This window comes from Tympanuchus pallidicinctus, unplaced genomic scaffold (genome assembly GCF_026119805.1).
Source record: "Tympanuchus pallidicinctus isolate F22 unplaced genomic scaffold, pur_lepc_1.0 scaffold4, whole genome shotgun sequence".
NCBI lineage: Eukaryota > Metazoa > Chordata > Aves > Galliformes > Phasianidae > Tympanuchus > Tympanuchus pallidicinctus.
In genome coordinates, this window is record NW_026294758.1 from 21357157 (window position 1) to 21428819 (window position 71663).

General features: G+C 42.0%; 2 protein-coding genes across 3 annotated transcripts; one reads left to right on the top strand and one right to left on the bottom strand.

Moving 5' to 3' along the window:
• The first annotated feature begins 2976 nt into the window (after window positions 1-2976).
• LMNB1 (lamin B1) lies at window positions 2977-27953 on the top strand. Its single transcript, XM_052701081.1, has 11 exons — window positions 2977-3516; window positions 11025-11181; window positions 12325-12450; window positions 14293-14463; window positions 15750-15875; window positions 18692-18912; window positions 19903-20128; window positions 21405-21509; window positions 21927-22046; window positions 22708-22812; window positions 25352-27953. Exons 1-11 carry the CDS (start codon window positions 3161-3163, stop codon window positions 25391-25393), a joined length of 1755 nt encoding a protein of 584 aa, XP_052557041.1. The 5' UTR covers window positions 2977-3160; the 3' UTR covers window positions 25394-27953.
• Window positions 27954-33281: 5328 nt separating this feature from the next.
• On the bottom strand, window positions 33282-58009 carry MARCHF3 (membrane associated ring-CH-type finger 3). 2 transcript variants are annotated; one of them, XM_052701092.1, is made up of 4 exons: window positions 57825-58009; window positions 56584-56791; window positions 40088-40297; window positions 33282-33730 (listed from the first exon to the last, which is right to left on the bottom strand). In XM_052701092.1, the coding sequence occupies exons 1-4, from the start codon at window positions 58007-58009 to the stop codon at window positions 33572-33574; spliced, it is 762 nt and encodes a 253-aa protein (XP_052557052.1). In that variant the 3' UTR covers window positions 33282-33571. The 2 variants fall into 2 exon arrangements, with proteins under 2 accessions (XP_052557052.1, XP_052557053.1); XM_052701093.1 differs by lacking the exon at window positions 57825-58009 and adding an exon at window positions 57064-57776.
• Window positions 58010-71663: the final 13654 nt, after the last annotated feature.

The window sequence follows — 71663 nt, forward strand, 5'->3', positions numbered from 1 at the left end:
CCTGAAGGAAAGTTTATTCAGCACTGAAATGTAAAGTTAATTGCACTTGGGATCAGATACTGACAGAATATTCGCAAATGTACAAATTTACTTTGGGGTTATGAAAATACTTGGTCAAGTTCATTTACTTGGCACTCGATGAGGCTGCCTGCAAGAGACCTGCTACATCTAGGAGTGCTGTAACATTTATTTTTTTTTAACTTGTTGTTTTGAAAAAACATTGATACTAAATCTTTGCTCCTTTCTGTTTCTTCAAAGCACAAATTGTGGTATTTACTCTGTTGGTCTCTTCTTTGCTTCTGTGCGGAAACAAATAGACAATGTTTCAGTGAAAAATTCAGGCTAAAGATTCAAATATTTATCAGTTTCCTGAGTCATATTTACATCCCTGAAGTATGATTTACTTCTGTAGCACTGACACACCTGCAGAATATGTTCAACATAATTCTTGCCCAATTCACAAGGAAATAAAGCATAAATACTAATCATTACATTCATATAAAAATAAATGTTTTAGCAATATTATGTCAGCAACAGTAAAAATGTCTTATTTTCTAGGAATCACGGACTCTACACTAATCTCCCACATACTTGCCCAGATTCTAGAATGTTCTTTATTTCAATCAGTGTACAAATAAAAACTTTGCTGTTAAACGCTGCATGTTGGAAAGCTGATACTGATTTAAAAAGAAAGGAGCAAATGCAATATTGTACCAGTAAAATACCTCCCACTAACGGAGGAGAGAAGTCTAAATGTAGTATAGCTTGCTCTGAGTATCAAATATATCCAAGTGTATACTGATGTATACAATTTATGCCAACCGTAAATCTGTCAGACTGTGGCTGTGGTGGTATTTGGAAGCTGTGTTAAAATTCTAGGAGGTAGCTCACAGTTCAGTCTTAAAAGTTGCAAAGCCAGTCAGAGTTTTAATAAGCTGAAATAGTCTTGAGTCAAGTTGTAAGCCATATGAGTAAACAACACATTCCTCCATTTTGCTTTCCCTTTGTTTTGAGGTTGAGAAAACATTCCTGATTCCCCGGGGCAGCAGTCTGGAGCATGGGAGTGTCAACGCTCAGTGCTACACGGCTGTTTGTGCCTGTCTGTGAGCACTGACGCCTCTGGCTGGCTTAATAATGGCACTTATTGGCTCTTCGACACAAAGGAAGCACACCGCTCTTATCAGGCCCGAATTGCCAAAGCAAAGAGGAACAACACTGATATGCAATTTCACAAGTAAAATGTCTGACATTAGCCAGAGCATGGTAATACATGCGCTTCTGTTCTTATTTTGTGTTTCAGCATAACCGGAACAAAATGAATTCAATCACACCTACAGCAGGAAGAGATTTCAGATGAGAAAAAAAACAAAAAACAAACAAATAAAAAAAAAAAAAAGGAGAGAATTTTAGATGTGTTAAAATTTGAGAGACAAAATAAAAAGCTACATCTGTAGCTCCTTCAGAAGAAACAATATGCTTTACTTCAAGTGCAATAGCTGTAAAACAAAGGGAGGGGGTAAGGGTGGACGAGTAGTAACGTGTCTTTAACATGAAATGAAAACTGGATGACTGAAGACCTGAAAGTAGATGTAGTCAGCATTAACACCTGCAGAGAGCTCAGTCTGATAAGTATCCCAAATTCTGTTTGATTCGTACTGCTTGTGAACACAGACCCTTTCACTCTAGTGCCAGCTGCAGTGGAAACCTACCGTGGGCTATAATCCTGGTTCGCTGACAATTTTATGCTACAGCAGGTGCTATAGAGACGGAATACCATTTTCTTTTTTTTCTCCCAGCTGCTGTTACTCTTTGTAGCCTACTCTATCTTCCAGCAGGCTGGAAAAGAGCTGATTGTAATAACAGGCTGAGGAAGAAGGAACACAGTCTGCAACTCTGTATTAACAAAGGCATAGCATGGGCAGGGAGCTCCACTGCCAACAATTTGCCTCTAGTCAAAAGCCCCTGTGGCTGGATTGTATTTGCTTCCTTGAGGAGGTATCTCTTCACAGTTATAATCCACAGGAACTATTTTGCTAAGACAACTGAACTGAGGATGAATGTCTAGAAACAACCATTTGAGTCAGGCCAACCTCACATCCTTGATGGGAAACTGCTGTCTTTCCAGATCCAGCATTAGCTTGTTCTAAGGAACTCCTTTCAACAGCTGTGAGGAACCTCGGTAAGAGAGGTGTATGGAGTTTTCCTGCAGACAGGCTCTTTCTTCTGTGATTTATGTCAGAAGGACACTCGGGGCTGTGAAACAATCAATCATTTTAGCTGTGTTTCTCTTTCCACTTTTTATTCTCCAATGTCTTGCAGGTGGTGCCCAGAGGACAAAGTGTAAAGTGACAGATACAGCCTGCTTAACCCTTTACAAACAGGTGCTGCTGCTTTTTAAGCCACAAATCAGATTTCCAGGTCAAACCCACAGTGAGGAATCTGGCTGTTTGATCTATTATACCGTAATGTGAAGAATGTGGCCTTTTCCTGAGGAGTGTAGGGTCAACTGGTGATTATGGACACAACATCCCCCTCACAACAACCTTCAACAGCCAAATTCCAGATACGGAACATCCACACACTACTGCTAACACCTAGACTGAGCTGAACCCGACTTACACACTTTGAGCATTACAGTGCGAGGAGGCAGATAAAACTAGGCGTCGGCTTGAGTGCTGTTTTTAAATCGCAGCTCACAGCTTCCACGCTATCGGGAATAGCAAACAGGCGGGGAGCAGAGTAGCACGGGGATTCCTTCCCTCAGCACCACAACAAAGGATGGCGCGATGCAGGGCGTTCCGATCCTTAGCGCAGCGGGTGGGGCGGGACCTCACTGGCGCGCGGGCTCATCTATATGTCGGCGGCGGCGGGATTCGAATCGCGCCCCCGCCTACAAAGCCCGAGGCGCGCGGCCGTCCTCAGCATATTATTGGCTGAGAACTCGCCACGTGATGCAGTATTACAGGATGGGGGGGAAGCAGAGAAGTGGAGCCGGCCATATTGCAGGGGGCCCTCGAGGGCGCTGGGTCGGTCGCGGTTGCTGCTGTACGTTAAGAACCTTTCGGCTACCGCACGCGGCCGCCCGTTCCCCGTCTCCTCCCGCTCGGCGCTCTTCTTCCGCTTAGCCCTCTTGCGTCCTCATCCCAACACCCGATACTCCATGGCGGCAGCAGCCGCACCGCTGTCGCCGCAGCCCCGGGGCGCTGCGGGCGGCGCAGCGCTGAGCCCCACGCGCATCTCGAGGCTGCAGGAGAAGGAGGAACTGCGGCAGCTGAACGACCGGCTGGCCGTCTACATAGATAAGGTGCGCAGCCTGGAAACGGAGAACAGCGCGCTGCAGCGGCGCGTCTCCGAGCGGGAGCAGGTATGCGGCCGCGAGATCAGCGGCTTGAAGGAGCTTTTCGAGACGGAGCTGGCCGACGCACGTAAGACGCTGGACGACACGGCGAGGGAGCGGGCCAAGCTGCAGATCGAGCTGGGCAAGTTGCGCGCCGAGCACGAGCAGGTTCTCAGCAGGTGAGCGGATCCTCCTTTCCTGAGGAGGGAAGAGTGCGCGGGCAAAGCGCTGAGCCCCCGCCCCCCCGCTGTTGTGTGCCGGCGACTGCCGGGCACGGAATGAATGAGCGCCGGAGGCTCCGCCTCGCCGCGGCCGCAGCGCCAGCCCGTACGGAGCCCGCGGCCGTGCGCAGAGCCCTGTGCGGGGCCCCCGGGGCAGGGCGGGGGGGTTGCCGTTCCGCCCCCCGCCGTGCGGCCTCGGGGATAGCGCGGTGGTGCTCAGCGTCGGTGTGGGCGTTGCTCTGTCTAAAGCCGCTTTCCGTTGGGTGTTAACGGAAAGGCACGAGTGTGTGATAAGCAGGGCTTGTTTAAAGCCCCCGAATGAACAACTTCTGTACGTTTTTTTTATGGATGTTCAGGTGAAGGCAGGCTCTGTCGCTAGGTAGTAGGAAAAATCGTGGTGAGGTACGGGCTGCCCAGGGAGGTGGTGGAATCACCATCTCTGGAGGTGTTCAGGAAATATGTAGCAATAGCAGTGAGGGACGTGGGCAGTGTTATGGTGGGGATGGGCTGATGGTTGGGTTCTGTGATTTTAGAGGTCTTTTCCAGCCTTAGCAATCTTACAATAATCTCAGAATTGCAAGTTTTATGGCACAGCCCAAAAATCTGCACAAAGAACTGAATTCTTCCACTGAATGTTGGTTCTTGAAAATCAGACTTGATTCAGTTGCTTATCTTGCTCATCTTGATTACACTGATGTAAAAAGCTTGGGAAAAAGAATCTTGTGTAATCTGTCAATTCTGATTTTCTCTGAAATCTGGTCTCAGTTCTGAGTTCCATAATGAAAAAGACACTCATGTAAACCAATACACAGCTGTTTCCGCATGTCTGCAGGCAGCTCAGTGCCTTCTGGGCTCTTTGCTTTTGCATAATGTGGTTCTGATCATTGGGTGGTCCTTCTGGTTACTCTTTGGTGACCACTGGTACATTTCCATTAAATAAATAAATAAATAAATAAATAAAACAAAAAAAACAGATAAAAGGGGAAGTGCACTGTAGCTACAGATGGGCACTAAAGTAGAAGACCGGGCAGGGATTGACATTGTTTTTGTGACTTCATGGGAGGGATGGGCACTTCTCAGAAGCTGATGGCTGTTACATGTTAGCTTGGGGTGAAGACAATCTACAGTTTTTAAAAAAAAAAAAAAAACAAAAACATTGTGGCTTTGCAGAATACTTCTGGATGCTGAAGGGGGATTCACCTCATCCAGAAGGAGCACAGATGGTTGGCTGTTCAGTTGTATTACCCTGAGCAAAGGGAGTCACAGTCCAGCTAGCCATTCTCTGCTATTTGATTTTTCTGTGGAAAACCCAGTTGTTCTCACAGCTCTGCTTTCTTTAGTTGGTAGAATGCTCTTCTGGTGTGCTTCATTCTTTTCTTTTTAAATTCCAAGAATCTTTCTGTTTTTTGACTTTCTGCCCAATCAGTGCACAAAAAACCAAAGCTACAGGTTACTTTCCAATTTCTGTAGTGGTTTACTTACAGTATAAAAATATATGAGCTGCTCTGAAAGTAATGCCTTATGTCATTTTCCATGGAAACTAAAACAGCTATAGAAAGCACAATAACACTATTAAATAGCTAATTTAGGAAACTTCTGGAAGTTTCACTGGTGGCTTTCCAGTACTGAAGTACTCTTACCTGTAAAAGCAGACAATGTGTTAGAGGTAAATTTTCACTTAAAGAAATTATGATTTATCGAAGACACTGATAGAGGATTTAATGGTCATTGATTATCAGCTGTATACAGTCACTTATAAGAAGGTAATTTTGTCAGACAGCTAGCTCTGTGCATTTATTAGTATTAAAGAGCTATATTCTCTAGTTATTCTGCTTTGCTTTCAGTTGGTCTACTTTCTCCATCCTTATTCAGAAATGGATTTCTGAGGTGAGACTCAGCAGTAATAGCCTAAGCAATATTGCTAACAGCTAGGATTACACCTAACTATTACTGCCTTGTAGCTTGAATTGCTCTGCAAGTGTGCAGCTGATACACTGAGCAACTGTTCAGAAGAACCCTGTGGCATTCCTGCCAGCCAAGTTCTAACAGCTGTTCCAGGGTTTCCTGTGGTGCACATGTGCTGTGTCGAAATGAGCTAAGTGTACAATCTTGGGCAGCTAATATAACACTCTTCAAAGTGTGCTTCAGGACAGGAGTGGAATGGTTTTAAACAAAAGGAGGGATGATTTAGATCAGATGTCAAGGGGAAGTTTTTCACTGAAGGGATGGTGTGGCGCTGGCACAGACAGCCCAGCGAAGCTTTGAATGCCCTATCCCTGCAGGTGTTCAAGGCCAGGTTGCATGAGGCCCTGGGCAGCCTGCTTGTTCTTTGTCTTGCAGCTGGCAGTCCTGCCTGTGGCAGGGGCACTGGAACTTGATTCTTGGGGTGCTTTCCAAATCCAAGCCATTCTACGATTCCTGTTATTGTGGGTGATGTTGAGAAGTGAAGTCTGGGGGCTACGGAACAGCTGAGCTTTAATCTGAACCCTATCTCTGTTCACATGTGTACCTTAGAGATGTCATCCCAAGGAAATAAGGAGAGGAGTAATTAACTTGTTGCACTGTAATTTACACAAGTGAAATGTAAGAGTGAATCATCTAAGAGCATGTCTTCCACGTGGAGTAGATGTAACCATATCCTACAAGTATGTGTCTACTTGCAGTGGTAACTTGAAGCAGTAAATTTGGAAATCAAACTGTAGTGACAAATTCCAGCTGTTATGGAGTGGGAGATCTACTGCTGCCAAATATAGTGAAGTTATGAGAATGTTAGTTTATCAGATGCCTGCTGTATGTTCACACCCTGATGTAGACAACTCAACAACAGCTTATTCATCTCTTTTGAAGCTTTGATGCCTGCTTTTGTTTTGTGTTTTTTTTTTACCTTCCATGGGGTTTTATTAAACAAAGTCATTAAGTGTGTTCTGCAGAAATTTTGTGAGTACTACTACAGACACTGAATAAACAGGCTGTTTGTAATGTGGTGTTTTTACTGGAAATTCAATATGTGGTAGCATTTTGGTGCTGTTCTCTCATCATTTTGAAGTTCTGTGAGCTCTTTACTGCTGTTTTAAGATTTGTTTCGTCAAGATTATGATGTGTACAAATACATCTGGCAAAGGAGTCAGTGCAGCTGTGGAATCACCCCTCTCATGGACCGAATCAACTGATCACAGGTGTCTGTATCTTGAGTTATCTAATAATTAGGTATGGAAACACATCAGACTTCACTGAACCATAAATGCTTATACTTGAATCTTTTTTTTGAACCTGTAAAAACAATTAATTTTGAGCAGCAGTTTAATGTATATAGTTCTTGTGCAAAAGGTCTGCTAAAACTGATGGCTACAATTCTTCAATTCAATAATCAGTTGAGCTCTTCAGAATGGGGTGAGTGATGGGGATAGTCATATAGCCATGATTTCAGTTACCATTTTCAACTGTTTAAAGTTGATGAAATAAGAAGTTGGAACCAGGTTGTATGTATTAATTTACATAAATAGTGAGCTTAACCGGTGGTGTTTATTGTCATGTTGATATGTATACAGAGTCATTAATGCTTTCTGACAGATACCCCTTCTGTTTTTGTAAGTTGTATTCTTTCAAAATGCAGCTTTACTGTATTCTGTGCCTTAGGGGAAGAAACATGGGAAAGCAATGCTTGATGTCTTGTTTAATAAGCGTGACTAGATTTGTTTCTGCACATGCACGCACACCTCCCCAACTTGACTGGAGAACAGCACAGTGTGTGCTACCATGTAACCTTAAGTAAATTTAACTGTGAGCTGCTTTATCATTAGTTACACTCACATAGTCGTTTCACAAATTGTCTGAAAAATTAATGTTCCTTGAAATTACTGCTGGCAGCACTTACCTCTAATGTGGCTGCCCAAATACTGTCAGGAATGAACGGGTGTGTGGTGGGAGACAAGGAAAGGGTCTCCCCTAGGTTGCTGGCATTTTGGTCAGCTTCAGTGGAACTTTAATCATGCCCAGGCTCAGCTTGGGCCTGGTATAAACTGGTATAAAATTATGTGTTTCCTAGGTAGCTTTTCAGCTAGCTTAGAAAGAAATTCAATGAAATTGCAGGAAATTCTAGGATGTTTCATGAACTAAAGAGTTTACGAAAGAGGAAGGGTGGTTGCAAGAACATGAAAAGGGAGCCTTCCTCTTTCCCTGAGATTCAGTGGTATGTCTGTTTCTCTGATCTGCACCAGAGCAGTGGTAGCACCAGTGGCATTGTAGGAGCATTCTATTAGTTTGAAATGAGCTGCCACAGGTAACCAGACACAACCATGGTATCTTAGGATTGTGTGCTTGTTCGTTCTGCTTTACAAGTTGTACAGTGGGAATGGTGAGCAAACTGAGCTGTCTAAAATGATGTACAACATGGAAGTGTGAATATAGTGAAGGTGAGGCACTAAATTCTTCCGTGAGGAAAAAATGGCACCCACTGACATTCACTGACTCTTGCTGAATGTTTTTGGAAACCCAACTGGCTGTGAGCACAGTGAGGCGGGTGATGCATTTCAGCAGCAGCAGCTGCAACACTGGGTCACCTCTACTGATGCAGATTGTTGTGTGGCAAAGCAGGCTCTTGTTCATGACTAGCTAATAGTGGTTACTGTGTTGAAGAAGAGTGGTTGCAGTGACAGTCTGTTCTATCATAAAGTGATATTGTGATTTTTGTATGTGTTGTAGTTTCTAAGGAAATAAATAGGAGGCATTACTTTCTGAAGGGCAGTTTGTGCAAGGCCTTATCTAAGGTATTATTGGCTGCAATTTCTGTTAGGGAGAGGTGAGGTAATACCAGTTGAGAGTCTCTGCAGTGTTTTTATGTGTTAAATGATGCGGGTTATATTTCTGAAGCACAAGTTCTCTCTGAAGTACAGAGAAAATAAAGAGCAACTGGCTAGGTTTTGGTCAGATCTTAGTTCTGCATTATTTCAAAATAAATTGTAAGTGAATGAATTGATGCTTGAATAGATGCTTGAATGAATAGATGCACTTCAAAGTCCAAAGAGAAAAGCAAGTTTCTTCTTTGAAGAGGCAGGCTAGCAATTCTTTGCTTCTACTGCTTTCAAGAGTGAAACTACTTGGAGTACAGTTCTAGGTAATTGCTGAACGTGGCAGCAAGAAGGTACTTTGGGCTTGGGCTTTTTTGTTGTCTTGAAATGCAGCTTCAGCTTTTTGTGGTGGAAGAAGCTAGCTGTTGTTGGGACTCTGAAGTTCTTCCTGGCAGAAATTACTAGGTGTGTGGGGTATACATGTGATGCTGAGAGGTTTTTCTGATCTTGTTGCTCTTTTCCATATTCCTTTAGGGCTGGGAAGATGCTGATGAGGTGCTGAGATTTAGTCTGGCTTTCAGCATTAAAATTGTTGAGCTCCCATTTGTTTTCTTCCTGAGAGTATGTTCAGATGAGCTCTTTGATTGAGACAACTTATGGCATATATAACTAATAACACTTCAATTCTGCCTTTTTCCCTTTTGTGACCTCGGTCACAGATGGAATATTCTCATTTTTAGAGTTCAGGATAATTCAGATAGGATTGCACTCTTGTATACATGCCCCACTTTGAGGACCAGACTCGTAGTTTTAGGATCCAACTTGACAAGCTTGATTTCAGTCTGAAGCTTTGTGAGAGCGTGAGTGAGGCCATTTCTGCATGTTTTTTGAGAAGTGTTATCCAGTGATGCTCAGAGCTTGATGGGCCCTCATCAGTCTTAGAAGATGGAGAGGTTTCTGTTGTGTTGATACCATCATGTGATACTTCTCCCTTTTTTTTTTTTTTTTTTTTTCCACCTTCGATGTAATTCAGGTGTTCTTGTAGAGTGGAGTTCTAACAGGCCTGAGAAGGAGAGGAAGGACAGAGCAGTGGGTTTCTGGTGAATAACAAAGGGAGCTTGGAAGTAGGGGACCCGTGTGGCCAAAACCTAAATTACTTTCTGTGATCTGATAGATGAACCTGGCTATTGGGTCTAAGCAGTCATATGTAAAACCCTATTGAGCAAATGTATAGCACTGAGCAGCAGAAATGTTAATAAATTCTTGAAAACAAGATTCTCAATTCTTGAGATCAGTTGTACTGTGTACCACATCAGTGTGCTGTGTCATTCAGAGGAGGTGAGTTTGGCTTAAAGCTAAGTCTGTTACATAAAGCCCGCCATCTGGTGGCTATACGGCCTAAATCGCCTCCAAAATGATTCATCCATGTTGTGGTAAGCCTTCTGCACACCCTTTTCTCTTGGAAATTGTTACTAATTGCATGTACTTGCATGTGATCTTGGAAAAGCCACAAATTTAAGCTTCTCTTCAAAACTGTGTGTTGATCTGATGCTAGTCTCATTTTGCTGAGAAGCTTTGCTGTTGATGCTTGTAAGTGCAGTGCTTTGATTTGAAAAGTACTGGCTGTATTCATGCTCTGGCCATTAGGATCTAGTTCTTAAGAGTCTTTACTGGTTTCTAGATTCCTCTTCTTAGTGTTGTGAATTCTATTTTTTTTCCCCAAGGAAATGTGGAAACTGAAATCTGCTAGCTGTTGTCCTAATCCATTTATTCCTGTAGAATGGCTTATGGCTTGACTGTAAATATTTAGAATTTTTGTGTGCTGCTTCCTTCACCTGAGAAGCATGGATATCCCAGAGAGGAAGTATTTCAGCTTTTAGAAATATCTTTCTTTTCTTGCTTGCCTTGTTTGCATATGCCTTAGAGAATAACCCCATTTGGGCACCTATAAAGACCTGACAACTAGTTTGAACAATAATTTGAAAACAATGTTGGCCTCTTTAAAAATAAAGATACTTCTACCTCATCACTACTGCAGTTTTGTTGATGGCAGACTACTATGTAAAAAATATTTGGGTATCTTTCCTCTGACTTGTGGAATTTAGTCACGATGTATGATTAGAAGGGTGTAGTATAGCAAAGTATAGCAAAGTAACTTGCTATATTACAGCTTCTGTTCATGGGCTGTTATCTTGTACATAGTGAACTTCAATTTTGATTTAGAAGCTGGTTTGTTGGTTGAAAGAGGACTGTTTGCAGGCTGGACTGTTGATCTGTGCAAGTTCCTGCATGGATAAAAAGGGCTGCTGAGATTATTTGTTTCCACTCTATGAAAAGGGCCCGTTAATGGTAGCAACTTATTTCTACCTATTAAAACTCAGGGGATAGGACATTGTTACAGTGGCTTGTGAAGGAGAAAACGAAAATCAACTTTAATTAACCAGTTTTCACTTTCCATGCATACAGCACTTACAAAATCTTTTGTCACGCAATTTCCTCTTTAATAAAGTTTCTACCGTTTGAGTGAAGTACTGAGTAATTTGTAGTATAAGAGAACAAAACTAAGTAATTTACTTTTGTTTAAAAACAAACTAAATGAATAAAGTGTTTAGATTGCACCTTGTTTTGCTTGTCTACTTTGGGGCGTTTCTGTTCTTACTGCTTTCTGTTTTATTCCAGCTATGCAAAAAAGGATTCTGATCTTAATGCAGCTCAAGTCAAACTTCGAGAGTTTGAAGCAGCGCTAAATGCTAAGGAAGCTGCGCTGGCCACAGCACTGGGTGATAAGAGAAGTCAGGAAGAAGAACTTGAGGATTTAAGAGATCAAATTGTGCAGGTGAGGAAAAGAAATAATTAACTAAGGAACTGGTGTCATTGTGGTAAAATGCAACTTTGTTGCCAAAACAAGAATGCAAATCTAGAACTTAAGGTTTGCCGTCAGAATTTAACAAAAGTATCGAATAGGTGTATGTTCAGTATGGTTCAGTTTATTAATAGCATGAATGGTAGAGTGCTTTTAAAATTCCAGGCTTGGCAGAGTATAAAGGATCATATTTCTGTAGACGAACATATCAAGAGTTCAAAACAGACTTAAACTGGAGAAGTATTTTGTGGGGTGACTGAGGTCACTGATATAAATGAGTAACTGGTTGAGTACTGTTCTTCCAGAAAGAATCTGAAAAGTGCAATGGACCTTGGACTTACGTAGAAAGCGGAACTGTAGCCTTCACTTACAGGACTGCTGTAATCAGTTGTTTGTGCCAGTCCAAACCAACCAAAAACTGTTAGCTTTAAATTGCAACTGGGAAGATTCCTTAAGAGAGCTGGGGTAATTATTTAATAAAAAAAAGAGTTGATGAAACAATGAGAGATGGCTGGAGGAGAGAAGTTGTAGCTGTCTTTCATAGCGGGTAATGAGAAATGTACTGAGAACATATTTGATTCTTCTTGAAGATACTTCCTGAAAGCAAGTTGGGTCAGAATGCTGGAACTTTAAAGTTTTTCCTACTTTTCCTACTTTCATGATTATCTTCATTCTTTATAGTTCTGTTTGTAGCACTCTGTCTTCGGGACATCTGATAGCAAGCAAAAAAATCTTACAGTTTTGTTGACCCTTTGAAGTATCTTAACTGTGATTTTAAGCAAAAAGAAAACGAAGACCAACAAAGAAATGCTTTGCATGAGTCTAGGAGACATCTGAAACCAGGAAGCTGTTCTTTGTCAAGTAGAAAAAATGAAGGCTTGTTAGGACATTTTAGGACATTCATCACTAGCATGAATCTTATCAGTGTGCAGAATCTATTATTCACTTGTGCAAGCAATCACAAAGGAGAAAAAAATCATTGCTTTTAAATACTAGACTTGATTGTCAACCTCAACCTTAATATCTATTTAATGTATTCAGTAGGCAGATGAGTTATTTGTGTTATGCAGGTTTTGCTACATAATCATGCTGAGCTTTTGTGTTTTTTTCCTAAAGCTTGAGATTTCTTTAGCTGCGGCCAAGAAAGAACTTGCTGATGAAACTTTACAGAAGGTGGATCTTGAAAATCGTTGTCAGAGCCTCATTGAGGATTTGGAATTCCGTAAGAATATGTATGAGGAGGTAAATTTTCTTAGTATAAAATATTTGTGTTTTTAAAGGACAAAGGATAACTGAAAGGTCATTCTGAAGTAGTAGAATAACTTTTTGAACGCCCATTCTGAGCAGAATTTACTTCTCTTGTATCTAGGTTTTCATCTTTTTATTACAAGCACATAACATGAACTCAGAGCTCTTATAAATGGTGAAATAGCTTTGGGTGTCATGTCACCTCGTTGCAACCTCCTTTTGGGTCATTTTAGAGAGTGATAAGGTCACCCCTAAGCCTCCTCTTCTCCACACTAAACAGTCTTCGTTTCCTCAGCTGATACTCATAAAACTTGTGCTCTAGACTCTTCACCACCAGCTTCATTGTCCTTCTCTGCACACACTCCATGGCCTTTATCTTGTAGTGAGGGGCTTGGCACTGAACACAGTACTTGAGATGTGGCCCCACCGGTGTTAAGAACAGGGGGATGATCACCTCCCTAGTCCTGCTGGCTACACTGCTGGCACAAGCCAGGATGCTGTTGGCCTTCTTGGCCATCTGGGCTTACTGCTGGCTCATGTTTAGCTGAGTATTAACCAACACCCCACAGATCCTTTTCCTCTGCACAGCCTTGCAGCTATTTTGCCCTAGGCCTGAAGAGTTGCCTGGGGTTGTTGTGATGAAAGTTCAGGACCCAGTACTTGGTCTTGTTGAATTTCATCCCTTTGGTCTCAGCTCAGTGATCCAGCCTGACCAGATCCCTGTGTAGGGCCTTTCTACCATCGCATAGATGAACACTTCCCCACTCCTTAGTAGCATCTGCAGCCTTCTGCGAGTGCACTCAATTTCCTCATCCAAATAATCATTAAAGGTATTAAACAGAACAGAACTCCAGTACTGACCTCTGAGGAAGACAGCTCTTCACTGGATGCTAGCTGGTTTTAACTCCAGTCGTCACCATCCTCTGGACCTGACCCTCCAGCCAGTTTATAACCCAGAAAAAGTGTACCTGTCCAAGCCATTGGTTGCCACCTCTCCAGGAGAATACGGTGGGAGATGGTGTCAAAGGCTTTGCTGAAGTTTAGGCAGACTACATCAACAGCCTTTTCCTCATCCACCTCATTCTCTAATATTGACAAGCCTCCAGTCCTCTGAGACCTCTGCAGTTGACCAGGAACCCTGATAGTTTGTGGACCCAGCTTGGCAATCACCTTTGCCAGTTCTCTCAGCACCCTCAAGTGGATCTCAGCTGGCCCCATGGTGATTGCGTGACTTCTGGCTTGTAGAACGCCTTGTCTGTCTCTTCATCTTGGCTAGAATGTCTGTAACAGACCCCCTAAGATGTGAGCCTTCTTGGCCTTTCCCTAGATCCTTACCCATAGGGTCTTGATCTTATCATTCCCAGCTCCAAGCTTTACAGCATCACAACATTCTCAAATACTCACAACCACACAACCATCCCCTCCTTGCTTGCCTGTTCCTTCTGAAGAGCTTATAACCATCTGTTGCAGTACTCTATAGTTATGTGAGCGATCCTACCATATGTCTGTAATGGCAACTAAGTCACAGTTTGCTTGCCACACAATGGCTTCTAGCTCTTCCTGTTTGTTGCCCATGCTGTGTGCTTTGGTGTAGATGCATTTCAGCTCAGCTGTTGGCTTCACTCCCGACCCTGATGTCATTCCCCCCGGGCTCATCACTAGTGAGCTGAATTTTAACCCACACTCCACACCTAGTGTGAAGTTCTCAACTTCTCCAATAAAGAATCACAAGACTAGCTGAAATTTCTACTGCAGTCTGCTTATTGGATAGTCAGATTCTAAAACTTGCTTTTCCTCATTTATTGAATGGTGATCTTGTCTTTTTATTTTTCTTAGGAAATCAAGGAGACGAGAAGAAAACATGAAACTCGCTTAGTTGAAGTTGACTCTGGGCGTCAAATAGAATATGAGTATAAACTGGCCCAAGCACTGAAGGAAATAAGAGAGCAGCATGACGCACAAGTGAAACTGTACAAAGAGGAGCTCGAACAGACTTACAGTAGCAAAGTGAGAATGTTCTTTCATGCAGTTGTCCGATTTACTTTATTTTGCTTTGTTTAGTGGAGGGATATCCTAACAGTTTCTTAGATTTCAGAGGATTTTATTTTGGCATTTGGGTTAAAGTCACCATGTTTTTGAAGGTAAATCTACATTTGTAGTTCTCGTTTTGGAGGCAGAGTTGAAATTTAAACAGCGCAATAAAATAGGTATAGAAAGCACTGTGTAAATGAAGTATGTGGAAGAAGACTTGTACTGAGATTACTTTGAATTCAAGGAAAGTTGTGGTTATTATAAATGTAACAGAACAATCTCAATAATAAGCATAGTGTTCTGTATTTTGTGTAAAGCTTAATCCGTAGCATGGTTTGCTGAGAAGACAGCACTCCATATCAAACCCTATATCAAAATTCTTGTGTGGAGACCTTGACCACACCCAGTCATTTCTGCATTTATAGAAGGGTGAAACCCTACTCAAACTGAAATCAGTTATACTTCATCATTTCCTTCCTCTACTATGATTCAGCATTTTTGTAATTTTTATAAGGAAGGATCCTGATGTCTCAACCTGATTCTTGTGGCTTCTTATTGCAGTTAGTGTTTTTCAGGACAGCGTTCAGTATTTTTAAAAACAAAGTTGGAAAACTGTGCAGTTGCTTATCTTCAGGGCTTCGGTCTGACTTGAAAAAACTAGGAGAAAGGAAGTTAGTTCAAATAAGATCTAGCAAAAATCTTCCTATAATCTGAAAAATCTTTTCTAATTGAGGCTTCCTTTTGGGTGTTTTAAACAGTCTAAAAACAAAATTACTCGAACTTGATATAATAAATTAAAATAAAGAAGCAGCGATCAGTAACTAATGTACTCATGTTGTCTGATAATCAGCATCAGTTGTTTACTTGCTTCTGTAGAAAATCAATGATTTCAGGTTAGTGTCTATTCAGACATACTTAAAAACAGTATTTAAGTATATAAAGATACGTACTGGTTTTTTTTAGTAAAAACTGAACTTAGCATTCCAGTTTTAGTAATGTCTTCAAGGGAAACTTTTAATGAGTTGAGTTAATCCTACAATAAATGCTCGGATAGCTGTGGTTTTTAGATAGAGCAATCAACATGATAATTGAAACATGATAATTGAACCACCACATTTAACCACTGAAGAGACAGATGTTTTATAATATATTAGAGCTAGAGAGAGGAACTTTCGCACCTTCATACTGTATATATCTTGTTTGGAGATGGGGTTTTTCTTTTAATTAAAGATAGTTTGAAGTTGATGTCTTATCTTTTGCAGCTTGAAAATATTAGACAGTCATCTGAGATGCACAGTTGTACAGCCAACACGGTAAGAGAAGAACTTCATGAAAGTCGTATGCGAATTGAAACACTGTCTTCCCATATCGCCGATATTCAGAAAGAGGTAACAAGTTTGTCTGTTCAGTCTTATTAGTTGTTGATTTTTAATGTGAATTCTTTCCCTTACTTTGTAAGTATGTTCATCACTGTGTTTTGAATTTGTTTTCTGTTCTGTTGTTCTGTTTGAACTTATTTTTGTAATGTCTTCTTTAGACAAAGTTGATCTTCTGTGCTACAGAAGATTTGAACGATGTAGGCTGTCATGAGGCCTCATGTCAGCTGCCTCTGCTCTTGATCAGACAAATCAATTGATCTCAGCCAGTCCTCACATACCTCGCCCTCCAGACCCTTCACAGTGTTTGTTGCCCTCTTTTGGACACTCCTAATATCTTTATGTTCTTCTTATATTGTGGTGCCCAAATCTGCATGTAGTGCTGGAGGTGAGGCTGCACAGAGCAGAGAGGACAGCCCCTTTCCTCCTCTCCTGGTGGCAGCACTGGGCCTGCTGCACCCGAGGGCAGGGCTAGCCCTTTAGGCTCCAGGGCACACTGCTGGCTCTTGTTCAGTTTGCCATCAGCCAGAACACCCTGATCCCTTTGTGTGGAGCTGCTGTCTAGCCACTCATTCCCCAGTCTGTATGTATAACCAGGGTTGCCCCTTCCCTAGTGCAGGATTCACAGAATTTGCAGCATGTGCTCTTGTTAAACTTTGTGCATCTGATGACTGCCCAGTTCTCTAATTTGTCTAGATCTCTGCAACACCTCTCCACCCTTCATGGAGTCAAGAGTTCATCTCAACTTAGTACCAGCAAATGTCAGGAAAACTGAAAAAAATCTTATGGTACTAGTAAGGATCTGATCCTATTATATTAGGTCTTGTAAGAACTGTGCAGAACCCCTTCTTTGTTTTCTAGATAAGACAGTATTAAGCACAAGCTGTATATTCTTGACGTTCTAAACAATTTAGTTCTTTTCTTCAGTATCTGAATGCTTTAGTGCAGTATTTGGCAAAGCATGATTCCAAGCCAGAGCTAAAATAAACAGTTTGGTTGATATCTTCTTCCATATTTGACCCACTTATTGTCTAGAGCTATTTTTAAAATGATGAAATTAAATGATTGTGCCAGGATTGGGATGAAATTAGAGGGCGAAGTGCATCAAGTAGCTACACTTGAGGTTTGTAGAGCTGAAGCTAAATGGACGTAGTGTCAGGTCACAGTATACAGATCATGCTTATAGAAGTGTGACACAACCTATGACAAGTCACATATTCAGTGCTAGTTTAGTTGATCAAAATAGTCATGTACTGGAAAATCTGGAGTGAAAAGCTAGACAAATATTAATGCTTGTTACTGAAGCTCGTTTCAGAACCTTACTTATCAGTTGAATGCAATGAAGACTTTGTATTTTGTTCCAATAAGTAATTAGTAATTTTGTAGTTTTTCTTCCTATGATTAGTGATGAATTTTGAATTGTATTGCTACTGTATAGTAGACTTGTAGAATTTCAAAATTCAGCGTACTTCAGGTGAAGAACATTCATGCACTTTCCAAATAACTTTGGGTATGAGTCTTCCCAGTTTTTCTGTTATACAGTAAAATTATTTTCTAAAGTAGGCCAGGTTGTGTAATCAGTGTGCATGAGGTTGCACAAGAATTGGGTTAGGGCTTCTGGCTACTTAGCTCTTATTTCTGCCTTTACATTGTGATTGTTCTGATGGCTCAGTCAGTGTGTTGGTTTTTTCCTTCTAACTTCAGTTAAATGTCAGTGTCATATTGCTAACTTAAATTGGCTGCTAGGTTTAAAAAACTTCTAAATTTGCAGAGGTATGTGCTGTGAATTTCAGCAAATTCTGTAATCTTCTGCGTAACACTAAGCACTATCTGAGTCTTAAGAGCAGCATCTAGTTAAACTGGTCCTCTGCATCTGCGTGATAGGCTGCTTGTTTTGCTATTGCTGCTCTATGATGACTTTTAGAGTAGTGTGCCTTCACAGCAAATTTGGTGATTTAACCAGACAACATGGTTCTAGAGCACTATTGGTTTTTTTTGTCCTTCAATTAAAGTATTTTAGAGAACATCAGGCTGAAAAAATGCTCTCAGGGAAAGTAGATCTTAAAGGTGTCATGATTTAGGTATTCTTTGATAAGTATTCCCTTCTGTGTATACAATATTAAGATCATAGAATTGTAGAATCCTTAGAGTTGGAAGGGGACCTCTGAAGGCCATCTAGTCCAACTCAGCTGCCATGAACAGGGACATCAGAGCTAGAACAGGTTGTCCAAGGCCTGATCCAGCCTCACCTTGAAAGTCCAGGGGTGAGGTATCAACCACATCACTAGGCAGCCTGTGCCAATGCCTTGCAAATTAGCTTTCCTGTGGACCAATTCCCACTGCAGTTTCAGCAGACCTTGAAAATGTTGGCAGGCAGACAGGCATTCACTATTCCTTTAGATAAACTTCTTCAAGAATTTAGAATTGGCAGCAGTAAACTGAGGCAAGGAACATACATCTGAGAGCTGAAAAACAGTTATGTGTCACAGGCTTTGAAGTTCACCAAGCTCATTTTCTTTGTGTCCTACCCAGTGTTATCTTTAAACACACTTTTTAGTTCCATTCTTCTTCAGCTGTGGTAATACTTAGTTAATTTTTCTGAAATATGAGAATGTTTGCCTTCTAAAGTATGTTGAAAATTTCATTGGGACTTAAGGTGTTAAAGAAAATGTGGAGAACAGGATGATGAGTGTGGATGGGTTTGAATTTGGAGAGAGAGAAAGAGGGTGCTTAGTCTGGTATTCTGAAATTCAGCTTACCTGATTAGTGGAGTGCTTTGACATTAGAGTGAGCTATCCTTTAGACCACTGTTTTTCAATGCTTTCTAGTCTAGAGCATGGCAAGATAGAGTGCATGAGCTTGAGGACGCCTTGTCCAAGGAGCGGGAAAACTGTCGCAAAATACTGGCTGAGAATGAGAGAGAAGTGGCAGAGATGAGAAATCAAATGCAGCAGCAGTTCAGTGACTACGAACAACTTCTGGATGTTAAACTGGCACTTGATATGGAAATCAGTGCATACCGCAAATTGCTGGAGAGCGAAGAGGAGAGGTATGAAAGAACGTGGCAGCATGGTGACTCTGCGTGCTTGCTTGTCGAACTCTGTTAAAAGGCTGTTCTTTCATTAAGCCCTTTACTGGTGTTAACAAAACGCTGTTCTTTGCATCCTTGTGTCTGACACACGTTTACCTCTGTGACAGAAACTTTATTGAGTATTTCAGTGACTGTTCTACAAAGATACAGATGTTACTCCCCTGTTGAGAGTTAGCCCTGAGTTGTTATCCAAGTTGCTTTAAGCATGGGTTAATTTAATACTGTCATAGCTATTGTGATAACCTAATTCAGCAGATAGCTACACTTTCTACACCTGAGTTCAGCAGCACTGAGAACTTTGACTTGGCAAGTCACAATTGTGATTTGAAATTGTGTATTCCTTTGGTTTTTTTGCTGGCACTCCTCTCAGCTGATTTTTCTGTGTGGGGATGAAATACTGATGGTAGTTTTGCCACAGACATCTTTTGTATAAATTTCCTACCAAAACTTAAGTCCTTGTAAGAGTGTTGTGCAGTTGCTGCTTGTGAGCTTTTTGGACTTACTACAGCTACCCAGTAGTGCAGATGATTTTATGATGTTAATATAGTAGTCTTTTGTTTTTCATGTCCCTGAGCATTAATGAGCTGTTTGACAACATTTTAATTCTTTAAAGTAATTACAGCTTCAATTCTGATGTAGTGTTTTTTGTTTACAATGTTCCTCTACCTTTAGCTATGTAATTCTGTGGGAACAGGAGAAGATATGAAGAAAGTTTTTAAATGAGGGTAGAATAATTTGTTTTATTTCCTTTTGCTTCCTGATGGAGCACTGGAAGAGGCTGCCCAGGGAGGTTGCGAATTCTCCTTCACTGGAGATTTCATGACCTGTCCGGATGCCTACCTGTACAGCCTGCTGCAAGGGGTCCTGCTTTGCACAGAGCCAGACTCAGTGATTTCTAGAGGTCCTTCCAACCCCTACAGTTTGTGATTCTGATTTTCTTCAATTTAGGCTCAGACTTTCTCCAGGCCCATCTTCTCGAGTGACAGTTTCACGAGCTTCATCAAGCCGTAGTGTACGTACCACCAGAGGAAAGAGGAAGAGAATTGATGTGGAAGAATCTGAAGCCAGCAGTAGTGTTAGCATCTCCCATTCAGCTTCTGCCACTGGAAATATCTCTATTGAGGAGATAGATGTTGATGGAAAATTCATCCGCTTGAAGAATACCTCTGAACAGGTTTGAAAGTGCTCATATCACATCTCTTTACAGCGGGCTGAGTAGGTAGAAGGCTTTCTCAGCACCATATCACATCTCAGGCTTAATGTTGACTCTGGAACTAAGGCTGTATGAAAGAGGGCCGTTAGAAATTAGTGTGTCACAGAATGTTCTTTCCAACAGTATTCTGGGTTAGTAACAATTTCCTGATTGTTTTTAATGGTTTTCAAGGTGCCAAACTCTTTAGTTCTGCCTTGCCAGATGATCTGGCTTTACAGTTACAATTATCATTGATAGCCTAAAGTCCATTTGCACTATTTCTTATCTTCAGAAGTTTCTCTCTGCCTTAAGAAGGCCCAAAAGAAATAGCACCAATGCAGAATGAAGATCTACATGTCTGTGAAGTTCTAACTGACTAATTAGAGACACTCTTTAATACTTGTGTATGTCTTCTTTAAGTTACAATTTTCCTTCTTTCCTTGGTTGCATCTGCAGTTTTTGGAAGGAGCAATATGTGCTCAAGCCAAAACCTCTCCAGATTGTTTTTCTGTGGATAGACTGCAGTTTGCATCAGTGGGGAAGTGGGACAATATTTAAAGGCATTTCACTTAAAGAAATGCTTTGACTATTACTCATGCTTTTGTTTGAAGGACATCAACTGTTGCATTAAATTGGTCCTGCCCAAGATAGGAATTTTAACTTCTGTTTAAAGGGAAAAAAAACAATCCTGTGTTATGTTTAAGTGTTTATAAAGACGATTTTAACTTGCTCTAGTGTGTTAAGACCTCCCACTTTTCCCTAACCATTTTTTTTTTCAGCAACTTCCCTCTGCACCATATGGGATTCCCTTCTATTATAGGTGACCCCTAGCTACACGTTTGTTTATCCATAGCTAAACCATCAGCTCTAAGTAGCCATATATGATTCATAGTTATTGCACTTAGGCATAAAGTTTTCATCAACAGTCTGTAGCGCAGTGTTCTAAATTGTATGTGGGAGTGATCAAGAGTGCTAGACAAAATGTTGTAAGGCTTAACACTTGTGCATTTATATGGACTAAGGTATAAAAAAGCCTGAAGCAAACTAATACACTAATTTAAAAAAGGGTGATGTCAAAATGGAGAAGTGGAATGTATTGAAATTTAACCTGGAATAAGGAAAGATCAGCTTGCCTAAAACTGTAGCTATTTATGTGCTGAAGGGAAATACAAAATTTTATATGCATCATGTCCATATGTGTAAAATACCCTACATGTTTAACACAATAACTGCTGACAAACTTTATCTTTCTTTTTAGGATCAACCTATGGGAGGTTGGGAGATGATCAGAAAAATAGGAGATACTTCTGCTAGTTACAGATATACCTCAAGATATGTACTGAAGGCAGGACAGACTGTTACAGTAAGTTGTCAAGCTTCACCTGTTCAGTTCAAACTGGCTTTAGGTTAATTTGTGTATGTCAGTAAGTCAGTAATGTTTTTTGTCCTTCCCATACAGATGGTGAAAAAAAAATCACCTATATTTAGCATTCATTGTATCATCTGTTGGGAAGGGTAATTTTTAGTGAACAGAGTCACATTTCTTAGAAAATTACTTTACATATGCAACAATAATTTTGACTGTAAGTAGGTGCATTTGCATATTCAAAAGTGTCTGTTCATGTTAAAAAAGTAAGGATATTTTAATGTTTAAAAAAAAAAATAGTAGCTGGAGTGAGACTTTATTTTTTCTTAACTGGAAGAGATTCAGTGGTGTCGCCTAAAATGGAAGTGAATTATGTAAGACTAACAAGTAACATTCATTTGTGACTTTTAACAGATTTGGGCTGCAAATGCTGGAGTGACTGCTAGCCCTCCCACTGACCTCATCTGGAAGAACCAGAATTCCTGGGGCACTGGTGAAGATGTGAAAGTTGTGCTGAAAAATTCTCAGGGGGAGGTAAAGTAACTCAGATGTGTCAAACTTGCATTTAACTATATTGCCACTCCAGCATCTAGCCTTGTAAAGATATAGGTAGAACCATTGTTAGTTCTTTGCACTTCAGTGCGTGTGAGACTGTAGTAAAATTTTCTCCTGCTACTTTTAGCCAAGCATACTGTGCACTTTTCTTGAACTTAATTGCAGTTAAGGGGTGCAGCTTAACTTACAAATTTCATATACTCCATTTGTTCGGACATTGCTCTGATGGGGGTGCCTCAATTTTGAAGGTAAAAGATATTAGTAAACTTTTCAGTGCTCTGTTTTTATTTTGTTCCCATGAAAACTGTGTTAATGAGGAGTTAGGAAAACAAGTGTTAATTTTAAGTAGATCAGTGACTATGACATGTAGCAATTGAGGTAAAATACTAAAATACAAATTTCTTGTAATAGTTATGGGGGAAAAAGGCTTGATGTGCATTTTTAGGAAGTTTTTTAATTGTTAAGGGATTTACAACTGAAGTGTTAGGAATGCTGTGTATGTACTTTCCATGTGCTGCAGTGCACAGACAAACTGTACAGTTGGCCGTCTGAACAGGTGGCATTCTGCTTTCTCAGCATACGAGTAGATCATCATGAGCTCTTGGAAGAGTCTGTTATTAAAAATGTAACTCCTTTGCAGGAAGTTGCTCAGAGAAGCACTGTCTTTAAAACAACTGTAAATGAAGGGGAAGAGGAGGAGGAGGAAGGTGAAGAAATTCTTGAAGGAGATGTTGTCCACCAACAGGTATTTCGTTAAGGCTTGTCCAGACTACTGTCTTAACAAATTTGCTTAGATTGAAAAGACATGTATAAGCATAAGTGTCATAACTGTTTGAGCATGGGTGTTCTGTTGTTTTTGTTTTGTTAAATCAATAATTGAATTAAAACATAACTGTTTTAAGAATTATTAAAATTAGTAGGAAGATAGGGGATTTTCTTAAACTTTCTGATGCAATTGGACTGAGGGAAATGTATGGTGTTTGCCTTCAGTCTGTACATAAAATTGTAGTTGCTTACTTAGGGAACTTAAATGTTTCATTTCCTCTAGGAGTGAAAGTGTCAGGCATGATGAAAAAACGCAACTCTAAAGGCAGAGGTGTGAATCTGCAGTGACAGTATAAAGTGCTTTGAAAGATGAGAGAATACTCAGATACAGCGTAATGAGTAGTTTGCATTCTGAGTTTGGTGTTACTGCTTTAACCAGTAGCTTTCTAAAAAGACAGTAATTGTAATGGGCAAATAAGTTCCTCTAAGGCCAAGGCCATATAATCATAAATTCCTTAGTGTTGGAAGGGACCTCTTGATTGTCATCTAGTCCAGCTCTGCTGCAATGAACAGGGATACCACAGCCAGTTCAGGTTGACAGGGCCTGATGCAACCTCACTTAAAAGTCTGCAGGGATGGAGCATCAATCACATTACTAGGCAACCTTTTCCACTGCCTCACCACTTCACTGTAAAAGATTTTGTCCTAATATCTAACATAAATCTACCCTCTTTGAGCTTGAAACCATTTACGTTTTTCTGCCACCACAGACCCTGCTGAAGAGTCTGTCCTCTTCTTTCCTGTAGCTCCCCTTTAGGTAATGAAATGCCACTGTCAGGTCTCCCCTCAGCCTTCTCTCCTCCAGGCTGAAACACCCTCAGCACTTTCAGCCTTTCCTCATAGGAGAGGTGTTCCATCCCCTGGATCATTTTTGTGGCCCTCCTCTGGATGTGCTTCAACAGGTCCATGCCTCTCCTGTACTGAGGACTCCACATCTGGAGGCAGTACTCCAGGTGAGGCCTCACCAGCACAAAACAGAGGAGCAGGATCACCTCCCTTGGCCTTCTGGTCACGCATCTTATAGATATTTTGCTCCTTTAGCTAAAACTTATTTTTCAGTTACTATGGGTATTAATGTTGATCAGGAGAGTGAACATAGAACATAACTAAAGTTATGTATGTAAATCTGCAGGAAACAATGAAGAGAGCTGACTGCTTGAGAAATCATGGTTTTTTGCCAGGCATGTTTTCGGCCTGTAACTGAGTTGTATCTTAGTGGCACTGAATACAGGTGCGAACTTTTACTACAGTTTTTCAGTATTGAAGTGCATCCTGTGGCAGCTTGGTTTCTGGGGTGTGCTCTTCAGCTAAAGCAGCGTTAGCTTTTCAGCAAAAGAAATATTAGTGGATTTTTTTAAATAAAAACTTCTGACGTATTTGTATGTGCTCACTACTGTATTCACCAGCTGTGTAATCTCAATGATGCTTTTAGCTATAAACTACAGTATGGCCATTGTTATTTCTGATTGTCATGACTTCAAGCTACCCTGGGTAAGTATGGGAGTTGTAAGGTGTGAGGTCTCCTTGGGGCACAGTAAGGTGAAATGACAACGGACCGTTGGCTAATGAATTTATTCAAACAAGAGTAGTTTCAAATTTCCTAGGGAATGTGATTATTGGTACTACGTAAGAAATGCAGTTTTAGTGGTAAGCTATGATGAATTGACTTGCATCTGTTCTAATATAACTTGAAAAGAGGGAGAAAAAGAGAGAAATAAAAATAAAGATACGAAGAGACAGTTCTCACCCTTGGATCCAGCAGTGATTGTTCCTGCCATGGAAGATTTGCACACCTGAAAGGGCAGTCTTTTGCCTTCTTTGTCTTTGTGGCCCTTAAGGAGAAGTAAAGTGCTTCTTCAGAAATGAGTCTGGGGTCTCAGATGGTTGCCAGGTCTCCTCTAATGTTGTGACTGAGATATGGCTCTACCTCTGCGCAAGCACAGTTCAAGATTTGGTGTATTCTGGAAATGGGCCAGAGGGGCTTCAGTGGCTGTCTTTGTCACTCTGCTGAACTGAGTACAGGTGCAGTTTGCCACATCTCTTCCTTCCCCACTAAGTCTGCTTGTTGCAGGTCAGCAGGTCTGTGTAATCTTCACAAGATAAGGAAATCAGTCTGGAGGAATACTTGCCTTGCAAGGCTCCTTCCTCCAACTTTTCCTCGTATCGTTACTGTGGTGGTCTCCTTTACTCTTCTACCAAGTATTTGCTTCTCACTCACTTCGCAGTCTCCTACAGTGGTGTCCATCTTCCATTACCTCACTTAACAGGATATCTAGCATTCCTTTACTTCATAGGGTCAAGACATTGTATTACAATTTGCATAGACCATACCAGGCTAGTAATTGTACATTGATAATATGTATGTATTATATTAATAATATATATAATTATACTGTTTTTGATTTCTGAATATCTTGCTGTTGGATTTTTTCCAATCATGACTTTTCTGTTTGTGACAGGGGACCCCAAGAAAATCTGACAGAAGCTGTGCGATCATGTAACTCTTTCCAGTCATCCAGGTTCTTCAAATAATGGTGATCATTGTCTACAGAATAGCCTTCTCAAAAGCACAATGTATTTTTGTAGTTTCTTTCTGTGAGTTCTTAAGCTGAAAGTCTAATGGCCTTAATTTCCTGACACTGAAAATGAAGTTTTGTAAAAGAAACTGTATCTGTGACTTGTTGTTAGGACATAATCTGGTGATTCTGAACTTTGTGTACTGTTTGAAAATGACATTCCCTACCCCTAGTTTTATATGCCAGTCTTTTTTTTAAATAGAAACTTTAGAAGTTTCTGCATTCCAGGGATTGATTTTTGTCGGACAACACCACTCCAGCCATCTACTGTTGACTTCTTTATACTTAGGTGCTGTTTGGGAAGGGAAAGGCATTTTCAATACTATGAACTTTTTGTACTGAAGACATTTTCGTATTACAGCGCAATCAAAGATAAACAACTTTCTTATAGAAAACAGACTTTTTTTTAAAAAAAAGAAGGGGATAAACCATAAAATCATGTAAGCACTCAGTTCACGAAGGATGCAGTAAAAAAAACTTTCTATTGCTACTTTGTTTGCTTAGGTTTCTTATTCTGAAAAGGGGATTCATGTTAAATGTGTTAGTTGTATTGTTAAGGTAGTGTAACAGCTTAAATTTGCTTATATGGTTTTTTTTGTAACAAAGTCAATTTTAATATTGATTGCTTTGCTTGTTTACAGTTTTTAGGAACAAATCCAAGTCTTGTAGAAATCTAGTCTATGTTTCTATGGAAAACAACTGTAGTTCTGTCAATGTGGAAAGTTTCAGTTCTTTTTGCATTTACCTACTGTTTGAAAGCTTTGAATAAAGAGTAAAATATCTCTGTATAGACACTTCAGATTAAGGTTTTGAAATTTGTTTTGCGATAAAATGGAGTTAAAAGTTGAATGATTGCTAGGTATTTAGAACTGATAGGATTTGAACTTGGGAAAACCTGCATGTAAGTGGAACAGTGGCACTTGATTTGTAAGATTTCTCTTAAAATAATGAGGAACAAATTGACATTTCAAAAATGAATTCTTTGGACCTTTATTCAAAGTGTACATAACTGTTTCTGTAGTTACCTTTGTCTTGATCTGAAGGTTTTTTTAATGGCCAGAATCATGGGAATTCATTGTGCTTTTTTGCTATCAGTTTCTTGAAAAACAGAACTTCTTAGTGTCTTCCACGTTGAATCAGATTCTATCCTGATGAACTACATCATGACATTCTGAATTTTTGCCAGCAGAAGTTAGAGGTGGCCAAGGCTTATGTGGATGGACAGAGATTGGTGGGTCTCCTCCTTTTGGTAGTAACATTGGCTTAAACAACTGCATTAGACCCTGAAGTAAAACTTGTTTTAATTTCCTGTTTAAATGTGAGCATTTGTATTTATGTAGTATTTTCATATAATTTCAGTATTACTTCATATCCTGTAATATTCTCATTATGTCTAATTGTTTCTCCTAAGAATAATGTTTTTCTATTATGGTCTGAGATACTGATGTTACAGGCGTTACCTGTATAAATGAACACTTACATTGTAGTAAACTGTTTATTCCATTTCTTATTTATTTTCAAAACTAATAGCACAGACTAGCAATACAATTCTGTTAGATAAGACAGTTGATAAGAGATTATTTAACATGTATCAGTGTTCTTGGCTCTAGCTTTTGTAGACCCTCTTTTATCACTGCAGAATGATGAATAGTGCCTTAACCTTTATGGGAGCATGTACCTAGGAGCAGCTGCTTGAGTCTTGTGAATATTCAGGTAGGTCAGCACTCTTGCGATAGATGCCAGTAGACAAGTGCTGATTTTTAGAAAGGTGCTTTAGAATACTTGCATAAACTAGCCTAAATAATGTTAGGAGATTTAAAAAGGGGTGGGGGGGGTAAGCCTTCTGTATGTTGCTGACATTTAGTGTGGAAACATCCTGCCACTAGATGGAGATCTTGCTATTGAACTATATTCTCAAAGCAAAACAACAACCATGAATACCTTTCCTACATTTCATGTGAGTCCCATAATAACTTCAAAAAGTTTCTCTTTACTAGACTGAACAAAGTCCTCCTATCTCTTCACCACAATTTCAACCTTTAATTAGTCTCTTGGAAAGCACTGACCTCAAGCTTGAAATATATGATTTTGTCAGTATTTTTTCCTACCTCTTAACTGTTGTAGTTACTGCTGTTATTTGCCATTTTGTGTGAAAGAAGGCAGGTGGATGGAATTCCTTAAAGGTATCAGACCACTGGAAAATAAGCTTGTTGGTTTTTAATGTTATGCTTTGCAAAATGTGTTTTCATTTTCTGTAGGTTGTTAGCTAATGAGCTGGAGAAGAATGAAACAGTGTCCTAGTTAGCTCTGTAGACCGGCTCCTACTACTTCTAGAGTAACATCTAAAGATTGCTTCTAGGTACACTTCCAGAATTGACAACATAGATGATCAAGATGTGATACTGATCTGTTTTGTACCTGACAGGTGAAAGCTGCTTAGTGACTTGCTACATGCAACAGGGAAAAAAACAAACAAGCAAAACCAGCACAACAGTGCTAGAAATACATCTGCTAACACGTTCTTCCTGTGAAAACCAGAATAAGAACTTAATAAGCAAGTCTTTTGACTTTGTAACACTGCTATAATATGATGAGTGTTCCTGAAGCAAAGTGTATTCCCATCAGTTGTTCCTGGCTCAGAAGATTGAGTTTAGGTCTGGTCATAGTAAAAGCAACTAACATTTAGATCATGGTTGGTTTGTAGTGGACAAGTTCATAAATAAATGCTGGTGTAAGCAGTCTTAGCTGCATGCTACAAATTGCTATATGTTTCATCAACATCTACCCCTGCTGTGATATAATGTGGGGAAGTGGTATCAATGTACTCCAGGAGGTTCAGAATGGATGTGAAGGAAAATTTGTTCATGGAGAGAGTGGTCAAGTCTTGGAACAGGCTGCCCAGGGCAGTGGGTGAATCCTCTTCCTGGAGGTGTATAAGGGAACATATGGACATATTGCTGAGACATGTGGTGTTAGTGATGGAGCTTGTTGGGCCAGATTGAGGTTCGCACATGATGATCTTGAAGGTCTTTTCCAACCTAGGTAGTCCAGAGGTTGTGTATTCCACTAAAATATTTTCCCAAGTAGACATCAAAACATGTAAATTAGTAGCTGTTCATGACTGCATTTCATGACACATTCTATTCAGTAGAAACTAAGGATTTATTTGTCGACTTCTGTAGAAGCAGTTTTAATGCAGTTCTTAGAATCTCGCAGGGAAACTTAATTGTCTTAACCAACATTTTTATACTGATATGAGAGTTTCTGGAGTTAAAAAGGTGTTTTTATGGGAAATTCCAAGTCTAGAAAGTGGTGCTTTTATATATCTGCTATAAGCACTATATGTCCTTCTCCTGCTTTTAAAGAAAAAACAATATGCTAATTGACTATGAAGTACTTTTTTCCAGGCAGGAAAGTTTAGTAAAGGTAGGAAAGGTAAGTAGTTGATGGGAATAAAAACTTCTAGAGCTCTTGACCAAGATGGAGCATTTTATGAAAGAAACAGAGGCTATGTAGGATGAAGGAGAATATTTATTTAGTCTTAATTGGAGCACAGCAGTTAATATTGAGGAAGCAATGGGGCACTTAATTATTTATAATTCTCAGCTAGATACAGGAACACAGCAAAAGTAGCTACTCTTTATCTCTGTTTTTGCTTAGTGTGCATTTAGCAGCCTCCCTCTAGTTTTCTTTAATGAGTTTGTATAGATAACAGAACTTGTTCTCAGCATGCTTAAATCTGAAGGCAGAAAACAGGTGTGATGGCACTGGAAAAGGTATATTGCATTTTATACTGATTGTATGGTTGGCTGCTTTTCATCTAGCTGTCAAAAAAAAACGTTTGGGTGCAAAGTATTGTAGCTAATTTGGCTGTTCCGTTTTATGAACAGAAAAGATTATTGGTGAGCAAGTCTGACTTAATTTAAGTCATAGAAAGCAGTTACGGAATTGGTTTTCTGGGCAACTGTAGCATTTCTTTTGTTTTGTTTTTTTTCCGGGAGATGGTGTTTTTGCTTTTCAGCAGAGTGGAATGCTGTTGATAGCATATCAGCATAATCCTTAAGTTTTATTGTGAAATTGTTTTGTATGCTCAGGATACAGCTGAGGGACAAGTTGTTCTATAATCTTTCAGCATCAAAGGGAGGAAGGTATTTCTGTAGTGTTGCCACAGTGAGGTGTAAAAGACTCAGTGAAAGCTGGGTAAAAGCTAAAAGCAGATACTAAGAAACTTGGCAGCTTGTTCACATGGGTTTAAAAAAAGCTTTCTTGTTGCTTCATGGGATAAACAAAAAACATAATGAATAACAGCAGTGAGTTGGTATGTAGTACAGTGTTATCATTGCTGTGTTATGTAGTGCTTATCCATATTTCAGACTTTGTTTTACAGGCTTGCTAGACGTTTATGAAGGCCTTTGTTGTACTTTGCATTGTCGGTCAGCTTCAGAGGTACTTTGGATGCTCCCAAACAGTACTGGGCAGTAAATAGATATTTTCCTGCTTGCATAGAAAATTCTTTTTTTAATGAAGCAGATGCGTTTTGAGAGCTTGGTCTCATCAACAGATGGAAAGTGTAATTAATAGGAGTTTTTATCTTACCTTTGTTCTGTAGGGTAGAGCTTTCTTTCAGTGCACAGCTGGTCCCTCTTGTAGCTTTTCCTATTTTTTTTTCCTGATGGTAGCTCCTTGGTATCTCTCTGCATCAAAGACTGTCTATGGATATTGGCCCTAATGCCCATTATGTGCTAAGTTGCCCAATTGTCCTACATGAGTTCCTACTGAGGAAACAATGCAGAGCTGTTTTAAATAAATGGCAGTTTGAAATCTCAGTCTGGCGGAACCATACAGCCAAGATAAAAACAAAACAAAACAGCAACAAAAAAAACCTGAGGGCTCATTAATCCTACTTATGCTGTGGTGTCCATGCAAAAGGCTATGGTTTTTCTAAAACTTCATTACAAGAGTGGTATAGTCATATATATAAATTTCTGCTACCCAGTGCATATATTCTCCTCTCCTCCTGCCTACAGTGTATACTGCTGCTCTCACTGTGTCACTGCCCTCAGCGTGAGTGAGAGGTTACATAGCTGCCTGTTGTTGAATCTCTTCCCTTTTCAGCATCATAATTTTGTCACACACTACTTCTTTAATCTCACCTTAATTTTGTCTTTTTTGTTGTTTTGGTGATAAATCAGGCTTGCAGGGAAAAGGTTGCACAGAAGGAAAACCTGACTTTTTGCACTGTACTCATACTGAATTGTAGACTCTGAGCTTAGTGGTATATACAGGGATGGTGGTCTATCATCGGAAGACAGGGTGTGAAAGGAAGGAATGGATCGATGCTGTGTGAATCATTAGAGATGGGTTCTTGATTGTTTTGTTTGTTTTTGATAACTTAAGTTGCTGGGTTTTATCCCTTTTGGCTCAAAATACTGATTTGGATGTACTACCTCTGTCACTTTTTTCATGGAAAAGGAGTATAAGCAGCAAGGCCAGCTGCATGAGAGGAAAGAAGAACCTTGCTAAGAAGAAAAGAGTGACATCCTATTAAAAACAACCTCCTGAATTATTAGTTAACCTGTATTTTTGCTTAACAGACTATTGTACAGCTGGGAGTTCCGGGTAGCTGTAGGTACGCTTGCTGTATCTGATCATTAAATGTATTGCTATGCTGTAGAATATCTGCTGAAATCCAGTTTTGAAATTATTAATGGGAATTTGGATTTGATGTGGCAACAATGGCAGAAAAGCTTCAGGAAAGCCTTTTGACTACAAGTCTTCACTGCACTTCAGAAGTGTGAATAAGATGTTAACATCACCCACCTTCTTTGTGTTTTATGGAAGTACAAGGATGAATATGAAGTGCATAGTATTTCCATAGGTTTAGTGGAAAAGGCTAGATGTGTGTTTGGTCTTCTCTGTTGTTTTTCTCAAGAAAATCCCTGGCAGACAACCAGTAGTGTCTTTGCCTACCATTTCTACCCTGCTTGCTTGTGACATACAGAAACTAACGTAGCAATGTATCGTGCTTTCTCTGGTTGCTTCAGAATGCCTTCTGCTTAAATAACTTTCTTGAAACTAGAAATGAAACTTGATCTAACAAAGGCCATCTGTTTCAAGTTTTTCTGTTGGTCTGTGTGCAGATGACTTGCAGCTTGATTTGAATTACTGTTTTCCTTGTTACTACTGGAATTCCAAGTCAGCCCAATTTTTTGTTTTATAAAACAAAAAAAAACCCTCTGACTGAACTTTTTCATGGGCACACTTCCAGGTTTTCTTTTAACCTGGAACATTCTCCTTATATCCTTTTCAATCTTCTACCCAGATAGTTCTGTAGAGATATGGTAATAATACATTTTAAGCAGTCACACTTTTCTATACACTTCTTCAGAATTTTGAATATTTCTCCTACAGTTTTGTTCTGGAAGACAAGCAGGTATCCATTGCCAAATATATGATCAAATCCTGACCTTACAGTCAAATTAAAGGATACAGCTCTGTAGGTTCATAACTTTCTCACATGAAGAGATGTTTGTTTCTTGGTGTGAAACTACGGTTTTATGTCTGAATAAAATTGAGATTTATTGTTCAAATAACTGATTATTTTTATACTATGAAATTGACAGCTTCAAGAAGTATTGATAAGCAGTTTCTTTATGGAATTATTTGGACAAGTCTAGCTATAGTTATGTGAATGGATTTGTCTTGGTGTACTAAGTTCATCTCTCCCTAAAGCACAGCCCTAAGCTCTTCTGATAGTGAACTACTTACTATGTGTTCCTTTTATTATCACTGCAGTTTGGAAAACAATGCACGTAGTGGCATTATTATCTACATTTAGCAGTGTGTATATTCAAGAAACTATGCATCAATTTCTAATTCTAGCAGAATTTGTTAGTGAAATATTTTTCATTATTTCTTGTTTTAAAAAAAAGTCTGTTTTTGGTCTCTAAGAGCACAGAGTTGCTGAGTGAATTAGATGTGAAACCAAAAGGGAAATAGGTAATGCCATTCAACAATACAGTCTAGTGTTCAGACTCCAAATACAGTTCAGTTACCACTGTAGGTTGTTTTACACATTTTAGAAAAGCTGCTGTCACTGCTATGAGAGGCCAGGGTTTACATCAACTCTGCTGAATCTTACCTGGTGAACTAAAGACTCTGCAGGCTTTCAAGACATGCTCATTGTCATTCAAGATGAGTTCCTGCTTCCTGAGACATCTCTAATGATCTCATTCATTATGTATGTGGAGTTTGCCTTGCAAAATTAATTTATACAATTAGGATTAAATTCAGCTTGATGTAAACAGCAGGTTGGCTAACTGGCACAATTGTAGTACAGAATGCAATGCCTCATTTGATGCTTCTGAGGGGAAAAAAGTACAGTTTTTGTTCCCTGAGTTTTGTTGAATTATTTAATAGAATACTTCAAAATAGGAAGGTTAGTGCAAGTGTCACTTTGTTCTTCTATGTATTCTAAATATATTCCTGAAAAATTTTCCTATGGGCAACTTCCCTGTAAAACAAGAAATGGGTAAGTCTTCCACTCACTACATCATGTTTAAGTAACATGCCAGCATGTAGAATTCATCACACAGAAGTATTTTAATAATCCAAAATGCTGGAATCTGTTAAATAAAATTAATTGGGGCAAAAAACAAACAAACAAAAAAAAAAAAAAAAAAAAAAACCCAACAATCATGGAGTGCTGTTGATGTGATTCAGGAAAAACAAAATAAACTACTGGTTACTGTCTGCCTTCCTAAGCCATACTACTGTAGGAACAGAACAATAAAAACAAAGCACTCTACGTCTGTTTTGCATTGTTAATTTTCAGTTTATTTTAAACAATGATAGAAAAGTTTGCATCACTTGATGATGCAAGTATTAACACCAGCTTCCACACAGTATCTGCTAAATAAACGCATTTGGTAGCTTAGCAAATAGGACTGCAGCGTCCAGCATTTGAATTCAGATAGCAATTTCCTACTTCATGAAGAGTTTATGCATCAGGATAGCACACTGCTGGGTTCTGCATGGTGTTTGAGCATAGTGAGTTTGAGGCAAATGTCCTTAGTGCACAGCCTCAGAGCAGAATGGCCCAAATCAAACGATTGTCTCCTTTGAGTTCCTTTTGACTGATGGCAGGCCCAGCAGGGACTGCTGGTTGGAGGGAATGTTGGCAGACTTGGGGGCAAGGAGTATCACCCGCTGGTTGGTCCGACGCCATTCGTTGTATAATCTACAGTGATATCTAAATGATACCTGCCGAGAAAGAAGACAGGTGCATTCAGAATCACTTCATTCCTCTAAGGAATTGGTGAGGGGTTGGGGAACACACCTTCAAGTGGGACAGAAAGCCTTTAAGCAGCCTCACTAGGTAGGATGAAATTGACATATATGAAACCATATGGATAGGGGGCTTGTTTCCCAAGCTTCCACAGCAGAGAAGACCAGTTCGTGCCCTGCTTTCTGCTGCTACACAGTTCTCATTCCCTTCTAATGAAATGAAAAACTAGACATCCTGCCTGTCTATTCCAAGAGGTAGTAGCCATTTATAACTAGATGAATTTGGGTTTGAGGTTGTTCAGCTGATGATTTCTGTAGCTGGCTGGATGGAGAAGGCTTGCGTGCAGACACTAACAGCCTTATGTTGCACCTTGTAATGCTTTGTTGCTAAATGTATTGAATTCAGGATTGCATAGGTATCACGAGGTGAGTGTGACTGACTGCCAGCATGCCCTGTCTCAGAATCAGTGTCTCAAACAGGGTTGTCTTTTGAATTTTTTTTATTGGTCTCAGGTAACCAATTTCAAACTCAGTGCAGCCTGCTAATAGTGGAAGGGAAATGACTGCTGTGAAGATACACTGTATAGATTGTTTAAAGTAGTCTACTGGTTATTTTAGCAACAGCCAAGTGCACGAGTTAGGGCTGTATGCAGTGCTGTACTTACACAACTATGTCAAACACCAGTTAGTTGGCCTTGGGCTTGTTAGATGAGGTGTGCCAACTGACGAGATGATGCTCCCAAGCTGCAGGCAGGAAGGGACCCAAGCAGCAAGCACAGAAGTGCTATGCAATTTTCACACACAACTTGTCATTTGTCATTGATTTTTATGCGCTTGTGCCACTTCAGTTGGTCACTGCCATTCAGAGGGCAGAGAGTACTATGCAGATACTGCATCTGGTTCCCTGACACGCAGTGCTGGTGGTGTGGATGGCTACATAGCATAGTGCTTCTGCACTAGCCATCTACATGCCTATGAATGTATCCTTCAAAACCCTTTTAGTTGCAAAAGAGTGTTTTTAGCTAAATAAGTAATTTTCCATTCTGTAAAATCATACAGGAACCAAAAAAAAAGAAAAAGTATATATTTTTTATTAGGTTCTTATCCTGAGGGAAACCAACAGAGCTTTTGCTTGCTGAGCAGTTACCCAAGGACAGCTCTTCCCACAGATGAATTATTTCCCCACTTCTCCATCTCCTCTGCTCCCCCTGAAGGTAAAGCAGTCTGTGTCTTCACCTCATATAGGAACAGCCCGTATGTAAGAATATGAGAAATCTCTTAAAAAGTCACTGTAGTCACTGTAGTATCAGCAGAAATAATACGGTAGAGAGAGAGGAAGCAATTAAAAAAAAAAAAAGCCAACAAAAAACCCTCTACAAAGATGAATGCTATGCAGAGTGCTGTGATTGTCTCAGATAACTGAGTAGGAGTTCAGGCTGAGTTCTCCTATAGCATGATATGTGGTTCTTTGAGAAAGAGCAAGGTTGTTACTCCAGGCTTTAATTGCTTGTCTGCTTACAGCATTTCACAGAATATCCTGATTCAGCAGGCTCTTGCCTTGAGGTGGTTTCTCAGTGATGTCAGCTGCTCAATTTCACTGAGAGCATCCAGACCAGTGCTCCTAGCCCAGTGCTGCTACTCTGGGGTGGAACTCAGACACTGCACCAACAATACATGTTCCTACACTGAGCATTGCCACACAGAGGTTCTTTGTTCACCTCCTCAACACTATAGGCAGGGGAAGCATTTGTCTTTCTAACTTGGGTTCATTTAGGCTACCCTTGGTGTTTAACCAGCAGTTACATTACACTGGAATCTACATGGCCAATCCTCTTGCACCCAGTCCTCTCCTTAGTCTCACAGAAAGGTTGGCCAAGTGCATGGAGAGGCAGTGTGGCCATGAATCCTTAAGCAGAAAACAGTTTTTTTCATCTTGGGCAGAGCAGGACTTTTCTTTCTTTGGGGTGTGTGTTGGGGGGCATAGATCAGTTGCAGTAATTAACTGAGGAAAGGTAATAGCATTTTATGGAGGACTTGGCTGTGGCCTCCCTTTCAGTGGAAGGGATCAGACAGCTTCTTGGGCGCTAAAAATAACCTCCCCCATTTTCTGTTCACTGGGATACTGTGGTGCTTAAATGACCTAAGTGCCAGCTTTTGTCTACAAGAGAAGAAGCTGATTTATGGGAAGTAAAATTAAATATTACTTTTCTTAATTTTCTCAGGACCTAGAGAAGCGTTATATCACAGGTCATGTGTAATTTACCCAGTAGCTCTCATCATAGCCATAACTAAGCAAGCGGAACTGGATTCTCCCATCTCCTCAGCACTGAGAACTGAAGGGAGGTCTGCACATCTGGCACACATCTGGCCAAACACGGGTGAGGCTTTCCTGCAGGAGCACTGCACCTCAGGCTGCTGAGCACACAGGTGGAGTGTGCCCTCTGCCAGTTGTAAGGCAGTTGCTGTAAACCTCTACCATGCTTTCATAAATCTGCCTTCTGACGAGGTGCATGAATACACCACCACTTGAGCTTGATGAGTTAATTTACAGGCACACATAAATCTCCTCAGAACTCTTCCAGCACTAATGCTGAGAGGGAAATGAGGGCACCTTCAGTTCTGTGGACAGCGCCTGAGTATCCATCCTCTCCACCACTCAGCTGACTGGGTGCTGAGCAGGAGGTCCATGCACCCCACAAAGGCAGGGTGGGGTGCCTGCGCTGCTCGATGGATGCAGCGCTTCACTGCCCATCCATCTCCTGCTGGGCTGTGCGATGGCTCTGATTCAATTACATCTTGCACACCTCAGTGGGCATTAAAGATGTTGTGCCTCAGTTGAACCAGCTGAGGTGTGCCTTTATATCAAGATCACTCTTAGTATACTCTCCAAGCGCTAAGTAACTTCTAAAGGGCACACACATTTCTCTGTAGGATTCTGAAAGGAGAAACATTATAAAGTGAATTAGAGGTGATTTTTCATCCCTGTCAAAGCAGTGGCAGTAGATGTTGCTAGCTTACATCTGAGATGCTCCTGAAATCTTAATGAGCAAGGTCAGATGTGTCCACATGTCACAAGCAATTAAATGAAATTATTATTTGCTTGAGACATGCAATCCAGAAACTCAGATGGCCTTGAGCAGTGGCCCAGGAAAACCTCATGAAATTCAACAAAGCCAAGTGTACGGTCTGCACCTGGGTCATGGCAATCCCCACTACCAGTAGAACCTGGGTAAGGACTGAGCACAGCCCTGCCGAAAAGATTTGGTAGATAGCAATTGAACACGAGCCAGCAATGGGCCCTCACGGTCCAGAAAGCCAACTGTATCCTGGGCTGCAGCAAAAGAAGCACGGCCAGCAAAGGCAAGGGAAGTGATCCTGCTCCTCTGCTTTGTGCTGGTGAGGCCTCACCTGGAGTACTGCATCCAGGTGTAGAGTCCTCAGTACAGGAAGCATGGACCTGTTGGAGCACATCCAGAGGAGGGCCACAAAAATGATCCAAGGGATGGAACACCTCTCCTAGGAGGAGAGAGCTGAGGCTGTTCAGCCTGGAGAAGAGAAGGCCGCAGGGAGAAGTGATGGCCTTTCAGTATCAAAAAGGGGGCTACAAGGAAGAAGGGCACAGACACTTTAGCAGAGTCTGTCATGACAGGACAAGAGGAAATTTAAAATCCATTGTAGGGAAGACTTTGCGTGTAACGACTGCAACGAGAGATCCTGGCAAAGAGGTAAATCAGAACCAATCCTCAAAATCGCCGCTCGACCCGCCGCGCACAGCCATCTGGTCAGCGCGGCGGGCAGGAGCCGCGCTTGTGCCGCCGCGGGCGCCGACGCTGTTTGGACGGAGCCGGGAGTGAGGGCAGCCAACCCCCGCCTGTATAAAAACTGCCCTCAGGGAGCGCCGTGACCCTGGAGGGCCGCGGACAGGACGCGCGATCGAGGCCAGCTCCAGGGTCTCGCCAGTTAGCGCCGGCAAGCCGCGCGGGGCAGGGTGGGACGGCCGGAAGGAGCCTCCTCACTTTCTTCACTCCTCCTCTAGGAACTCTGGGGCGTTACCGCCTCTTTCGTCATCGCGGTGAGGAGCCGCCGCAGCAGCCGGGCGGAGGCAGCAACACAGACCGAGGGGACGCAGCCTCTGTGGGCTCATGCGTGCAGCCAGGTGGACAACCCGTGGGATGAGGCGGCACTCCAAAATACTGACTGTGGAGAGCTCCGTAATCCGGAGGTCTCCCTAGGTCCTGAGGCAGGAGAGGGCTGTCATGGCTGCAGGTGTGCCCTGTTCAAGGAGATGCTTGAGCAGATGAGGGGCTCCCGGGAATCTCTGAGGGAGACAGATGGAGCTGAAGGATGTTGTCACTGTTGAAGATTGCCAGGAAGAACCTCGAGCTGTCCCATAGGATCGTGCAAGGACTCCTCAGAGAAGGTCATATTGCCAGTACGACATCCAAAATCTTCTTGTGTCCCTCCAGGGGTACCCGCACCTGCTGCTTCCCTTAACTGCCTGTATACCAATGCACGCATCGTGGGAAGTAAACAGGATGAGCTGGAGATCTGTGTGCAGTTGCAGGGCTGTGATCTCACTGCAGTCACAGGGATGTGGTGGGACAGCTCGCGTGACTGGAATGCTGTTGTGGAGGTGACAACCTTTTTTGGAAAGACAGGATTGGGAAGTGAAGGTGAAGTTGCTCTTTATATGAGGGATCAACTAGAATGTAATGAGCTCCATCCGGGAGGGAGGAAGAATGTGTGGAGAGCTTGTGGGTGAGAATTAACGGGTGGGCTGGGATGGCTGGCATCATTGTGGGGGTGTACTACAGGTCACCAGATCAGAAGGATGAAGGCTACGTTGTAGCTGGAAGTAGCCTCACAATCCCATGTGCTGGTTCTCATGGTGAACCATCTATATATTTAATCATCTATATATTTGTTAGGTAAGCAACATGGCCAGGCATGTGCAGTCCAGTTCCTGCAATGCGTTAAAGATAATTTTCTGACACAGGTGGTGGAGGAGCCAACAAGGCAGGGGGTTCTTCTGGATTTTGTTCTTTTCAACAGGGGTGGGCTTGTTAGGAATGTGAAGGTTGAGGGCAGCTTGGGATGTAGCCATTACAAGATGGTGGAGTTCAAGATCTTGTGTGGAAGAAGGCAAAAAGTAGGATTGCTACTCTGGACTTTCAGAGAGCCAACTTTGACCTTTTCCTGAACCTACTTGGAGGTATCTCTGGGGCATCTCATCTCTTGAAGGTAAAGGGGCTTGCGGGAGCTGGGCAGCATTTAAACAGCACTTCTTCCAAGCTCAAGATTGGTGCAACCCTAAGAGTAGGAAATCAGACCTGTCTGGATGAGCAAGGAGCTCATGGATAAGATCAAAGGGAAGAAGAAGGTTTATGGAATGTGGAGAAAGGGCCTGGCCTCTTGGGAGGAGTAAAGGAGTGTTGTCAGGGCCTGTAATAAAGCAACATGGAAAGCTAAAGCTCACCTGGAGCTGGCAAATGAGATAAAGGATAACAAGGTTTTTTTTTTTAAAGTATGTTAACAGTAAAAGGAAGACTAGGGATAATGTTGATCCCCTGCTGAATGAGGGAGATGTCTGGTAATGGGAGATGCTGAGAAGGTGGAAACGCTGAATGCTGTCTTTGCTTCAAAGACACCCCCTCAGAACTCCTGGACTCTGGAGGAAAGAGAGAGTCCAGGAAATTGAGAGCTCTCCTCTGGTTGAGGAGGAGATGGTGTCTAGGTGGGATCAATGTGCACAAATCCATGGGCCCTGATGAGATGCATCCATGTGTGCTGAGGAAGCTGGCAGAAGTGATTGCTCAACTGCTCTCTATTATCTTTGGCAGGTCTTGGAGAGTAGGAGAGGTGCCAGAGACTGGAGGATAGCCAGCGTCCCTCTGGTCTTCAAAAAGGGCAAGAAAGAGGATCTTGGGAAACTACAGGCCATTCAGTCTTCTGTCCCTGGAAAGATGATGGAACAGCTTGTTCTGGATGCCATCTCAAGCAATTGAAAGAGAAAAAGGTCATCAGGAATTGTGCTCAACCAACCTTGTAGCCTTCTGTGATGGTATCACCATGCTGCAGCACCTGCTTTGAATTCCTCCTCATTGCTTCCTCTCTCCCTCTCACTATCCTGCCCAGAGTTTGGGATTTGAGAAGTGCAGACCTCAAATGCACTGCATCTTTCAGAATTTCCAAAGAACTTAATAGACATGGAATGAAGAGATTTCTGAATGTAAACAATGCTTTATGCAATGCTTCACCCATTCTACAGCACTCTAGAGTGGTAGAGGTGTAATTAATTTCCTGCTCTAGTCTTTCCCCCATACCCATACTCACTAAGGTCCAAAAGAGGTAAATGGTGAAGAGTGCAACAGTGAGTGCAATGAGGCCGACAGCTTCAAGCCTACTGCTGAAGTGCAGGTGGTCCACAGCTCCCCGCAGGCACAGCCAGCCAGAGACAGTTGCCAGTGGAGTGATGAACAGGAAACACACCATGTCTCCGAAGAGAGTCCGCTTCTCATGCTGGGGACCTGGGTTCCTCAGCCACTGCAGGCAAAGCACAGACAAAGCAAGTGTCAGCCAGCAGAGTGTGTCTTCTGCAACTCCAGAGCAGTAACTCTTATTACTACTTTTTGTCTTATTTTAAGATATATGTATGTATATATAAAGCTGCCAGTAACACTAGCAAAGCCATTTTTAACTTGCCCTCAGATATCTGCATGCAAGCAGAGGTGAATGCATGCAGGGTTACTTTTATTAAGAGGATATTAATCTTGCAAAACAGAGTGCCTGAAAGTCAATGCCTAAAGTGAAGGTTGATTGAACAGCTATCAGCCCTGCACGCCCCTGTTGCTATAAACAGGATTTCAGAATAGTAGAGGTGAAGGAAGTTCAGCCTGGAACAGCACACTGAGGCCTTGTAATTTAAAAACCTCATCATTCAAATCAATGTTTAAACAGGATGACTACTGAGCCATGCAACCTTTGCCACTGTAAGATGCAGGTTACTCTCTGTGACTGCTGCAGCATCCTTGTTTTCCTTTTTCTCTCTACAGATATGCTCAGTACGACCAAAGATAGCAAACATTTATCCTGTGGTGCCACCCAAAAGCCCCACCCAGCAAAGGGCCATACACCAGTCCTCGGCCTTGCACTGTACTCTGGCTGGTAGTGCTCTCATCCTCTGCTCTCAGTGCAGCAGGAACCGTGGCCACTGCAGCCATGATGCTCAGCCAGGTGTCCCAACCTGCTGTTTTCAACCCCCACTTCACCTTTTCCCACTTTGCCCACTGCAGGAAAATAAATACAGCATGTATCTCTTCAGCTGAATATGAGGTAAAACAGCAGCCACAGAAGTGAGTGCATCCAGGAGCAGGTGGCCGCAGACCACGCTCATTTTTTCAGCATAACTCAAGAATTCAGAGGAACAAAAAAATATACCTTTAAACAAATTTTTGGCAGGCTTTCAAGTCACTTACTTTAAAATAACAGGATCAAACAGGATCATAGAATGGTTTGGAATGGAAGGGCCCTTAAAGACTACCCAACCCCAACCCCAAGCCCTTGACAGGGCTGCCCTCCACCAGCTCAGCTGCCCAGGGCCCCAGCCTACCTGGCCTTGTGCGCCTGCAGGGGCACCACAGCTTCTCTGGGCAGCTGTGGCAGGGCCTCACCACTCTGAGTAAAGGATTTACTGCTAATATCTCATCTAAAGTTCCCCTCTTTTAGTTTAAAACCATTCCACCTCATCCTATCTCTATCAGACCATACAAAAGTTGTTCCCTGTCCTACTTGTAAGCATCTTTCAAGTACTGGAAGTTTGTAATGAGGTCTCCCTGGAGTTTTCTCCAGGAAGAACAAGCTTAGCTCCCGCAGCCTTGTTTCAAAGGAGTGGTGCTCTAGCCTTTTGCTATTCTTCATGGCCCTCCTCTGGACACACTCCAGCAGCTCCACGTTTCTTGTTCTGGGGGCCGCAGGCCTGGATGCAGTACTGCAGATGGGGCTTCACAAGGGCAGAGTAGATGGGGACAATGCCCTCCCTCTCCCTGCTGCTACCCCTCTTCTGTGCAGCCCATGATACTGTTGGCCTTCTGGGCTGCAAGCACACACTACTGGCTCATGTCCAGCTTTTCATCCACCAGGACCTCCAACTCTTTCCCCATAGGTCTGTTCTCAAATAGTTCTTCTCCCAGTCTGTATGCATATCTAAAATTGCCCTGATCCAGGTGCAGCACTTTGCTCTAGCCCTTGTTGAACCTCACTGGGTTCCTGTGAGCTCATTTTTTGAGCCTGTCCACGTCCCTTTGTATGTTAGCCCTTCCTGCTATTGTGTCAACTCCACCTTCAGCAAACTTGCTGAGGGGACACTTGATCCCACTATCCAGGTTGTTGATAAAGATGTTGAAGAGCACAAAATCTTAAGTATGAAGAGCTTCATAACTACTCTGTACATCCACAAGCAACTTCAGATGAAAGGCAAGGCACTCTTTCAAGAGGACTGTGCAGTAGCATTCCTTCCTTTCCAAGCAGTGCCAGAGATTTGACATTAATGAGTGCACCTGACGACTGCAGCAGGGCAGGCAGAGGGCAGGAGCAACACACCCAGCTCACCCCCAGGGTGTGTGTAGGGAGGAGAGTTAGGCCCAAATACGAGCGGTTTTTATAGAATTTGAACACACCATAAAGCCAGGGGGGAAAACTTGCAAACACTTTCCTTGGAGTCTTGTTCCATGTGTTTAAAAAATACACCAAGGGTGCATGCATAACAGTCTCAGGGTATATTCTAGACATTCTAGACATGACTGATTGTGACTTCTTCTTGTTCAATTTCCATGAATCCCTGTAATGAGAAACTGACAGGAAAATGAGAGGAACTCAACATGCCTGGCAGCAGGGGTTCTGCTTTTACAAGCAGCTGTCAGAAGGGTTTGTGACATGCATTTGTTTAAGAGGTAACATGGCAGAAAAATGCTGAGCACCTGCTCTGCATCTCAATGTCCACAGAGCAGCAGCTGCACACCAGTTTTCCAGCATCTGCATACCCCAGTGCCAGGCAGGAAAGAGGCATGGCTGCTCCCCAAGCATGGTCAGCATGGTTACATTCATGAGGCCAGTAGAACCCAGGCGGCACAGCTGAATGACAAATGCCATGCATCTATGGAAAGGCCAAGGAGAAAGGCAGGAATGTGTCCATGTGGCAAGCATGCAATGCACCCTCAGTATGTTTGTAGATGATGACAAGTTGGGAGGAACTGTCAGTCTGCACAAGTGTGGAAAGGGCCCTCAGAGGAGTCTGGAAAGGCTGGATCAGTGGGTTCAATGGCATGAACCTATAAGCTTTAACAAGACCAAGTGTCCTGCACTTCAGTCACAACAGACTCATACAACGCTACAGCCAGCAGAACATGGGCCAGCATAATGCTCAGATGGCCAAGAAGGCCTATGGCATCAGGCACGTCACCTGCGTAGAATACAGGGATGGTGTCTGGTCTTGCAGAGAGGGGATTAGGAAAACCAAGGAACTGAACTTGGAGAGGGGTGTTAAGAGCCACAAGAAGGGATTCTGTAAGTAAAATGGTCAGAAGAGGCATACAAAGAGAGTGTACCTCCTTTGGTAAATAAGAAAAGAGAACTGGCTACAACAGATATGGAGAAGGTTGAGGTATGAAATGAATTTTTTGCCCTGGTCTTAACTGGCAGACAGGATTCTTGTATTTCTCACATTCCTGAAGCTCGCATCCCTGAACTTCTAGGTGGGAACTGGGGGAGTAAATCCCCCTCCTGCTGTAAGGGCAGAGCAAGTCTGAGACTGCCTCGTAAGAGTGAACATATACAAGCCTATGGGGCCAGATGACATTCACCCCAGGGCTCTTAGTGAGCAGGCTGATATTTTTGCTGAGCCACTCTACATCATGCTCTCTGGTTGTGGCTCTCTGGTGTGGTCCCTGGGGACTGGAAAAATGGAAATGTCACTCCCATTTACAAGAAAGGGAGGAAGGAAGACTTGTGGAACTACAGGACAGTGAGCCTCACCTCCTTGCCTGGGAAGATCATGGAACAGATCCTCTAAGAAGACATGTTAAGTCACATTAGGGATGAGTGGCCTCTTCATCCATGTAACAGTAATAGGACAAAAAGTAATGTCCTCATGTTGCATCAGGGGAAATCCAGGTTGGATATTAGGAAAGAATTCAACTCAGAAAGAGTGGTGAGGCAGTGGCACAGGATGCCCAGGCAGGTGGTGGAGTCACTGGCCCTGGAGGTGTTCAAGAACTGTGTGGATGTGGCACTGAGGGATATGTTTAGTGGGCACGCTGGGGATAAATGGGCTGCTGGTTGGACTTTGTGAACTTTGTGGTCTTTCCAGCCTTAATGATTCTATCATTCTATGACTTTTCCAAAGCACACATCTTTCTCATAGTTCTGGAAACAGGAATACAAACAAGATCTTAGGAGTCTATTCCAACCGTAATGATTCTATTATTATGTGATTCACACACATTAGGGCAGATGTTGTTTCCCCAACTCCATTGTGACTTTCACAATGTACAACACAGTGCACTTAAATAAAGACAGCATTTGGTGGTCTGCAGATTATCTTGATTGAAAGGTTGAGCATGCTTCATATCCAATGGCTCTCAGCACCATTTCTGTCTGTCTGACCCATGTGAACAAAGAATGAAAACTAAGTAACTCAGATACAAGAAGAGGCCAGGACAGACGAGTAAATAACAGTTATATAAAATAATTAGGTTATAAATTAAAACCTCAAATTTTTATAGTCCAATTTTAAAAGCTGAAGTAATGTCATATTTTGAAAGTGGAAGTCCAAAGTTCTTAGGGGAACCTGCTTCAGCAGGGATCTGGACCAGGTGATCTCCAGAGGTCCCTTCCCATCCCTATGGCTTGTGATTCCATGAATAGTAATTTCAGTGGCTACACAGATTTCAGTCACAGCATGCATTTTAATCTGGAAGTAGCGCACTTGAATTTTCAAGCATGCTCCTGTTTAGATTCTAGGTTTCAGTCTTTCGTTTTGAAAATGTGCGCTGTCAAGTTACTTTATAGCTAAAAAGCCAAGTCAGCAAATCCTTAGGTGAAAGTGAAATCCATGCAACAGCTCCAGCAAAGTGCTGAGCTCATTAATTGCTCTGGCAGCACAGTCAGGACTGCCGTGCTGGCAAAGAACAAGGCGCAAGGCCAGATATAACTGTTAGACCTGCACTGTGGCACTCCGAAACCCTTCCTATTAAAATGTGTCAATGCACTCGATTCTATCTGCAATAATTTCAATTTTTGAAAAACAGATGGTCTGTAAAAAGGGTCACGTTTGAAGCTAAACACTGGCCCAGCTGGCAGTCAGCACCATCACCAAGTGCCATCTTGAAGTGAACATCCACTACTGTTCCAGATATGCAGGCGGAGAGCCAGAGCAAGAAGGCACAGTGATGGCAGCAGTGGCGCATGGCAACATCCCTTGGCAGACAGCCTCTTGCTAAGAAGCATGCTGAAGACTGCAGGAGTGGGGAAAGTTCCCTGATCTGGTCTCCTGCAGTCAAGAAAAGATTCTGCTTTGGCTGGAACAGAGAAGGAGCATAGAAGGGACTGAGAGCCTTTGTCGTAAGAGCAGACTTCAGAGGTTTTCTCAATTACCCCAGCAAAATCATGTCTATAGGTATGGCTATCTCAGGGGTGGCCAGGAAAACAGGAGAACTGATGAGGGATGTCAGTGAAGGAGGCGGGCTACTTAAGCTAATGGACAATGCTGGCATAAGAACAAATGGCTAATGATTGGTCATAAATACATCTAGGGTAAGAAACTGAAAAAACTTTCCAGCTTTCAGATGTTCTAGCTCTGGAACAGCCTCCTAGGAATCTGCAGATCATGAAAGAAGCTGTTTATCTTTTGAAAAGGATATCAGAGGTACTGCATTTGTCAGAAGGAACCACCGCTAGCACATCCAAAGTATCTTCACCTCACACACATAGTGCACACAGAGGATCTGCTGCAGTTACATCACCAGGCAGTGCTGAATTTGAATGACTGCTCATCCCAGAAAGACAAAACATAGCTCCTGACCCTCATCAGAGCATCTCCTTGCTTCTTTCAGCTGAATGCCAACTCCAGCTCTTCAGAGCTGATGTGGATTTGCAGCAATCCCTGGAAGACTTCTGGCCTGTAAGCCAATTACTGGCTTCCCAAACTTCACTTAGGCTTAAAACTGCACACAAAGCCACATCTATCCCAGAACCCTTTTAATACACATGTACTAAGATGTGGCAGAAGCTTTCCATCTGAAGAAGGAATTAACAAGAAGAAACTGAGGGTATATTTGAGAGGCTCTGCCTTGGCATTTATTGACCCAACTACAATGAGCTGCATCAGCAAACTTTCTCAAAGCACCTCCAGGAGTCGGAGGTATTTTACCAAGGTCCCAGTTCTAGGACAACTCACTCATCAGTCTGACTCCAATTGAATGACACACAAAAACTGAAGTATTTGCTTTAGTGTTTTCTGTCTCAGATTCTAAGGCCACTCACAGTTTCTAGTGGGAAGCCCTTTCTTTGTTCAATACATTCTGCTTGGAAAATTGATTTCACATAAATACTGCTTGAGTTGCATCAACAGCAAGGGAGATTCTGCAGAATATGATGAAAATCCTCCACCCTTTTAGTTAAAGATATTTATAGTGTTATCATATCTGAGGCTTGGGGAGAAGACAGGAAGGAATTGTTTCTCTTTGAGCCAAAAACAGCTTATTACACATCAAACATGCCAGTTCATTCCATTCTTTTAATGCCAATGGCTTCACAGTGAATCTCAGTGAAAGCAGCCTACATGCAAGCAGAACTAAGAACAATTATTGTCATCTCTGTTGTCACTCTGGCGGTGCCCAATGGGAGGGTTTTCTTTTGGGCTTTAAGCCAAGGAAGGTCAATACTGCCTGGTTTTCCAAGAGCACTTCTCTTGGATGAAGGATATTCAGACTGGATATTAGGAAAAATTATTCTCTGAAAGAGTGGTGCTGCAGTGGCACAGGCTGCACAGGGAGGTGGTGCAGTCACCGTCGCTGGAGGTGTCCAAGAACCATGTGAATGTGGCACTGAGGGATGTGGTTGGTGGGCACGTTGGGGCTGGGATGATGGTTGGATCTGAAGATCTTGGAGATCTCTTCCAACCTTAATGATTCTATGATATTTCTAAATACTAAGATAACCAGTTATGTACAAGAAATATACAGTAATTTAATTTAAATAGGTAGGTAGTCCTGTTCAAATACTTTTTTACTTGAAAATTTTTGTAACTTAAATTTCTCTCAGCCCAGATTGGTACCTATATTTGTTTCCAGTGTAATTAAACATTTTGGTTCGCTCAAAACTTTCTTAGGTAAATGTTTTACCAAGGAAAACAAACATTTCTCAACTGAAAAAAAGAAATTCTATTTCAGGTATTTTTCCTTCTTAGGTCAACTATCAATTACTGGTGCAACACTATTGTCTTCAGTGGGGTGCTCTTGGAAGAGCCATGGTGATAGCCAGTATAGATGCTCCTTCAATCCTAGAGAGAGTTTCTAGCTATGTGACAGCTGAAAACTGAAGATTTGAGCTCTGTAGTTTGCTGTGCCAACATTATGGCCTGTTCATACTTGTGTCAGCACTTAACCCTCATTTTAACTAAAGTTTTAGGGAATATTTTCATTGCTGATGTATGAACGAGCCAAAGATACTTTTCTGAAATAACAAAACAATCTCATTTGCATGTTTTCATGTACAAAGAGAATAAGAGGTTTATTATAAGGGTGGTATAGGATACAATTTAAATTATTGTGTTTTGAAATAAACAAACAAACAAACAAACCTGAACATAAGCAACAGTGCAGACAGGAACCAACCCTGGGTTAGAAGTAAGCATGAAGTCTGCTTCATGCTTGTACTGCAGGCTGTAGCTATCACAACACAGCAGATTCTGCCACTTGGATCTTTCAGCCTGACAGCTGGAAAGCAGGAGTGTGATACACAGTGCTTCACCAAGCTGTGATAATACAAGTGGCTGGCAGATGTGGTGTTCATTTTCTGGATTATACAACGTTAATATCTAAAAACAGGATTACTACTTTTATGATAGCAAAAACAAACAGAGCATGCTTAGCTCACAAAACCAGTGACGTTTCTTGGAGGTCCAATTAAACAATATTGAATCTTGTAACATTACTGCTGTTCACTTTTCCTATTACAGACTTCTAATTCATTTAATTATATTTCACATGATACTTCTAACAAGTAAAAGATTCCAAGATGTGTCAAGAAGAAAAATTATGTGATACTGGAAGAAGCAGTATTTCATTTTATCTGCATGTTTTGTAAAGCCACCATTCCATTTTTGTGTGAATGTCCTCCCAAAAAAACCAAAGCAATCAATAAAATCAATCAACAAAAATTATGGTTTTAGATTTTAAATCCAAAATGAAGCAGATTCACTATTTGCAACACATATTGTAGAACACTGCAAATACCATGATCCAGTCAATAAAAGTTTGATAGCCCTCCCAGAAGTCAGATACATTGAAACTTTCTGTCTTAGCAATTTTCTCAGTAGAAGCAGCAGCCTTTGACTGGCTCCTGTGGGCAGTATCTGCTACCTGCAAGTAGGAAATGCTGACTGCAGGACAGAAATGATAACCTGGTGGCCCAGAACTGCATTACAGAATTATTAACGTTGGAAAAAACCTCTAACATGTTCAAATCCAGCCTCCAGCTCATCTCACCATGCCACCATCCCTCAGTGCCACATCTGCACGGTTCTTGAACACCTCCAGTGATGGTGACTGCATCACTTCCCTGGGCAGCCTGTGCCACTGCCTCACCACTCTTTCTGAGAAGAACTTTTTTCCTAATATCCAACCTGAACCTCCTCTGGTGTAACTTAAGGCCATTCCTTCTCATCCTATCACTGTTACTTGGAAGAAAAGGCCGACTCCCACCTTGCCACAACCTCTTTCCAGGGAGTTGCAAAGAGCAGCAAGGTCTCCTCTGAGACTCCTCTTCTTCAGAGAGTCAAGAGCCACTGCAAAGCTTTTCTGCAATAAAAACTAACTATTTTGTTTATTTTACAGGACTATGAGCAGCTTGTTTTGATCTCTGGACTCTCCCACTAGAAATGAATACAGTAGGGCATTCTAAGGGCAGGAATGCAGTCTTGAACAGGTCATGTTTTCAAAACTCTATGTTTCACAAGCTTAATTGTTATTTCTTTTTGTAACACTTTAACTCAAACACACTTCTACCAGAAGGCTGCATGGCTGCTTCAAATTCTGCCCATATGACTTGGACCTTAAGGGCGCATTTAAGCAGCTGAGAACAAGTAGATATAACAGCATCTCCCCCACTTTGCCCTTCCTATTTGGTATTTTTGGGATCAAGAAGGGAGTCAGGACATAAATATGCATGTATGCCTGTCTGATAGAGAGGCCCCTGTGACACCTTCGAGATCTTCAAGCACTCTCTTCTCCAAAGTGCTGTCCCTTTACCCATTTGTTTAAGGCTGTAATTTAGTTGCTCTTTTTTCCAACTATTTATATTAGTAGATCATGAGCACTTTCCCTGTTGCCAGTGCTTCATCAGTACTCTGTTCCCATTTTTAAAACATGCTACAGCAATTCCAAGTGCACCCCCTATTCCCCGCAGAAGCAGGCAAAAGAGCTCAACCTGTTTTGCACAACCATGCTGCACCGAAAGCTGGGGCTCTTCTGTGTTCTGAGATTTATGGAACATTTCATAAATTCATAGAATATCCTGGCTGGAAGAGACCCATAAGGATCACTGAGTCCAACTCCTAGTGGTGACTACACCGAGTCACCATTTTCCTTCTGATTTGGAGAGCAATTCCTCTACCAACAGCATGCAACAAATCAATTGTTAATGATCTGCTTCACTGAGCAGAAGAAAAATAAATAAAAAGAAATACAACAGATAAAAAAGTATGATTCAGAGCCTTACACAAAAAATAAACTCATGTTTCAGAGCAAAGATCCTGGAAGTTTTAAATCAGAATGCATGCTTTACTTAACTGCTTCCTCTCTTTCTTATCTAGTATGAGCTCTAGAGACAGAAATCGATGGGTGAAAAACTATAGTTTACTATAGTAAACTCAATATTGCAATGTTTATCCTGATTATTCTTTCTCCTAGTCATGCTGCTAATATTTATGTTGTTAATGAAGTGCTTTTTGTTTGCTTGTTTGCTTGCAAAAATAATAATAATAAAAAAGAATGAACCGACAGATACCAAATCCTGATTGGTTTAAAACATGTAAATAACTTATAAGCAATACTAGCTTGTTTTAGAAGTTCTTATGCCACACTGATGGTGCATCTGGTTGTTTTCTAACATTTTGTTGGACTTAAGTACATTGTAGTGACATGTTTTGGATATATTTCTGGAGGAAGGTCATGGGAAGCAATACAGTTGCAATGTAGAAATCAAAGCCAAGATGATACCTAATACTCATACAAAGTTTGTCAAACCTTCGTGCTTAAACGCAGCAAAAACATCCATGTGACTATTGTCACACATTTCCAGGGTCACAAGAACCATAAACTGGCTTTACCAAAAAAATAATCCTACTTAAACGTGAAAGGTCCAAAAAAATCACTTGCAGATTGATTCCACTTTATTTGTTTTTGTCTGTCACAAGCAATATCAGGTCTACATGTACCAACCCAAATTATCAGACTCACCTTTCCTCCACCAACTAGAGTTTCTGCTACTTCAGCCTAGAGGTTCTGGGTTGGTTGTGACAAGGCTCCCTCTAGCAGTGGGGGACAAACGCAGCAGCATTTTTTCCCTTTGAGATGAGGCACCCTTAGGCACATGCCACGCATCACATCTCCATGTGCACCTTCTCATGCTGTACACTCCTTGTATCCAGCAGACTGTAGAGAGGTGCTGCACATCTAGTATCTGTCAGGAAAGGGGGGATCATCATCATAGCATACTTTTTGAATTGGATTTTCCAATATGGTAAGCCCTCAGACTGAGGAGAATGCGCATATACTGGTAATGTGTTAATAGACAGTGCATAAGGGATTACTGGCAGACAGACTGTAGTGAAATGAGTAATTCCAGACAACCTGGAGAAGCCCTGAAATCAAGGGAAATGCCTAGATTTGCTATGCTGACGCTTGCCAAGTGCCTCAACAGCAACATACTACCTCTAGCAAAAATGTCACTTCACATTGCAGCTTCAAAGATACCACAGGCAGTTCATGCTAAAGCACATTATTTCTGACTGATGTTGATTATTTCAGCTTTCCTAGTAACAGAGTTTGCTGGGTGACACCTGTAAGAAAGGAACAAGTCAGAGACCATCTCATGAAACTGAATGTGTACAACTCCATTGGGCCCAATGACATGCCTAGCCACTCTGCAACGTCTTTGAAAAGTCATGGCACTCTGGTGCCATGGTAAACATAACTTCTATTTAGCAAAGACGGAAAGGAAAGCCTACGAAACTACAAGCTGGACAGCCTCACCTCTCTACCTGGGAAGATCATGGAGCTGATCCTCCTGGCAGACAATTAAGGCACATGAGGGACAAGGAGGTGATGTGAGACAAACAGCACAGTTTCAGCAAGGACAGATCATGCCTTGCGAATTCAGTGGCCCTCAACAATGAAGTGATGGCTTCCATAAAAAGAGGAAGAGCAACTGATGTCATCTAAATTGACTTCTTCAAGGCCTTTGATAAGACTCCACACCCCCACTCTCATCCCTAAATTGGAAATACACAGATTTGAAGAGTTGGATATTCACTGGATAAGTAATTGGTTGGATAGTTGCAGCCAGAGTGCTGTGGTCCATGTCTCTACATCCAGGAGGGGCCAGTGACAAACAGTGTCTCCCAGGCATCCGTCTTGGGACTGGTGTTTTTCCATGTCTTTACCAATGACATAGACAGTGGGATCAAGCGTATTCTCAACAAGTTTGCAGATGATTCCAAGCTCAGTGGTGCAATTGATACAACAGAAGGAAGGGATGCCATCTGAAGAGACCTAGACCTTCAAAAGTGGGCCCAGGTGAACCTAATGAGGTTCAACAAGGCACGGTGCAAGGTGTTGTGTTTGGGCTGGGGCAACACCAGATAATCATACAGACTGGGAGAAGAACTATTTGAGAACAGACCTATGGGGAAAGAGTTGGAGGTCCTGGTGGATGAAAAGGTGGACATGAGCCAGCAGTGTCTGCTTGCAGCCCAGAAGGCCAACAGTATCCTGAGCTGCATCAAAAGAGTGGTGGCAGCAGATAGACAGAGGGGATTGTCCCCATCTATTCTGCCCTTGTGAGGCCCCATCTGCAGTACTGCATCCAGGCCTGGGGCCCCCAGAACAAGAAACAGGTGGAGCTGCTGGAGTCAGTCCAGAAGAGGGCCATGCCCAAAGGACATAAAGTCCTTTTCAGTGTTTTGTAATTTTCTATTTGCAGCCTCTTGTGACCCAGTTTGAAAGAGCAGGAGCGGATAGTAGTCCTCCAGGTTTACCATATCTGATACCCAGTTCCTGATGTCCCAAATGTACTGAAAAAGCACTTTTTCTATCATCTCTTTACTTTATTGCAACTATATACCAAGTTATCTCCAGTGCAGCTGCTGCGAACAAGTTCATAAGTAGCTGTGAAATGAAAGTCCAAGGCAGAGGAGCATCAGCCCATCCACTGAGCCAAAATCCCTGCAGAAGCAGGGACATGTGGAGGGAGTGCGACTGCTCCAGGTTAGCTGTCAATCCCTATCACTCCACACCTGCTGCACACAAACCACTTGTATAACTAACCCTGTGAAGTGCCTAGCAGCAAGCAGTTCTCAACAGTGACTGTAAAATCACACAGGGCAGCACTTCTGACACAAAGGAGACCAAAGATATGGAGACAGAGAAGAATGCAAAGAAGAACAATGCTTTCTGCCAAACAAGCTTTGATAAATACCCGTGGAGATGAAGTGCTTGCATATCCCTGGTGCATACTTATTTTACTTGTTGAAGAACAACACACAGAGCACTTCTCCCAGTGCAAAAGGCAAAAATGAGAATGTAGTAAACAGGTATCAAAACCAACATAAAATTTGTTTTCCTCCTGTATTACTCTGTATGTTCCAGCATCAGAGAAAAACACAGGACCACAGCCTTCATATGTTACCACCCAGAACCATGGCATGATGCCTTGAGGTAGAAAAGGTGGAGAGCAACTCGCATTCCTGGAAGACTGAATAAATATCGTCCCAATCACATAGTTAAGAAACACAATTCTTCTAAGGAAAAGAATCTGAGCTGAGAGAATGTACATCAAGAATGCCCAAAACTTCACAAACACAATGTTGAGAGGATTGACTTTCCTGACTCCAGCACACTGTACATTCACAGAGAAGTGTTTCTCAACCAAACAGAAGCCTGCAGGGCATAACAGCTAAAGGAAAGTCTCCTATGAGAAATACATATACCTTGGAACAAAATTGACCAGATAGAAACTTAGGATGGAGAAAAGATATAACAAATGAAAGACAAAACGAAGGTCAAAATCAAATTTCTTTTGCCATAACTTACAACAAAAAATCCAGAAAAAAAGAAGGCTGCTGCTCATAATGTAAGCTGGGAGGAGAAAGCAAAGGTGAGATTCCTGCATTTTTGCATCCTGTGCAAATTAATGCAGGACACAGCTGTAGAGACATTCCCTTAATCTGAGCTGAAGGTCTCCTATTCAAGGGCACACATCCTTAGCATGAACGTAAGCAGTTGCCAAAAAGAAGGCAAAAAGCCAACTCACAATAAATTTTCATGGAGTAGTTGCTCTCATTTAATAATATACTAATGACAAACTGACACCATGATCAAGGGAGAAACTGAATGGGTCCACTAAGCTGCTCTGACTAAATAACTAACTGCAGCACGAAATGTTCTGCTGCTTCCATAATAACATACACAGGGGAGGAAGGAAGACGGCCGAACAGCCAGCCACGCCACCTTCTGCTCACTTCATTTCAAGCCCACTACTAATGCAGCATCTCCTGGGTGCTAACAGCATGAAAGCTTGTTGGGTATGACATTTCTATGTAGAGCAAGTAAGTAAATCAATTTGTTTCCTTCGAGATCTTCTTCACACACTTATGGCTATGCCCCATTAGAAGCAGCAATCAAACTAGTGAGAGGAATTTTTTCCTTTTTTTGTCCCTTTTAGGAAAGTGAATGATATTTCTTTCAATAGATAGAAGCAACTCTTTTTTTTTTCCCTGAAGAAAAATCTCTAAGAGAAAATATTAGTATGATGGATTGCTTCAAGCATTTTTGTTGTGGTTGTTACTGACCAATGAATGGGATATAGTCTCTGCATGAGACAGGACCTGATGAGGAATTACTAGATATGCTTATCTTGGCTACACTCTATAAATGACCTTATGAGTACATCAATCCCTCCTGACCTCCCAAAATGCATTCATAAACTCATCATTCATCTCCACTAAGAGGACCATTTACCACTTCCATTATCTAGTTCCAAAGAACCTTTGGAGAACTAATTATTCTACTAAATGAAGAGAACTTTGACTCTGGGTTGTGTCTAACATTGTCAGCTGTGCCAGCACTTTGTGAGTGAAAAACAGCTTGGAGAGTTGATGGTACTTGCCTTATTTGTCATCCCATCACCCAAACATACACGCACAGCTCTTATCCACACACAATGGAATAAGAAGCAGGTGGTCACTCTGGCTTGCCATTAGTCCATGATTTAGAGCAGGTTTTTGTGAAATTTTGTCTGATCTATCTGATAATCATCTCTCCATGTTACTGTTACTTTAGGTAACACAGGGAGGCAGGTAAGATGGTGCTGGAGGGCGTAGGTAGTGAGAGGATCTGGAAACCTGAACCTGGTTTAGCTGCAATGTGCAGCTAAATTCTGGGAACTTTTCAGATTGGCTGTAATTATTTGACTGGGGAGGTTTGGGAAATACAAAGCACTGTGTGAAATAGATTAATGCAAACTTTGAGTGCAAACTTGTATCACAGCAACAGAAATCAAGAAGTCTGGTTGACATCTTCCTGCTTAGGTTTATTTCCTTGCAAACAGCCCATCTCAGTCACTTTTTGTCTTTGATGCTCTCAGCTTTGAAAGAATAAGTTTGATTCCCTTCTAAATCGGAAACACACTCCTTCTGTAAGACTGCAAAGGAATGTAAGAGAATCAGTTGCTGCTTTATTACAAGCCTTTCTGCAACCGCCAAAAACTGCATTAAAATACTGTGGTGTGGATGTGGTGGCTGAGAAGCAAGAAAAGATTGGATAGTAAAGAGAAAAACTTCAGTGAGCAATGTGTGCCATATTTCAGAGATGTCCCTGTCCCTCCCACTTGTCTCCAGCTGAGGAAAAAAAAAAGCAGCTTTTAAGTTGTTACTGTACATCATATTATATATCATATCATAATAATACCATTGATTTTTAGCACGAAGAGGCTTGCTTCTCTGAGATAAGTCATGCTCTATTTGTACAAAGCAAGGCTCGGGAGCAGCCACTGTAAGGGAACAGCTTGATAAAGACAGACTCTAAAATCAAACTGCTTGTTTACACCCTCTCAGGACTGCTTATCTTTCCTTCTAGAAGAACAGTTCAGGATGGCAACATCATTGCACCAAAACCACACCAACAAGGAAGCAAAAGGAGTTCAAGCCCAGCTCAGGGCATCTGGCTGTAAGAAAAGCTCCCACATCTCTGTTTTTGTGGATCCTAAGGAAGAATGAAGATCTTCTCGGATTCAGACACAAGTGGGAACACCTAACTTCACCCAGCCTGGAGCAGCTTTGGTGGTCTTCAATGAGAACTGCTCACTCACCACTGCCTGTGCTCTGAATCCCACCAAATCCCACCTGTCAGCGTTTTCCTGTATCCTCCTACTTGGCAACAAGGGCAAAACAGAACTCCTCTCCTTCATTTTCAACAGCATAACTACTACCTTTTCTGCTGTAATTTGTGGTAATAAGGTAAGCAAAAAGGACACTTTGCCCTCAGCACAAACTTTAGCATGCAAGTACTTGCGTCACCACCGCTATGGTCACTTCACATCGTTTCTAAAAATAGTTATTATTTGTAATTCACTTTTAATTTCAGTGTAAATCATATTTTTTTTTCCTCCAAAAGAAAATAGAGAAAGAAAAAAATCATTAACATGGTAGAGATAATTATTTGGGCTTTTTTCCCCCTCTTTTCCTGGAGATGCAAAAAAAATCTGGCAAGCTTCATGCAGCCACTAAAACATCTATTGTTCACTGAAACTGACTTTAATTGATAAGGGAAGAACAATTACCAATTCGCAGTCTGGTCTGGTACCCAGACAAGAGGAGGCCAAAAGGTCATTCCAGAGTGGCTGAAAATGCCAGACACTGCACAGAAACAATTACTTCTTTTGGGCTCAATACTGAAGCCAGGTTCCTCCTTGATTTGTATTGTCTTCCTCCGAAGCAAGGAGAAAATAGTTCTTGACATATCAAATATTCTGAATATATCTAGCAGAAGCTACCACATATCTGTGACACACCTCTCACCATCACCACCCTGGCTGCTGTACTCTGTACTCCTCACACAAACTGCTCCCCAAACCTTCACTTATGTTTATAGCAAAGCAAAATCATCAGTCAGGCTCTGCTGCTCATGCCCTTTCCTTAAGCTCCTGCCCTCACCCTGCAGAGCCTCAGGCTTCCAGCTTGCTCTTGCTTCAGCAGAGCATCTCTGTGATGCCCACATAAAGCAGACGCGATGTGCTCATTAGGGCTGAGCTCGGGAGGATGTGCCCCTCATACTGACCTCTACCAGCGGCCTGGGTTTGCGCTCCACTGCAAACCTGAAGTGGCAGAGCTCGCAGAATCTAGTGTTTGACGAGGACAACCAGTGCTCCAGACAGCTGCGGTGGATGGTCCCCAGCGTCCCCATACACTCGCAAGGAGAAAGCAGGTCTTCCTGACTGCTGCCCTCGTGGCAGATCCTGCACATCGGGCGGTCATTGAAGGGACTGCTGCGGGAGGAGAGACACACTGCTGGTCAGCACACAGCCCTGCTGCCAGGGACACCACCAATTCACAACGCAGGAAATGTCTGCAAGGTGCATGCTTTGCTCTGTGGTCAGTGCAGTAGGCTGCCAGGCTACAGCCACAGCCATGTGCATAAACTTACTTACAGGGTCTGTTGTGTGGGTGTTAAAAAGGGGAGAAAACAAACATACAGCTCTGGCAGGTGGAAGGGTCATGAGGGAATAGCTTCATTTGCTGTGAAAGCACGGTCACTCACCGTTCCTTGGGACAGTCCCCCACCTGCTGCCCAAGAGTAGAAAAGAGCAGCCTGGGAAGGGAACGCCATGTCCAGCACTTTCCTCCCGCAGCCAATTCTCCCGCATTCTCTCTCAGCATCCTAGAGAAGCTGTGGGTGCCCCATCCCTGGAGGCACTCAGGGCCAGGCTGAATGGGTTTCCGGGCAGCCTCGTCTGGTGGGTGGCGGCCCTGCCGATTGGATGGGCTTAAGGGTCACTTTCAGCTAAAGCCATTCTGCGATTCTGTGATTCTACGTGCAAAGGGTGATCCTCCTTCTAGAGAAAGCCTGGAGACTCCGAACTTAGCCAACTTCATTACCGAAGAATCTCTCTTCAGGGTGCACGGCGGCTTCCCCACTCCCGGGCTCCCCCCGCCGCAGCTGCTGGCAGTGCCTGGCGCGGCTCCTCACGGCAGCGGGGCGAAGAAGACAGCGGGGTGCACCGAAGCGGGGCGCACCGAAGCGGGGCGGAGCGCGCAGCTCCGCGCCCTCCCGCTTCCCACGGGGACGTGCAGAACCACCGGGTTTGAAAAAGTTATTGCAAATAAAGGGGGAACAGCCCTTTCGGGCCTCCGGGTCACTCACGCGGCGGGGGTGAGCTACCCCACAGAGGCCAGACGAAGGGTAGCGTCCCGCCGAAGCCCAGGGCTAGCCCCGTCCGACGCATCTTTCCAGCTCCGCGCAGCGCAGCCGCGACCCCGCTCCCCGCCTGCACCCCGCCGCTCGCTCCCCGCGTTCCCTACCTCTGCGTGGTGAGAGTCCGCACCACGGAGGAGAGCAGCTGCCCGTCCTTGGCCGCCACCTGCATGACATACCGCGGCCGCCCGCCGCCCGGGCCAGCCGGGCCGCCGCGGGGCGGGCTCTTGCGGCGCGGCGCGGCGGGGAGCGGCGGGGCGGCGGGCGGCGGGCTGCCGCGGCCGTTCGTCATAGCGGAGGGCGGCCGCCGCGCCGGGCACATCTGCGGAGGGAGCGGGGGGGCGGCGGTCACGCCACGTCCCCGCCCGCCGCTCTCCGCCGCGCTGACCCCCGACCCCGCCGAACCGCAGCCGGCAGCGAGCGTGATCTCGGCTTTGCTCTTTACCTTTGTGCCTCTGCCGTGCGTGCCCTGCACCTGGAGACTGTCCCGTCCGCGCTGGGAGCCGTGCGAGGAGGGGAAGCTGTGCGAGGAGAAGCGGCCGCCCCCCCAGAACCCCGGACGGCCGCCCGGAGCGCGGCACTGCTGCCCGCAGCTGGCGCTGTCACGCGGAGCCGTCGAAACAGCGTGCAGGGGTGACCCGTGCCACGCGGTGCGGTGGAAATCACGGCCTCCTCTCTGCTCCTTTCCCCATCGCTTAGAGTGTATTTTATGCGATGTCTGGGTGGCAGCCGGGAAGCAAGTGGTGACTGCTCGTCAGCACAGAGGTGCTTGGGCAGTGAAACTCTCGGTGCCTCGTGTGTCGCCGCTCGCAGGTGTACAGTGAGGAGGCTGCGTGCCTGCACGTGCGGGCAGATTGACTGCCTGCTTGCGGAGAAGGCTCTGAACACGGCTTCGGGACGCGGGCCACTGAGCCACACTGCCGTGGATTACCCCTGTGACACTCACGCTGCAACTGGGCACGTTCCTGTCTGCGCTGCCTCTGATCCTCGCTGAAAACGTTCAGCCTCAAGTACCGCTCCTATTTGTACCGCACCGCAGTGGGAAGCAACACCTTCAAAAACTAAAAGCTCATTCACTCTTTAAACGAAAGTGTTTCCTTTAAAAGAAATCCTGTAATGTGAGCAAATGGCACCGCTCCCTGCAGCCTCCTGAACGGGAGACTGTGACGGGCAGTCCGTGTGATGTGCGAAGATGTGGCAGGGACGCTAGGATGCAGCTTTTCCCGTGGGCACTTGGATTCTTAGAAATAGAAAAGCGTCGGTCTACGTGCACGTTGCTTGGGATTCCTGTCGGGATTTTCAGACTGTGTACAACCTAGAGGGGAAGCTGCAGGCTATGAGCGAGCTTACAGTGGATGTAGCATTCAGAGAACAGGCAAGAAAAACAACAGGACTCTGCCCCTCATTTAAAACGAAAATGAGGCAAATGGTTGTTGTCAAAACCGTTAACACATACAAGACTTTGTAGAAGAGGAGGAGCCACAGTGTTCCAAGGAGAATGGAAGAACACCTATTTCAGCAATACTGGTTTTAAAATCCGCACTGAGTCTGTTCAACAAGAATACCCAGCCACTGAGGATCGGCTTCATTAAGCCTAAAAAGCCCAGGCAGTGCAGACCCACACTGCAGTAGTATGTGTGTCTTCTCTGGATGCTTCACTGACCTCATTAAGCACAACAGCGGGTTTATCGTTGCGTGTAAAGTGACCGCCTGAGGTGTTACATCTATCAGCTGCTTCATGAGTCCATGAGAATTTGCCAAAGCATCAGATGATGCAACTAAATGCAGATCTTTAGAGCATGTCTAACGTCCCAACAGTGATGTTAATTCAAATTGAGTACAGAACTGCACCAAAATCCAACCTTGGAATAGCAAATATATCTGACCTATTTCCTTTTTTTTTTTTTTTTCTTTTTTCTTTTTGTTAAAGAATGTTGGAGAGACTATAAGAACACTTTTTCCCCCCTGATTTCAGGAGAATGCAGTGTTAAACGACGGAAGCCAGATTATCAGGTGTTATTTCAGGTGCCAGAAAACTGAGAGAAGAGGTTGGATCTGGTTGGATGTTTGAAGATACATAGTAATTAGCTCTTCTTTCTTTTCTGTTACTATGCCCGCCTTCTGCACATCTCTTGCCTATCCAAAATCTATTTTAAGACTGCCTGATGACAGCAATACGTATTCCATTTTTCCTCATCTTAGTCTTCCTACTTTTTCTTTGCTACCAGTTTCTGACTCTGTCTTCTCACTTCCATGAGATGAAATGTCAGAGTGGCAAAGTCCAACTGTCTCTTAGAATGACTTTCCCATTTTAGCCCTGTCTTCCATCTATCGCTGTATGCTTATGCTGTTCATGGAGTATTTCTTCTCTTCACCTTCTTGTACAATCATTTTAATATCTAAAAATCCCATTTTCCAGGTCACTTCATGATCACTAACTGATACATCTTGCTGTGCTGTATGATATATATGTAGGCTATATATTATATGTGTGTGTAAAGATATATTTTGACTGTACTACAAATGTGACACTCAGGACAAAAAAAAAAAAAAGAAAAAAAAGCAGCTCTAAAATTTTTGGAGCTGTTCTGTGTCCTCTGAAATTTGAAATTTCTGGTCTGAAACAAAACAATGGATGTCCTCCTGTAGGAAGTACACATTAGGAAAACATTCTTCTAGTCACCAATTAAAATGCCCTCATGGTGGTTTTTTTCCATCCACTTAATTCTTGGCTAGTTTAATGTACATTCCTGCTACTTTTGCATCCACTTTTGTTATTTGCAAAAGTGGAAAGCGCACCTTGTGGAAAATGAAATCCACTTCCTTCTTTTTTTTCCACACAATTACACATTCAGGTGATCACAGTAGTCTGCAGCCCCACCAACCCTGCAGGCACTACATGTATAGTCAGTAAATTAAATCCAGCCATCACTGTGAAGCAAGGATCTGCAGTGGGGAGTTGAGATGCATTGTGCACCAGCGAATTATCTGAGGTGCTGCTGGAACTGGATAGAAGGCTCAAGTGCAACCTACAGCCTTCTCCATGTCATGATTTATTGGATATCATTCCAGAGAACGTCAGTGATAACTTACTCTCCATCTTCAGCCCCAGTCCTCTGGGTACTCCTCCAATGTTCAAATACAGGTCAACATCTTACTTTCTTGCCACAGTCTGCATTTTCTCCCCTGCTGCTTGTTTTGGTTGTTATTTTTTAAATAATTTCAAAGACTGGGCTGCTTTCTAGAGCTGTAGTAGTTATTCAGAGGTATGTGGAGTATTTTTCTTCTTGGCATTACATGAATTAATGGAAATAGGTTGGATAAGTGGCTTAGCCCCCTAAACAAATGCTGCCTAACAATTGCAATCTTTGTTTCAGAGACAAGCTGCTTCTGAGCTTTGTCAGCTGCCGATTATTGCTAGCAACATGCCCTCTCTGAGCTCATCAAATACTCCTTTATATGCTGCCTAGTGCATCTACTTTCCCATTCTTGTATTTCTTTGTAAGACTTCTATATCAAGAAAAACCACGAGACTAAAAAAAATTGCCATTGAGCAAAACACTACCACTCTTTTAAAATCACACTCCAATAGGAGATGTTTAAAACTAGCATCACAACCATGGAAAGGAATTTTAAGAAGAAAACATATGCATATGCATTTGCAATTAGCAACAAAAACTGGAATCCATGCTGAACTTTAGCCTATTGTATCTGAACTGACCTCATTTCCTAAAGCATTATCATGCTGATGAGTTAAATTATCATAGCAGATTTTTTTAAGCAGTGGAGATTTTCCAATAAAGCTGCAAGTGATTCAGATCAATGCAAATAGATCTTACACTTCAAATGGGGGGTGCAAAAGCTAAATAAATATTCACACAGAGCTCCTGGAAATCCATTAACTTTTCTTATACTCAAACAGTTTCAATCTGTGCAACCTAAGCATGCATCAGTCAACTTCAAAAGTTAGCAAGTCTAAGAAAAACACTCCATTCTTATCTGGAGATTTTTTTTCCTAAGAAATACAGCATTATTTAAAATGCAACGTTTGGAGATGTATTTTTATTTCCAATTTATGCTATTAAATTCCAGAAGACTATTTCCCTTTCCACCATAGCTGCAGTCCACTGTTCAATTATAAAATTAACAGCCAGTATCAAAGAGAAATGGCATACTAGCTGTGATTAAGGAGAAACCAAAGCACGTGTGAATTGACGGGGCCATATCTTCTACCAAGGCCCATGGCTGCACCTCGTCTTGCCTGATGGTCATGCAGGAACAAACCCATCCACACTGTTGCCCTGTCTGAGCAGTCTGACTGCCAGCAGAGCCTGGCATGGACAGAACAGCGACTTGTGCTCGTGGTGATTAGCAGACTTGGATGGCAAATACAGTTCTGCATCACACTGTAATCTGGAAGGTGCAGTTTGTCTTTTGCTTCTGTTTCTCCGAACAATCTCAGTTAAATACACTGGATTGCAAACTGTCACAATCTGACATGAAGTACTGACTCAAAAGATTTTCTGTGATACTTTTATTAGGTGATGGTGGACAACAGGTGTACATTTTTCCCTCTCTGAAGTTTAGGCTTTTACCTGCCATCTTGTTTCTTAAGACAATCTCTTTAGTAGTTCTCATTACAGAACATGTCCCTCTTCAACATACCCCTATTTTGCACAATTCCTTTGGAGATGAACCAGTTCCACCCAGTAGAACTCTGCCTCAGTTAAACTACTGTTATGGATTTAGCTATGATTATTTGAGCAGTGTTTGTAGCTGTAGATTATATCGTTTGGAATGTGATCCATACTTCTTTCAACTGGCAACCATCTGATGATTTAGGAAGACAAGAGCCTTGTCATGTACAAGCTGTCAGAAGGGCACGCACTGCTCAGGCTCCCAGCCAGCTACTAGAGTCATAAAAGTATAGAAGCATAGAAAAAATTGTAGAATCGTATGATCATTTGAGTCAGAAGGGATCTTTGAAGATCTTCTATCTATTCCAACCACCTGCAATGAACAGGGACACTTAGAACTCAATCAGGTTGCTCAGAGCCCCACCCAACCTGACCTTGAGTGTCTTCAGCGATGGGGCTATCCTCTGTGGCATGACTTTGGATGTGCCTCCTGATCCCAGCCTATCAGCTACTCTTTCTTTTTCCTCCTGGACTCAGTTTCAGCCCTGTTGTGTAATCTTGTGTGCACTGTGTTGTTCTTTAAATAACTGAGACCTAGAGCAACTAAGACCAGGATGCATAATGGGAAAGGCCTGCCTTCCTGCAGCTTCAGTGGATGCAAGTGCTATTATAAACAATAGACTTTGTTCTGTTTGCAGAAATAACAATAAAAAGAAAACAACATGATGTACAGAAACTTTCTTCAAAAACATCTGAATTCCACAGGAAGGACATCCTGAAGAATCTTAGGCCCTTCATTATATAAAATTCATTTCTACAATTTGAGAAAATGAAATGCCTGCATCTGATAAATGCGTTGCTTAGGGTAGTGGAAGAAAATCTCATCTAAACTGCTAAGTGCTCACTGGATCCAGCTATCACTGAAGTGCATGACTGTTCAGGGTAGTTCAGGAACACTGTGAGGATGAAACAAAACTGAAGAACAACCACTACAACCTTTCAACAGCATTCATTTTGTAGCAGCTACAGTAACAACAACCACAAAAAACCCTGCAGGAGCCATGAGAGACAATTGAGAGTGTTGCAAAAAGATGTAGTGCCTATTTACCTGTGAGGAAGGCAAGGAAACTTTACATTCCTTGCAAGATTTCACTGTAGAGAATATTAAAAAATAGTAAGTAGTGCAATACTGAATTTTACCAATACTTGGCAATTTCAGGCAGGATGTTTCAGCCCACAGTTTACTAATTCTTCATGCTATTGATAACATTTTCTTCTCAGTTGTACTGACTTCAGAAAGCTCTAGGGCTTCTTAAAATCTACCAAGCAGTATGCTGCATGTAAAATACAACTTTATCAACATGCACATCAAAGAACTGAGTGCTAGTCTCAGGCAGTAGCCCAAAGCAATTCAGCATGAATAGCCATCCATCCATGCATCCAAACTCATGGCAAAGTCAGAAATCAGTATTTTTTTTTCTTTCTTTCTTTTTAATCTATTGAACTTTGAACTACTTTCCACAAGAGCAATGAACATTTTTGGCACTGCAGAACTTAATACGTTGTTTTATGTCTGCACAGATACTAACCGAAGTCTTTTGCTTAAATTTTTCTTCTTTTTGATAGTTGCCAAAATGGAAGATGTCACCAGCAGAGGAGAGCTTGTAATATTTGCTAGCTGAAGCATTTAAGAAAGCACAGTACTGCATTTGGGTGGCATTTTAATCTTACAAAAGTAGTTTACAACCAATCTGGAAATAGCAGTTATACCTTCTTTCAAGTTATAGAGAAAGATGTACATTTTCTTTCCTACCAGCATTTTCTAGTGGAGATGTCTTTCCTGTCACAAGTCAGAATGCAAAACCAGTCTGTCTCATTTTTCCTAGAGGCATTTTGGATTACTAGAAAAACAAGGGAAAGACAGGATTCAGCATAACTTCTGAGTGCTGCAGGCAGAGCAAGATGAGCAAGCTGTGTCCACACTCTCCAGGGTAGTGTGAGTTCAGAAAACCCGTATTTCAGAGCTGCTCATTGCATGAATAGGCTCCGTGCGCCTGCAGAAACTGGTAGAACACAGGCATGAATGGAACAGCTTAATGTATCCAGCTGCACTCCGTTATGGTATAATCCAGGATATAAACTAACGTTTCTATATATGTTGCCAGTTTTGCATTTGTAAACCCCTGGCAGTGCTTGCCCTTATGAGCCAGACTCAAAAATGTGCACTTAATTGGCACTTGCCAGAAGCGTGCACCACATAGCACGTAAGAGCTCTGCTGAAGACCACCTTTCTCTGTCTACCAGGCACTCCCTGTAACAGTCTTCCAGGTACTCCAGGCCACTTGTCTGACAGACGCCATTTGCTTACAGATTCTTTTGGTCAAAGGTCTTCCAAAGGCTACTCCTGCGAGGAACCCCCCCCACCAGCCCTCCTGGGGCCACAGCACCACATGTGTAGTTATGGAGACCCCAGGACACTTTTTCAAGAAGACCAAGTCCAAAGCTGTAAAATGACAATTGCTTCCAGAATTATGTTAAATGCTAGGACAGTGCTTTCTCTCTCCACTTGTTTTGATCAGATGTCATGAACTTTCCACAGAAATCATGTAGCTTAGTGAATAAATCCAGTGCTTGATGGAGTGGCTCAAAGTGTGGCTTCTCGCAAGTTGGGCTGGCACTGCACAGAATCACTGTTTCCAAGTGATTTATTTTTACGTTAAGTCACGCCAGGCACAATTTATACTGTTTTGACCTAAAGCACCAAAAATCAGTGACAGAATTAGTATCTAGTTATATACTGGAAAGCTAGCAAGTTGGAAACTTGGAAGCTCATTTTTGCTTTGAAATAGATACTTGATTATCTTTCATTTTCCCAAATCAGGTTAAATTTTAAAGCTGTGTGAAGTAGATTTTGAAACCTAATATCAGAGATGCATGTCTACATCTTGGCCTATATCTGCCAGATGAGACCTGCACATGAGATTTCATTTCTCTTCAAGAATAGCCAAAGGACAAGTCAGTCCTTTAGAGTCAGGGTTCAGCTTTAAAAATCACTCAGTAAACACATTATTGTGAAAATCATCCGTCTTTTTTTCAGTACAATATATATTACTGACAGTGTTCTTTCTCTCACACAAAACCTGCAAAGCTTTCAATTACCCTTCTCTCTGCAAGTACCCACCGTTTCTTCAGAAAGATTGTCTGTTACACCTTCCAGCAGTAGCAGTTTTAACCTTTAGATTCTGGGTTCTCCTTGCTTTGGATCCTTCATTTCTGTTGCTCTTTTAACCAGAAAAGTTATAACCCAAGAGCATGGGGTTCTCCCCTGACACAGCACACCTTCTCCTGCCCTCTGAGACACACCTTGCAGAGCATTCATGTTTCCAGGCTAAGCAGTTAGACTTCATCTGAGCAGCTTGGGATGGCTGGAAAAAGTACACAAATTGCACCTGCTACGTGCTGAAGTTTTAAAGCTGACTGTTCTTCAGTCTTGCAGCAATACAGTGTGAGACCAATATTTACTTGTTAAACACTAAGTCTTAAAGGGAACAAGTCAATCCAGACCTGATCCAAATGTGGCTCTACTTGATGGAAAAGTTACCACTGACCTCGGTGAGGTTGTATGTTGGACTTGTGTTACTATTCATTGCCTCTAGTCTAGATCTTAAGGGAGAACAAAGTTCAACCTTCATGTCCATCCAGGGCTGTGTTTTCCCCTGTAAATGCTCGGGAATAGCTCTCATCATTTTCTCATCGCTGCCACTGTAAAGCTGAAAGGGAGGCTGATCCAAAATTAACACCTCCTATTTTATGATGTTGGCCCTCAATGTCAGAAGTGAATGTTGGTGGTGTGACAGTAGAGATTGAACCTTCCCACCGATATCCTATTAGGTTTTGGTGCTGTGAGACAGGTAGTAGCAGAGGGGCAGTCTGACAGAATGGCATCTGACATGGAGCAAAGATGGAGCGGATGGAGCAAAGATGTGAAATTAGTTTTCTCCATGTAGAAAAAAGTGGCACTCATTGACATTCATCGATGCTTGGTGAACACTGATGGAGACCAAATGGTGGGTGTGAGCACCGTGAGGCAGTGAGTGGTGCTTTTCAGCAGTGGTGACAGGGTCAGTGGGTTACCTCAGCTGATGCAAATTGTTAGTGTGGCATACAGGCTCTTGTTCATCACTGAATAAAATGCACAGCTAATGGTGGTGACTATTATGTGTTTTGTAGCTGAGAATCTGCTCTATCAGTCAGTGCTATTTAGCTCTTTGTATCTATTATTGTATCTGTGGAAGTACAGTATAGTAGGTATACTTTTTTTTTTTTTTTTTTTTGTATAGTAGGTACTACTTTTGGAGCAACCTATTTACATCTTTGTCCCATATATTAAGTTCATAACTGTGCTTCATCCTCCTCTCACACTGGTAAATTTTAGCTTAGGTCAACTGATTTCTCCTGGCCTGTCACAGTGTGACAATGTCACACTGGAAACGTCTTGTTTAAACTGCAAATGTTGTACATATTGCTTAACCTCATGTCCTGGTTTTATTAAGAAGTCCTGTTTGTGTACAGCTTGTGTATGTGAATTCTCTGACGAATGGAGCAGTTTGAAACCTGTGTTTTTATGTGACTCACAGTGCTTTAGTCAGTGTAACTCCTGAGCAGGATCACAACTGAGCAACTTCTTCATGTAACAGCATGCAAAACTAAGAACATAGGTAGCTCTTGTTAGCAAAGGTGATGGGCACTGGAAAACTTCAGGACCAATACAGCCAGAAATGGAGAGCTAAAAGCAGTGTTTTTAATTATTAAAGGAGAATATCTGGAGAAATATGGTCACAAAGTTTCTACAGACTGATTAACTGTTAATTCTCTTGTTCATTGTTGCTAACTCAATTACGTGCCAATTTTTAATGTATCTCACTCTTCAGGCTTCAGCTCTCGCAGTGATGATTTTACTCATATATGATCTCATTAAAATATCACAATCAGAGTCCTGACTACGGATGGGAAATATTGAATGTCTGAAATTAAAAAACGTTCATTACAAGCACCTCAAAATTAGAAAAAATAATCTAGAAAATTAAAAATGTTCCTCAATTTAATAGCTTTACATTTTAGTACCAGACTCCTCTGAAATTAACTGTGTCGGTCTTCTGCTTGCTAACTTAATAGAAGCTTCATGAATATGACTTCTTATCAAGACCTCCGTTTTGAAATAAAGATTACCTTACCCTGAATACTGCTCTTTTGCTATGCTGTAATTAAAAATAAAAATCATTCAGACATCTGTACATGAAATTATTTATTTTCCTAGACTTAATCTGCATAAATACATTTCATGCTAACATTTACTTCCTGTACTGAGCACTTCAGTCCTTCTTATTGAATGCGTCCAGAAAATCTTACCCTATAAAACCCTTCTGTGCAAGAAAACTGCATTGGTAAAAGCATTCTCTCTACTCTATACTGAAGCTTATGTGCATTAACTACAATGGAAACTTAAGCTGAAGGAGCGGAGTGCCAACACCTTTTCTCCCCTGTACCTTGCATTTGTCAGTACAGAGACTGAAAATTACTTGGAGTATATTTAAGTCTTCTAAAGTTTTATTCAGTGGTGAACCACCTTATGACACCCTGCAAATACATGGAACACCTTGTAAGTGGTGCTTTGTCAAGCATAATCCAGATAATTTTACATATTTATATGCCTTCTCTTATTCTGAGATTGTGATCCTCCCATGTGCTTCTGAAGGTGACATCTAACAAGCTCTTCTCCTTCAATAAAGCTCATTTACTGCGTATTATCTTATCTTGTTGTGTTGTAGTTGGCAGCGGCTGAGTTCTTGACGTTTGGGATGAGGGAGTTAGTCTTCCAAAAGTTTGGTTTTTTCCTCTTTTTCTTCTTACTCTCCACACAAAAACAGCAAAAACGCTCCCACTGCATTTTCCTCTACATAAGAAAGGAAGAGAAAGGAGAACAAGAAGAGTTTATTCCTCTCAGCAGGAACAAAATGTAGGCTCAGTGGTTTACATGAAAGTTTCCCTTTGAACTTGAATTCTGGGGGAAAAGTCTTTTATCAATCTATATGAATTGCACTCTAGAAATCAATCCAGATGTGACAAGCCTACAGGAGTACTGCAAGATAATAAAAAAGTGATTATTTCCTACTCTAACTAGCTTTACAAGTATGTCTTGTGCTATGTAATGCTAAATGTTTAACTGGGCAGCGGTATACTGTTTTCTGGAACAAGAACACCAACGAAGTGGTTAGTGATTGTCAAATAAGCTTCATATTGTTCAAATAAATCAGACCTGACATGTAGATCTGAGAATGTAAACAAAACAAATGAAATCCGATTTCTACTCAACAATTTTCAAGCAAATTACTAGAATGCTTGCAGTGCATGAAAACCACAACATTTAATTGAAACAGCATAGGTAGAATTTAATTGCACTGTGTTATTCTCCTTGTCCAAAGCAACAAAAAATACTAACATGTACAAATTGTAAGAGAAAGAGTGAATAGTTAAATTTAGCCCTAATATTATGAGAAATAAAGGCAATACAAATGTAGAGAACGTGCTGATCTCTGAGTGTTATTTTGACTTCAGCACTGAAATTAACCCTGACATGCAGATTTTCTTGTGTGCCTATTATAAACTCGGCACAAAACTGTAACAGCAAAAACAGGTTGGTGATGGCGCCTCATCTTGTACTAGTGCTTCTAGAACCTCTCAGCAGTCCAGTAAGTGCCATCCACGTTGTAACTTTGACATTTATTTCTTTAGAAGACTACATATACATAATGGTTTCTTGATTTATAACTCCATATAGCTCTCTTAACTGATGAAATGCCTAGCTATCCACTGAAGCCTGATTCTGGCCCTGTCACTAAGATAACAAAAGTTGTGATCTTCATCTAATTGCTACAAATGCAAGAATTTGGAGGGTGGCCTTACTAATCTAGGAAATTGCATCCAGCAGTAGCAAGTCCTTGAGAAGTATATTGTGTTTACTTGCATTACAGGCAATTCTGGATAATGAAATAAGAAATATTTACTCGTCCATTCTGAACCTACTCTTCCGATGTCTCCTAAAACATAGGCATATTCTTACTTCACAGAAATACACCCCAGTTTACAGTAGCAAAGTAATTTGCTTATGTTCTGTGCAGAATGAGTTTAAGAAATCAACACTTGTCCATATCTCAAGGGACAACATTAATCAGAACAAATATACAGTCCAACAATTAATGTATATCTAATACAAATTCTTTTGAATTTCATTAATCACTTTAAAGTTAAGCTTCTCCTTGAAGATGAGGCATGCCTGTCAAGCCCAGTATGTGTGGGGACAAAGAACAGTATTTAGAGGCAGGTACAAGAGCCATTACCTTACCACCATGCTCAGGTTTGGGGTGAGTTCTTCTTATGTGGATACGGTGAAGGGACTCTGGCCAAATTCCATGGAATCTCATTAGGTCTGACGTTGTGACCATTACACAATTCCTTCAGCTAGCCTTTCAAATCATTCTCATTATAGATTTGCTTACATCTCACCAAAAAGCACCATTCTGCATGTTGTAAAGTCACCGATGACACAGAAAGCACAGAAGCATGAAGTCTGGAAGTTGGTGGAGCACATTTTGTTCTGTTGCAAGTCAGCCTACGTGAAGAAAAGTTAATCATTGCCAAAGGGCAACAGAACTAAAAAACTCCATGTTTTGCTTCAGTGCCTGGTATTTCTTAAAATGTTGTGAACAGCAAGAAGTAAAAGCTAAGATAAAATTATCTGACTTCAAGCAATTATGTGTGTTATGTCAACACACTTCACTAAACAATATATCCATTCTTAAGAAACAAGTAATTAAAATGCTCCTATGTAGCTCCTGAGCAGAATAAGACTGTTTTGGGGTTATTACTTTTTACTGAAGTAGGAAAAGAGGAAAATTCTGGCAAAGGTTTTGGATGCAGGATTTCTATGGGCAGTTGATTAATTTCCATGTTCCACAAAGCAGGATTTAGTGAATCCTTTTGCTTCCACTTCCTCTAGGTGATAACTTCCTTTCAGCCAGTCTTATAACATCAAAACTATGGTATTTTCTGCCATGATGCCTATGGCCCAAGGACCACACACAACAGCTGAGTGTAGTTAGAGGCAATTACCAATGAAACCTAAAAATGGAAACCTTAAAAGTCCTAGGCAGTAATTATAGCCGGGCTTTGAGGTACTCCTCTTCTGTCTTTTTATGGACACCCATTTGCACTTACACGGAGTATCAAGTGTGAAGTTTGAGGATATGGCTTCAGAGGGGTTGTACATAACCGGGCCGCGTTTGGAAAGAATAAACAAACACACAGCATTTTCCATGAAGGGCATTTTTTTGGATCAGTTTACTCTCGGGCTTAAGTTTTTAAAACACATTCAACAATAATCCAAACATGGCCAGCAAGCAAACAGGATCAAGTCTCTAGTTTCTAATTCTATCTTAGTACAAGATGGGCAGTGAATGTTGCTCTGAGCTACAGAAAGTAGATGGCACTTCTTATCCCAGGAGACTTAGACACAGTGATATCTCAAAATCAAAATAAAAAATAAATTGATTACAAAGATGATTCAACTAGTTCTGGTACCCAGGGAAAAAAATATATATATTTTTAGTATAGCAATTCATTATTAGTTTAATGACATGCTGAGGTTTATCAACCTGTCATGTCAGGAAGAAAGTACATCTTGTTAGGGGGAAGCACTGAGGCAAATTTCCTCATTAAGTACCGTGTCTCCTAGTTTCTCAGCATTGCCAGAAGGATAATGTTTCATGCCACAGATTTGGTAAATACAAGTCAGTCTTTTTTCTATTGGTTATCTCTCTTCTATTTGGCTACCGTATTTTTAAGTGGTTGCTTCTGGGTCTTGATATACTTTCATACATATTTTATAATAGCACTGACACTGAAAGAGGGAAACAGATCACTGTATATACTAGCATCTCTCTAGTCTAATGCAGCTTAGTGAATTTGTGTTTCATGTTTTTGGGACTGTTGCATTGCTAAAGGTTAATTACATTTCCCATACTGTCATACTTGTTCTGAAATTTGTTCCATTTTCTATCAAAAACATCCCCAGTGTTTTTGTTTGGAAGATGAGATCCTCCAACAACTCTCTTTCCTTCCTACCTCCTGGTTTATCTTTTACCACAGCTGTGGATGCAGAATGACTCCTGGTATCACACAGTTCTAGAAAATTCATCTCAATGATTTGGCCCACTTGTTGATATATTGTCTGTTCAATACCCTCCTGGAATA

Coding starts and splice junctions, on each gene's coding strand:
- LMNB1 (XM_052701081.1), top strand. CDS start 3,161: ATGGCGGCAGCAGCCGCACCGCTGTCGCCGCAGCCCCGGGGCGCTGCG. Junction 3,517..11,024: donor CACGAGCAGGTTCTCAGCAG/GTGAGCGGATCC, acceptor GTTTTATTCCAG/CTATGCAAAAAAGGATTCTG. Junction 14,464..15,749: donor AACAGACTTACAGTAGCAAA/GTGAGAATGTTC, acceptor TATCTTTTGCAG/CTTGAAAATATTAGACAGTC.
- MARCHF3 (XM_052701092.1), bottom strand. CDS start 58,009: ATGACGAACGGCCGCGGCAGCCCGCCGCCCGCCGCCCCGCCGCTCCCC. Junction 56,792..57,824: donor CGGACTCTCACCACGCAGAG/GTAGGGAACGCG, acceptor CTCCTCCCGCAG/CAGTCCCTTCAATGACCGCC. Junction 33,731..40,087: donor TTTACCTCTTTTGGACCTTA/GTGAGTATGGGT, acceptor CTTTCTCGGCAG/GTATCATTTAGATATCACTG.